This window comes from Seriola aureovittata, chromosome 14 (genome assembly GCF_021018895.1).
Source record: "Seriola aureovittata isolate HTS-2021-v1 ecotype China chromosome 14, ASM2101889v1, whole genome shotgun sequence".
Lineage (NCBI taxonomy): Eukaryota > Metazoa > Chordata > Actinopteri > Carangiformes > Carangidae > Seriola > Seriola aureovittata.
Window position 1 is genome coordinate 4,746,861 of NC_079377.1, and position 54,742 is coordinate 4,801,602.

At 40.6% G+C, this 54,742-nt stretch overlaps 2 protein-coding genes across 4 annotated transcripts; one reads left to right on the forward strand and one right to left on the reverse strand.

Annotated features, from left to right (window-relative positions):
* Window positions 1–1,547: 1,547 nt before the first annotated feature.
* LOC130181359 (cytochrome P450 1B1) lies at window positions 1,548–9,183 on the forward strand. 2 transcript variants are annotated; one of them, XM_056395519.1, is made up of 3 exons: window positions 1,548–1,614; window positions 4,585–5,589; window positions 6,193–9,183. In XM_056395519.1, the coding sequence occupies exons 1-3, from the start codon at window positions 1,607–1,609 to the stop codon at window positions 6,794–6,796; spliced, it is 1,617 nt and encodes a 538-aa protein (XP_056251494.1). In that variant the 5' UTR covers window positions 1,548–1,606; the 3' UTR covers window positions 6,797–9,183. The 2 variants fall into 2 exon arrangements, with proteins under 2 accessions (XP_056251494.1, XP_056251493.1); XM_056395518.1 differs by lacking the exon at window positions 1,548–1,614 and adding an exon at window positions 3,948–4,470.
* Window positions 9,184–13,819: 4,636 nt separating this feature from the next.
* On the reverse strand, window positions 13,820–45,386 carry LOC130181362 (regulator of microtubule dynamics protein 2). Of its 2 annotated transcripts, none has more exons than XM_056395523.1 (11): window positions 45,313–45,386; window positions 41,897–42,364; window positions 30,952–31,129; window positions 30,765–30,867; window positions 29,161–29,221; window positions 20,114–20,189; window positions 19,398–19,475; window positions 17,898–17,996; window positions 16,555–16,608; window positions 16,364–16,444; window positions 13,820–16,281 (listed from the first exon to the last, which is right to left on the reverse strand). In XM_056395523.1, the coding sequence occupies exons 2-11, from the start codon at window positions 42,340–42,342 to the stop codon at window positions 16,228–16,230; spliced, it is 1,230 nt and encodes a 409-aa protein (XP_056251498.1). In that variant the 5' UTR covers window positions 42,343–42,364; window positions 45,313–45,386; the 3' UTR covers window positions 13,820–16,227. The 2 variants fall into 2 exon arrangements, with proteins under 2 accessions (XP_056251498.1, XP_056251499.1); XM_056395524.1 differs by lacking the exon at window positions 45,313–45,386 and adding an exon at window positions 43,994–44,078.
* Window positions 45,387–54,742: the final 9,356 nt, after the last annotated feature.

Sequence of the window (54,742 nt, forward strand, 5' to 3'; positions counted from 1 at the left end):
GACGAGCACACAGAGGGTAGAACTGTGTTTAGTGAAGTTGTCAGAGGCTTTCCCCTCAGTTGTCACCCCTATGATGAAGCACATGTGCGTGACTGCTCTGCACCTTTAGAATAGCCTTGGGCAGTTCCCTCCATTGCTCTGTTTTCCCCAGAAGTTCACAGCATTGATTCAAAGAGAAAGATAAGCCCTGTAAGTGCTGTGGACGGCGTGCAGTTCTTCCGAGGTCCTGTGCATGCTTCCACTAATTCCATAAATCAAAGCAATGGCCCTTTTCGTGTGTCATTCCTGTTTGCAGGTGACATAACTTCTTGATACAGCTTACTCTGATTTTTTTCTGTACAAAACTATGCTCTGAATGTGAGAAATGCTGTTAGAATCAGATGTGATCACTGCCCTGCCAGGCTGGAACTCTGCAATGTAACTGTACCTTTACTGTGTGAGCAAATCATCACCTGTACACACCTTCCTGAGCTCCTCCCTGACCTCCATGCTCACTCACACGCGATGAGCAATTGAGCTGTCAGTCAAGCAGGAAGGGAAACTGGTGTTGAAACTGTGCAGTGAGGAGCTTTGGGGGCCCAAGGCAGAGGCCACTGTGTGGGCCCATTTACCCTACAGGTTGTTCTATAGGTAAACTCACCTCACTGCACCTTTGAGGGGGATTACCTCAAAGGCTCGACATCCAAACACAAACAAATGTGGGGTTTAAGGGCTATATTTAGCAGAGACTGGGCTTAGTGTGATTGAGTCTATGCATGAAACTGCACTGATATCTATAAATGGTAAAAATAAGATAAAGATAAAGATAAATTTCAAATATGTGCATCCTCATGCAAATATATGTGGACCCACTAAAAAACCCTTAGAACAGTGGTCTAATGGTTTATCTCAAACTAAACAGTTGACAATGGTGGAAAAATGTTATTGTTAATGTTAATGTGAATATCTGAATTTTATTGGACAGATCTCGGAAAAAATTACTTTTATTTTAATGAATTTATTTTAATTATTTCCTTTTAATTTTATCTCTGATTTTATTTTATTTTTTTCCAATAAATGAAAAAATGAAGGTCTTGGGATATTGATTAATATCGGGATAATAGAATGGAGGTTGGTTTTATTTTTTATGGATTAAACTGTGAAGCTGAATTCATTATTGCCATTCAAACAGGATGTTCAGGTTCACTAGTCACACACACACACACACACACACACACACACACACACACACACACACACACACACACACACACACACTGTGGCTAGTTAAAAAGAAAAAAGAAAACAAAAAACATGCATATTATATTTGCCAATTCCCATCACTTCGTGTATTATCAGCTGAAGATAATAATAATTTAGATAGTAACGTGTCTGCAAAATTACATTTATTAGACCAGATGAGAGGATTTGCTTTTTTTTTAAAAGGCAGAGGGACGTGCTGGGGTTTGGTCTAATAACTGGGTGCTGCCAGTAAAGGAGGCTGGGACCAGTTGTTCATTCACCAGCTTGTCTCCACCCTCATGGATCCATTCCCTGCTGGAATAATGCAAGATCACACAGGATCACCTTGTCAGAGGTTCGTCCAGGGGAGGACTGTCAGAGAGCCATGATTCAGTAAGTTTTTGTGTTTTTCATTTACTTTGCCAAAATATATTTAGTCTCAGAATTTCAACAGGGAATACAATTCACTGAAAATATTGGAATTAAACATTTGTATTAATATAGTTCTATTTAGATTTTTTAGATTTAAATGCATCATAAATAATCTTCTCCTATCAAGAAAAACTATAAAGGCCAAATATGGTACTGTTTTAAATGCTTAGCTACTTTATTGATAATGAAGCTATAAGGTCACAGGAGGGTTTAACATATACTTAAAAAGCATGAACCTTAAATTAAACATATATATATTTTTCATATTGTACTTTGCAGACCAGCTGCACTGCAGCAATCTCATTATCATCTGTTTCAAAACATGATTTGAAGACTATGGGTACACATAAAGCCTATGGTTAATATATTAAGTACAGTAAGGCCAGCATTTTATGTGCTGAATTAAGTAGGATACTACAATATAGTATTATATTTAAATATATTATTTTTTTTATTCAATGCCTCAGTGTTTCTGATTATCTTCCTCTGCTTAGGGTCTACCCATGAAACACAAGTTAGTAAATCGGACTTTTTTTTTTAATTACTTTTTTTTTAGCCAAAAAGAAGAAAAAGAAAAAAAAGAGTGGTATCAAATTAAATGTGGCGGGAGTTTGTGTTAAAAGTAAAAGGAGCAGCTCAGAGGAGCAGTTAAGGGTCAGAGGGCATCAGCACCGGGTTTATCTGAGCCGCTGTCCGCGGTGCTGAAGCTGGATCACCGAATCACATCACAACCAGACCAGACCCGACCTGACCCGACCTGATCTGAGCAGGGGGGGCCGAGCAGAGGACGGAGACCCACATATCATCTGCAGACTGAATAAAACGCACATCCAAACACTCGGATAAGAAATAAAAAAGGAAAAAGCGAGGGTGAGGCTCCGATTCTGGCAGTGAGGCTCGGCTCATCCGGCAGAGCAGAGAGGGACAACATCGATTATTTATTAAATAAAAAACAAATAAATATATAAACACGTGATTAACAGCTGATTATCAATCAACCTTGATCAATCTGTGGTGGCGCGTTTCCACACTCCATATCCAGTGTTCAGCAGCATTAAAGGGAAATACAGAGGTCTATAATGAGTCCTGCACGACAGATCCGATGTTTGTTAATTAGGGGGGATTAATGAGGTTGGCTACAGCACGGGGCTCGCCTCCTCCTGGTGGCTTCATGGGAAAGCGCAACCTCACTTCTGTTAAAACAACTTCAGACTGTGGCATCAGAGGAAATACAGCAAACAGTTGCACAAAAAGCAACTTTATAGTTACAGACCTCTGTTCTCACTTCAAAAAAAAAAAAAAAATAGAGAATCATTTCTGGAGGTGGAAGGAGTTCAGATTCCGGTTTGTAATTTGTAACACAACCAAAAAAAAAGCCTTTGTATACTTGATCAATGGCGAGGCCAGTGTTTCTATATTTATCACGCATGAGCATCACTGCCGTGCGTGTAATGTTTAGATGTGCTGTTTTAAAAGTTGCACACACGTTGATCAGCATTCATCTGGACACACTATACAGCACATCCTTAAAGAGAGAAGGAGAACAAAGCTTTTAAATCCGCAGCTTAATAGAGCAGCTATAGCTTGTTTTCTAAATGGTAACATAAGACGTCACACCTGCGTCAGAGCAGCAATTATAAATGGATGTTTACATTGGATCTGAGCTGTGTAATTTATGTTAAAAACTTTGAACTGTCGGGTATTACCTCCCCTCATGCGGGCACGCACGTTCTTACCAGCGCTTTGACTCCGAGCCTTGATGAGGAAGCCATAAAAATAATGACACAAATATTCAAACTGATAGTATAGGGTATAAGAACTAGGCTATATAGCCTATAATAATAACAATAAAATAATAATAATAATAATAATAATAATAATAATAATAACAATAAAATAATAATAATAATATTGTATATTATAATATATGATATAATATATTATTCACCTATTATTAATATTAGTCGTATTATATTCTAACATTTTAACAGCATGCACATGTGTAAGTAGCTTATTCTGATAATTCTACTAATAAGCCTACATCTCCACCGCATGAAAATAAATAAATAAATAAATAATGATAATAATAATAGTGACTTTGTTAACTAAGCTACTTTCCTCAGCTTTTCACAACTAGAGTTGAAACGCTGCCTTTACAATAGCGCCTGTTGCCTGTGGGTAGGTGAGGGAGGGAGGGAGGCAGTGGGAGAGAGAGGTGGGTGGAGGAGGAGTTGGTGGTGGGAGTGTGGGGTGACACCCTTTGCAACAAACCTGCCCACTGTAACAAGGCTCGGGCATATACAGGCGCTGACGGGCCGTGATGCTGCGCTCTTTGGGGATAAATGACTTGACGCGCCGCTGTGGGGCTTCAAAGCATGCATGCTGCTGACAGAGAGCAGGGAGCTCACACACACACACACACACACACACACACACACACACCCATACGCATATACACACACACACACACACACACACACACACACACACACACACACACACACACACACACACACACACACACACACACACACTGCTTTCACACGCTGTCTGTGGATGCACAACAGGCTGCTCTCTGTGTGTGTCTGACTGGTTTTCTGGATGGAGGATCTGTTGCTCAGGGAAGATAGTTGAAACTAATAACCAGATGTTTCTCACAGTTGAAATGTAGCCTATGGATTCAGTTCATACATATTTGAGGTGGATTTGAAGTTTTGTTTTTGTTTTTTTGTTTTTTTCGACACAAAATCAGCAGCATTAAATATTTCGGGTAAATAAAGGCTGTGATTTTTTTCGATGAAACAAGGACATGGCTAGGTAATTAATCACCCCCTGATTTTTTTTTAATGAACACCCTGTACTTGTTTATATTTGCAACCTTTAATAATATGTGCGTTTAATATAAATATTATTGTCACATTCCTCCTGCAGGATCTCCATCATGAATGTGGCACTGCAGGAGATTCACCCAGCGACTCCTAGAGCTCTGTTGCTGGCATGTGTGACTCTGTTGTTCTCCCTCCACCTGTGGCGGTGGCTCCGGCAGCGGTCGCTCCCCGGCCCGCCCGGTCCTCTCGCCTGGCCGGTCATCGGGAACGCTGCGCAACTGGGCAAGGCGCCGCACTTGTATTTTGCGCGCATGGCGAAGAAATACGGCAACGTCTTCCAGATCAGACTGGGCTGCCGGGCCGTGGTGGTGCTGAACGGGGACTCCATCAAACAGGCTTTGATAAAGCAGGGACCGGATTTTGCCGGCAGACCGGACTTCACCTCCTTCCAGTACGTCTCCAACGGGGACAGCCTCGCGTTTGGCACCATCACCGACTGGTGGAAGCTGCACCGCAAAGTGGCCCAGTCCACGGTAAGGATGTTCTCCACCGGGAACCCGCACACTAAAAAGACATTCGAGCATCACGTCCTGAGCGAGATCAAGGAGCTGCTGCAGCTGTTTGTGGGGAAAACCAAGGAGCACCGGTATTTCCCGCCCATGACGTATCTCGTGGTGTCCACGGCGAACATCATGAGCGCGGTGTGCTTTGGGAAGAGGTACTCCTATGAGGACGAGGAGTTTAGGCAGGTGGTGGGCAGAAACGACCAGTTCACCGAGACAGTGGGGGCAGGGAGCATCGTGGACGTGATGCCCTGGCTCCAGTACTTCCCCAACCCCATCAAAACTATATTTGACAACTTCAAGAAGCTCAACCTGGAGTTTGGCATTTTCATCCGAGATAAGGTCGTTCAGCACAGAAAAACAATCCAGTCCAGCACCATCAGGGACATGACAGACGCCTTTATAGTGGCGCTGGACCAGCTAAGAGACAAAACAGGACTCCCACTAGGGAAGGACTACGTGCCCCCCACTGTTGGGGATATATTTGGAGCAAGTCAAGACACACTGTCAACTGCAGTGCAGTGGATCATCCTCATACTTGTCAAGTAAGCAGTTTTTCCTCTCATTTTAATGTCCTGGCCTTTTACAAGCATAAATAATAGCCTATATAGATTATCATGGGAAATAACACAAGATAATAAATCAGAGTGAGCCCTCATCCTGCTGCTGAAGCTGTCCAGACTTGAGGAAGTTCAGCAGCATTTGTTATGTAACAGTGTAGTGGAGGAGCTGAGGCACAGAGGCAGCAAAATGTAAAGAGGTGAAACTGCACACCAGTGGTAGGGAATCAAGTGCTCAGTCAGCGTGTCCACCACACAAGTAGCAGGATCTTTGCCAGATTTGACAGGAGTTCATTTTCTAATCTTGCTTGATTGTTTAATCTCATCAGTGCCTGGGATTAAACAAATAAGCAGGCAGCTGTAACACAACACCCGGAGGTTTTAAAGGAAGAGATAGGGATTCTACCCCTGCAGAAAGTTGGCAGATGAAGGGACATTAAATTTGGTCCTCAGATCAAATGACACGGTGCATGTTCTCTAAATATCTGTACATGCATGCTCACTTACACCTTCATTAGCTGATATGAAGAAGAGATAAATGGAACTTCCATCATCCTCACCTTAAACATGCTCACCTGTCACCCGTAGGTATCCTGAGATGCAGGTACGTCTCCAGCAGGAGGTGGACAAGGTGGTGGACCGCAGCCGCCTCCCCTCCATGGAGGACCAGCCGCAGCTCCCTTACTTCATGGCCTTCATCTACGAGGTGATGCGCTTCACCAGCTTCGTCCCTCTCACCATCCCCCACTCCACCACCGTGGACACCTCCATCATGGGCTACACCATACCAAAGAACACGGTCGTCTTCATCAGCCAGTGGTCCATCAACCACGACCCGGCCATATGGTCCCACCCGGAGACCTTTGACCCCCAGCGCTTCCTGGAGGAGGACGGGGCGCTGAACAAGGACCTGACCAGCAGCGTGCTCATCTTCTCCCTGGGCAAGCGGCGCTGCATCGGCGAGGAGCTGTCCAAGCTGCAGCTGTTCCTTTTCACCGCCGTCATCGCCCACCAGTGCCACATAACCGCAGAACCGGCCAGGCCGCCCACACTGGACTACAACTACGGTCTGACTTTAAAACCTCACCCCTTCTCCATAGCGGTGTCTCTGCGTGAACATCCGAGGCTGCTGGATGGAGCTACCAGGCAGGACGTTGGTGAGGGGGTGAAGGGTGAGCCCTCCTCAGACTGAATACAATAAAAGCTACAATAACAACAACAACAAAAAAGACAGAAAAAATGAAGGCTGAAACACAAAAGACTTATGAACCATAGCTCATGTTTGTGGGCTGAAAACTATATTTATAAGCTGCAATCTCAGGCTGAATTCACCCTTTACATATTGTTTTAAATGCGTAACATGACAGAGAATGACTGATATCTGACTTATTTCCAAGTATTATGGTGCCAGACGGAAACAGACAGGCGTCTGTTTCTCAGGAGACGCGGCGCGGTGCTGTGCGTCTCACACACACACACGACCAGCAGGTCACCTGGGATGAATCTCTTTGAACATCAAACACTACCTGACAAACCACTCAGCAATTAGCATCTTCTTTTGATTCATGGAGGGGGAGGACTGCAGTCAGCTGCACATCACCAGCAAACAGCCTCAACCAGACCTCAGTACAGGCAACACTGCTGTTACAGGAGTCATAGCCGCCGCTGCTGCTGTAACACAACCCTGTGACTTTAGTGTGATTGCCCTTCAGTAGGGACATCATAGTGTTGTCATGCTCTGTCAAATGTGTTAAAAAAAAAAAAAAAAAGTATCTCCAAAATGTCAGCTTTTCAACAATCCCTTACAATCCCACCATTTAATTTAATTTAATTTAATTTTTTCCTAATAAAGGTTCCAAACACCTTTTTAATGCCATAGCAAACTCTACAAAACAAAAACAATATGTGATATAGTACAGTAAGTACATACAGTAAGTAAAAAACTGGAGTTACAAGATTTTTATGTGACAAAAGCAATGTATCATTTAAGGTCAGTGAATAAGCTCATGGAGTACTTCAGCCCTTAAGCCTGATGTCTATTAACAAACCGTTCAGTACTAACGTCTAGTTTGTGATATATAGTGTGAATGTGTAGTTACTCAGGAATAAGGCCCTTTAACTAGAAAGCTTTTTAAAGTCATGTCATTAATATATTCTCAAACCTGCTGTAGATGCTGTTTGAAAGGACAAGGCAAAGGAGTGTAAAGGGTACACCACACCTGCTGCAAGTACTGTCTGTGTCTGTGAACTGCTGTCCTATGAAAAGATGAATATTAGATCAGTGTTATTTTATTTTCTTTGTCACTCACAGAGGTGTTGTTACAGTTTGAATGTTGTAGGATGCTGCTCTATGGAAAACCTTTTTTTTTTCTTTTTTTTTTTTTAATCCATCATGTAATTTCCATGCTCAAGATGCCAGTAACCAAACTACTCATGTTATTCTATTTACAGAAATATTCATGTATTTGGGACACTTGGGGTAGTCTCTTTTTTTTTTTTCTTCTTTTTTGTAGACTCATCTAATTGCTTCTAATTGCTGTCTCAGCATGGGAGACTAATGCACTGACTGTAAAGTTTTGGATTTGAGTATTTGTTGACCTGCTACCTAAATATGTTTAAATCTTGGAAATAATAAGTGACTTTAAAGAAGTCTTAACAGACTTAGAACACGTTATCTCTATTTCTCAGGTGCCCCTTAAAACTGAGATGATACACCCTGATAAATGTAATAAATTTGACTGTTGGTAGATCCTGATATATCGACTGATGAAGTCCAGTGAACCTATCACTTTCTATATACAACCCAAAAGACCTTAAAAAACATGACAGCCCAGGACGATCTTCTAGGAGGGAAAGCATAATCATAATGAATGAGCTGAACTGACATGGAAAGCAGTGAAAAAGCAGTTTCCCTTTCTTCAGTAAACCTAGTGATACTATCCTTCCACAATCTGGTTTTGTACGTTTGAATGGGAATCACATAGGACTGAACCCACTGTTGGAATTACATCTTGCGTGGTAGTGGTGGTGGGGGGGGGGGGGGCATGGGTCTCTCTACCTAAGCCATGACAGTCAGTGTAGTACAGTCATCATGATAGGGGGTCAAGACATACCTCAAATCCAAACAGTACAATAATTTTTACCTCAAATGCTTTTTTTATTTGATTTTATACAACTATACAACTTGGACAGGTGAAACATCTCTCTAGCTTCACAGTACTTTAAGCTTTTGACTACACATTACTGCAGCTGTGATGTTGCTCTGCTGAGTATTTCTTCAACCTGCTTGCCTGGAAGTTGTTTTAAATATTGTTCCATATAATAAACAGACACTTTAACTATTCTGGTTTTCAACTGATGCAGTTTCCTCTGTGTAAACCTGGCTAAAGGTGAAAAACATTCACATTAAAACTAATAAGCATAAGCAGAGAAAGTAGGATTTAATATAAAGAAAAATTACATTTTTAACAAGAATTACCACCTTGTGGCTGTAGTTTATATCCATGTCTGTCCAGACTCCTATAATAAATGTAGTGAAGACTTTGAAGGAATTTAATAAAAGGTATTAAGTGTATTTTCGCATAATTAGCGTATGAATTCTTGACTTATGGCCAAATATGTGTTTTGTGTGCGACCTTGACCTTTGACCTTCGACCACCAAGTTCTCATCAGCTCATTCTTGATTCCATATGAATGTTTGGAGGCATAAACAGTTAGCTACCATAAATACATGCCGGTTAAAGGCAGGTAATCACTGTGTGGTTTTGGGTCATCCTAGATGAACGGTGACCAACGTGACAGAAACGTGGTGATATCTTTGGTCGTGGCTCCAAAACGTTGGTCCTGTGTCGCACTGTCAGGGTGGTTCAAAGATGGCTGTTGTCACGGTGACGCAACTTAAGATAGCCTGGGATAAAATTCTGACAGACAACGTGACTGCTGCTATGACTGACATCTACTAACCAACCAATCGGAACGCAGCCTGAAACGACGCACTCCATCAACGCGTTGCTAAGCACCATTGTTTACCATTAAAGCGGCACAGATGGGTTACATTTTTATTCTTGCACATTAACTGGCGTCATAGGATACGATTCAGTTAGTGTCATCATTGTCTGTCTCCTATATCAAATTAATGTCGTAACCAAGTTTATTAGATCCATGTTGCTCAGTGTGGCTGCAATGAACCTGCTGAAATCTCAGTCTGTACACGCCTGAAGATTTGGCACCAATGTGCCTCCGTATCTAATGCCGATCGGGCAGAGCTGATTAACACAGCGTTTCATACTGTCTCACCATGCACTCCTAAAAAAAAAAAAAAAAAAAATGCAACAAACTCCTGGCATGTTTCCAGGTCAGGTGGGAACAAAAGGGAAGTGTTTGGGAGATCCCTTTCCCTGCACAGCGTTTTATCTCACCCTGCCAGAACATCCTGTTCTTGATCAGCGAGAGGCTTGCAGCCAGCCAGCCAGACAACTTTTGGAGTGCGTGACAAATTCAGATAAAACCACAGTAGATGATTACTGATACGGCTCCCTCCACGCTCCCTTTCTCCCTTTTTACAAATACAATATTAAAACTGAAGACTAAATAGTGCCAGTGAAGTCATGTGTGGCACCGTTCCAGGCATAATCTAATGGGAAGGAAAACAACAAGTTTGCTTTTCCACGTCCTTGGTGAAATACAGAGTCAGACTAACAGACCATCAAACACAAATGAGCTAAAAAGTGTAGAGAAGCTGACGATGTCTTGCTTAATATGCCTGCTTCAGTGGGATAATAACTTAAGTTATAATTAAAGCCAATATCAGCCTTAAGAAATTATTGTTTTTGTTGCGTTTCCCTCCTTGTATTACAGCAATCTGAACATGGAAGCAAATATCTCATGTACAGGACAACCACAGAGCTTTTATTCTGAAAATTATGGAAATTAAACACTAGACTACGCAAAAGCTTGTAAATGGCTGGACTTTATGGTCAATGTGTGAAATCGAGGATGTAGTTGAAAACTGTTGTGGAACTGCTGTAAAACACTGACATCATTCTGCCTGGTGTCAGCTGGATTCAGCTCCTTATCTGTTTGCTTCTCTCCTCCTCTCTGTGCTCACATATACAGTCATATAATACAGCTGAATTCACAATAGAGCTGTTCTCACTTACATGTTTTTCTGTTCATGTTGTCAGACAACGGAACAAGTTTGAAATACCGACTGAAACTCGGCCCATCTCCACCTCCAAGACAACATATTAACTTTTTGAGGGAGACATTTTGCCTCTCACAGCGCACGGTCTCCGCCTGGGAAACAAACTGCTGCTCTACTACTCACTGAACAGAGACGATGCAGAAATGAAATGAGAAAAGAAATTCTCAAAATCTGGCAACAAATGCTCTAAGTTGGCAACACTGCACAGTGCAAACATCACCCCAGTAGAGACTGTTTGTGCCAATTCATATTGAAGAGCAACAGCTAAGGGGGAAATTGCAACACTCAGCCCGCTGACCAGTTGTGTAACTTCATCACTCACTTCTATCCCTCACTTTATCATGCAGTCAGTCAGTCAGTCAGTCAGTCAGTCAGCTGATTTTGATCAAATAGATTTTTATACATCATAATTGCAGCCATCACAGACAATGCTTCAAATGTGCATGTTGCTCCGTAGAAGCTACAAATTCCAAAAGACATAAACATGAATGTCACATGTTGCAGGTGCATTGTACGAGTTTGCTGGACACACATCATAAGAAGGGCTGTGGTGGAACAAGCCTGCTGGGAAAGATCAAATATTGCATGAAGAAGTGGTAAGACACATCTTATGTCATTACAGCTTAGACCTGTCAAGGCTGCATTAACAAGATTAGTTAATCTCTCCATTTAAGCTTGTATCCTGCATTGGCTGAGGATAAAACATGTACACATGCAGTGCATAAACACAACAAGACCCTTCAGCTGTTGGGTATGAGTTGTGTAACCTAGACATAGCTGAGCTTAGACTGTGAATGGAGGGATATGTGGAGATCTGAATGAATGTTAGCAAGATTGTACAGATGTGGAATTCAGAGAGAGATGGTTCCTGGCTGTTGTTGAGAGCTGATAGGAGCTCAGGAATGAAAGGAGAACAGCTCTGAAATGTCAACACTATGTTAGTTGAATTCTAAACAATGTAAAGACCAGGTTCAGCTGGTCAAGACAGAGTTCAGGTGAGGACCAGAGCAACGGAGTAGTGGGGTGTTGAAGGGATACCTGCATTAGTAGTTAGTTTTGAGACTGGTGGGTTGGTTGGGGTTAAAGGACATTTTTTGCTCATTTGCATTCTTGCAGAGTTGGATTGAGAAGATAAACACCAGTCTCAAATGTGCCTGTTAAATATGAGGCTACAGCCAGTTTATTTTAGCATAAAGACAGCTTAGCCTGGTCCGAAGTTAAAATTTGCTTATTAGCGCCCTTAAAACTCACTAATTAACACATTTTATCATTCATTCATTAGCCATACCACTTATCCTTTTTTGGTTGCAGAGGGGCGTGGAGCGTATCCTAGCTGACAATAGGAGGGCGCAGTACACCCTGGACAGGGCGCCAGTCTATCACAGGCCTGATGTAGAGACACAAATGATACACATTCATGTGACACACAGGACAGTTTAGAGTCTTTTTAACTAACCTGCATGTTTTTGGATTGTGGGTGGAAGCTGGGCCGGCAGGTTCAGACCATAAACTGTAAATAAAGATGGGCGTACCCTTTGTAACGTCACCTACAGGTTCCTGAAGAGCAGTTTTGAAGCTCACAGTGGGCTGCTCCACCGTCACCAACTTGGCAGTGCCTGAATCCACCCAAACCCTGGCTAATCCAAAAATGGGCAAAGAGTGTGTGGAACTGAGACTTCGGTGAATGCCAGTCTGTGGAAAGCATACGCTCACCCACCTGTCAAAGAGGCCACGCCCTCAATTATGCTGAACTTTACAAGAATGTAAACAGGTGAGTTATATAAAAATTCAACCCCTGTACAGTTGTCATGAAGGAGGAAATTAGCTGTAGAGACCAAAACCATTTTTGTACCAGGCTGTAAACATGTTTATTTCTGTTGTAAAGTTGGACATTTTAACATGGGAGTCTAAGGGGATTGACTCACTTTTGGAATCAGCCTCAAGTGGTCATCAGACGAACTGCAGTTTTTATAGTTTTTGTATAGACTAAAGAAACAAGGTATAACATGTTAATTGGTGAGTTTTAGAGGTGCTGGTAGGCGAATCTTGTTGCTTTTCGTTACCTACATGATTTTTGATTTGGTTTTTGTTACTTATATAGTATAGTATAGAGTGGTATTGATATTCAGAAAGAAAATAAGTGAATTTCCCAAAATATTCTTTAACTCTGGCTCTGACTAGAACCACCTTAAGAGTTTGCAGTTACACTAAAGTCTATGTGTGCCTGAGACTGAGACAAAGTGGCATTAAAACAGAAGTCCAAGAAAACTGCACGGAAAGAGAAGAGAAGATTTTCACTTGCTCACGACAGACAGCAGTCCTGAAAGAGCATCTACCTGCCTCTTCTGTCTGGAATTTGAACTACCCCACAAAGAAAACCTGAAAGCCTTATACAGCATGAGGTCTGTTCTTATACGCCAGCATGTATAGACATCAAGATTAGATGCAATCACACACAGAGACATGCTATATGATCCCTGTGAATAAGTATAAAACACTAAAAGGTTTCCTTCATATTTAAGAGAAAACAGCTGCTAGGGATTTCTGTGGCTGTGTCAACTGAGGTTTTCTGATTAAAGTGCACGGGAAGCTAATAAAAATCAGTCTTCATGACTGTATAAACAAACACCTGTGCTCATTTGGGAGGCACCTATTTAGAGTGGGAAAGAAATGCTGAAACATGACTAGACTGGCGAGACATTGGCCTGAATCTGATCCAGTAACTAATTCCCAATTGGCCTGGCACAAAATGTACAGTCTGGGGAGAAGGGAATGGATGTCTTAAAACTTTATACTCAAGCAGGAGCCTGCTGCTCAGTACATTTTTGTTGATTCTGGATCAAGATCAGTTTAGTTTATAACAAAAATCACTGTAAAAATTTAATTAGAAACTACAGATTACATAAACTGTTTGCAGAATGTCTTACTCATAAACAGCAATAAAACTAACGCGCACACAAACAAGCTTAGAAACTTAAACAAGCAAGACAAATGACAACCGGCCAATTCCTATTAGGATTGCACAGATTTAATTATAGCCAGTACCATAAATCATTCAGTGCACACTGCCTATGATACTGTTATAATATTATAACAGTTCAGTATAATCTCTATGTAGTGTATCAGATATGATATAACCTTGATGAATATTTTACTCTGCTTTGGCATTTCAAAAGAAATCAAATACATTCATGGTGCTGGTAGAAAAACGTGTAAAGTGACAGATAAAAACAGTTATTGTAATTTTCCCAATGCAGGTATCATTAAAACATAAAATTAAATATCGTTAACCAGACTGTAAATTAATAAAAATCCTCAAAGACAAATCTCCAGAGTAAACAAAACTAAAAGTTTCACACAATATCCAAGTCTAAAATGCATCACACACGACAAACAATCACATAATAATTAGGAATGACTTAAATTAAATTTTCGACCATTATTTCAGATTTCAGTGGCATTATCTTGCCTGGAATGTTTTCACATGCACCATCACATCATGCTACAGCTACAGATCTGCCTCCCTGCTTCACTCATAACAGTTTTACTACAGAGCCATCGGTCCAACAGCAGAGTCAGTGGCTCCATTTACACGCACACAGTCATCTAATCATGTTTGTTCTTCAGTCGACTAATGAAGCCTGAGCATCATAATTTGTCACTTCAGGTATAAAAGTGAATCACTCTGTGGATGTTTTTTACACTAACTGAAACATGAGCAAAACCTCAACTGAACCTAAACTGGGATAATTAGATGTTGTATATATGAATTGTAACAGGAGCTTTCTATAAACATTTCACCCTTTTTTTTTTTTTTTTACCGCTATGTGGAAAAGTTTATAATAAAACAGATTGTCTCAATAGAACAGATTTAGGATTAAAAACAATAAGAGAAATAAAATGTCAGAGAATCAGAGCTCCAAGAAGTGAGACGTGAAAAATCTAATGATTTAGGAAAAACCTTCCTGAAAGGCTCCAACAGGAACTCTGGATTCAAATGAAGTTTTGCTCAAAAACACCTGTACAGGTACAGGTCACTGGAATCTTTCACTGGGTTCTTTGCTAAACCCTTCATACATGTTTTTTTTTTTTTTTTTTTCAATGATCTGGCGAACATACAAACGAGCACATTATCCACAGGACTCAGTCTCAGATTTTGACCCACAGTCAATTGAGAACCAGGGTTTAAAAAATGTGAGGAGTGACATTCATGTCATATAAGTAAACTGTGATATAAACATTTGTAAAAAGTCCAGAGTAAAATGATTCAGTGAAGGTTGTTGACATACAGTGAATTCAGAAAGTGTTCAGCACGTCACGTTTTTCATTTTGTTACGCAGCTTCATGCTAAAATAAAATACAATTACCTCATCAATCTACACTCAATACCCCATAATGACAAGCTCAACGCCTCGACACAATCCTGTCTCTGATCGGCATTGTCAGCTGTGAGACCTTTTATAGACAGGTGTGTGTCTTTCTAGATCATGTCCAGTCAGCTGAATAAATTCCACCTGTTTACCTGTGGTAAACAGGTGGACTCCAGTTGAGGTGCAGAAACATCTCAGAGATGATCAAGAGAAATGTTGAGAAAATGTGTCATAGCAAAGTGTCTGAATACTATACTATTTCAGTTTTTTCTTTTTAATTAAAAATTTATTTTTAATTTTGTATTTATTTTAGCATTAGACTGCAACATAACAAAAATACATGAGTTTGCTGCATGATCAAATGATTCTGCATGAAGTCTGCATGTAAATGTAGCCACTGAGCATTGCAGCTGGTCTGAATGACGGCAGAGTGAAGAGGGCAAGGGTTCGTCCAGTGGTCACGGCATTCCAAGATCTTTGTTTGGGTGCGCCATTGTCTGATGTGCTTTTGTTATTGCCACTTGAATGTGTGGTGGGGAGACACAACAAAAAACAGGACGGAAGAGGAAGGAACAGCAAGTCCCATGAGTCACTGTCGCAAAAAGTGACAGGTCTTTGTTGTCAAGGAAACTCGGAGCAAACGGATTTCAGATAGAAAGTCTGCTACACGCTGCGGTACAGTAGACACAAATACTAACAATCACAGGGAGTTGATTAATGATTAATCCAATTTCTACAACTAGGTGTTTGAAGTTTTCCACCATTAAAAGAAGTTTTTATAACAACACGACATTTGAATAAAAGTCTGATTTAAAAGTTCAGGATGGCTCTGACTGTGGTACCCTATTGCTCCCATTGGTGATAAAATGCCACGTCACACCTCCCTCCACTCACAGAGTGAATTAACACGATGGCCTTTCAGTACACACTATATCACCACACACACACGCACACGCACACATGCACACACGCACACACACACACACACACACACACACACACACACAGGGAAAATAAATGTCAAACAGAATGATCCACTGTGCTGTGTCGTCACACTCCGAGCGCTGGGCAGAGCAAGTCCAGCTCCTTCTGTGCCTCTTCATCCTGAGGAAAAACAAACAACTGCAGAAAAACAGAAGGAAGATGGATGTAAATACAGAACTGTGATGACAGTGACGAGGTCTACCTCTTTGGAGGCGGCATTCATTGAACAAGCAGCTTCACACATCTTCCGAGCTTTTTCCGTCTGCCCCAGGTCTTTGTAGCACTGCCGAAGAAAATAATAGAAACTCACTGCATTTTTTTTGTCCCTGTAGGTTCCCACAGAGCGGCCCATGTTTTACAAGACAACCGTGACCTAAAGTTTCTGGTACTAACCTTGGCCAGAAACACGTAGTTGAGTTTAGAATATCCTGGTTGGATCTCCTCAACCTGAATGAAAACCACAGATAAAAAAAAGGTTTTGGTCCATTAGATAAATACTCTACAACTGTATGTATAACATGTTTAAGAAAAGTCACCAGTAAAGCTATAATGGTAGCTGCTGGTATAAACATTACATATTTACTAATTGTTTAGATTTCAGTGCCTGTATTTAAATAAGGACACTGATCTTCACACATGAATGTTTTATCTGTATCAGAAAAAGCCAAGGACAAGAGACATTGTGCTTGACTCATCCTGACTCTTCCTCCTTTGCACCACCACAGTTAGTCAAGTACAGATAACCACAGGTTAGAAGCTGGGGATCTGCTACTGCCTCGTAGGATGTGTTTGTTAAAGCTTGACAGTCTCACCGGAGGCTCTCCTCCAGTGTCACGAGCGACGTGTCGTAACAGGACCGCTTGTGAGGAGGACGTGAGGAGGAGGCAAGCACGTAGGAATACTGGCCAGAAGCAAAATTAATTTCTCTACTATATAAACATACAAAATGTGGGAACACAGATTAAGACTTTCTACACTAGAGGCAAGTTTACGTTAAACAATCAGGACAGCTCAGGGGAGCTGTGAACTGTATGAAAATAAAAACATCAGCCTCTATATCAGTTCCTACTTTTGTGTAATTATTCTCTATTCTCACCTGTGGTTAACACTCTGGTGTCTGCGGCTGAGAGAATCACTGTGTGCTGCGTAGTGTGGTCCCACCTCCCACCTTGTTCAATGTGCCAGTGCACGACAAGCCACCAAAACAAAACACCATGTCGGCCTTTTACAAAGTGCGTGACACTGATATAACGTGCACCTCCTGCAATGCATGACAAAAATGATTGGCCGATCTAACTCACAGATGATCTGTATCGGCAGCAAAAAAACGTGATTGCGGCGGCATCACTAGCGATTCCCGTCCCGCCTACTCCCATCGATTTCTTCCCCCTGTCCCGTCCAAGTCATGTGATGATTAGTGAAATTGACTCCTATCCTGCAGGAATCCCATGACCCACAGGATTCTCTAAAAATTGTCAGCCTCTAATTCCCCCTTCAGGTCGTGTTTGTGCAGGTGTGCACAGGTGAGAGGAACACTTTTAAGATTTATTCCTATTTGTATGACACATTGCGTCTTGCCCCTTTCTGTGACGGCAAGCTTTTCACATGTATTTTTAATGAGGGGAGAAACAACTATAAACACTTTAATTCAGCTGTGGAGGACACATTGTAAGAGTTAGTTAGTTTTGAGCCTACTCGATCCCCAGACTGAAGTAAAAAAAAAAGGAAAAAAGTACCTTAAGAAAATTCTTCAGTGCATCATCAACTGTAGCGCTCGGAGGGTCTCCAAATAATGTGGCCGCAACTTTCCTCTCAAGCCATGATAACTGAGCCACCTGCAAAACAACCAACCACCTTAGGTTAAAAGACAGCACAGCATTAGTTTGAGAGTGAATGAACACCAGGCTGAAAAGAAGAGTTTCACTGCCCTCTCTGGTTGAAAGTTTCAGGCCTATTTCACATGCTGGGTGTGGTTGTGTGTGGTCAGAAATGTGCTTTGTTTCCAGGTGTAACCACACCCAACGAGTACACCCGTACTTCACTGCAGCAAGACAGCAAGTGAAACCACTGGAGGTCAGCTAAAACAAGATTTCAAGTGGTGTTAAGTTACTCTTTAAGACGTTAATGAGCAGTTGTGAATAACAATGGCCAACAACTTCTGATTCCTAAAAACATCCGCATCGTATCGGATTTCCAAAGTAAAACCAACAATTGAATTTCTCAGGTCTTGCTGAGGCATGTCGCTGCCATCTCTGGAGATATAATATAATGTGGAGGTTTTTCACTTCAGTAATTATGTCTCTGAGCAACCAACCGTAAAACCAAGTGCTTCAGCAGTTAACGGAAACAAAGTTAATGAATTTCTAGGCAGATAGGTTACATATCGTTTTTCTAAACTACTCCCTGCCAGAAAAACAACATTTCCAGACTGCGACTTCCCCAGCATTTCCATTACCTCCAGTTCCCTGTGCATTGATACTTTTCTACTGACACTTTTTTCGCAGAAGATGATAATGGCCAGAAGAAGGCTTGGGTCAAACATGCAATGTTCCCGACTCACACCATTCATCAGAGCGATGTCTAATTGCAGGTGTAGTGTTGCTCTGGCGTCATCACGGGACCTTTCAAACAGAACCGCTGGCTGAATGCAAACAGTGGATCATTGTTGAACATCAATACAACACAGAGCCCATAAAACTCAATCCCTGAAAATATCAGGTGTTACTGCTCCATGAAATTTGCACAGTAACGCACTCATTCTCTGGGCCCAACAGCACAGGTGAGTATTATATCATTTTATCAGAGCAATCTCTGTAATAGCCTCCTACCTTTCAGGATCTTAGTTTGACAAGTTATGTTACAAACAGCTCATGAAACAAGGGGAACAGTGAACAGAACATCTGTAAACCTTTATATCTAAATAACGATAATTTGACACCACATAAAATAATGACAGTGATTAAATGACTAGCAGACAAGACATGATGATCAAAGAAACAATCATGAGCTGCATCAAAAACAACTGTCTCCACTGTACAAGCATGAATGGAAACAGGAGGAAAATATCTCCATGGTACAATATTACATCGCAAATCAGGGAAATCTAAACAGTGGGAACGAATGGGGGGGGGGGTCATGGGTGGGTTAGCAAATGTCAGCCTCAACAAATTCACTGTCTGCCGATGTGAGTAGAGACGAGAGAGACAGATGTGTTGTGTGTCAGGAGGGTCACATACAGCGTAGCACCAGCGGCCCAGCAGGTAGTAGGACATGGGGTCTTGCGGCTTCAGCTCGATGGCTTTATCCAGATGATCCTGGGAGAGGAGACCGACAGGCAGACAGACAGACAGACAGACAGACAGACAGACAGACAGACAGACAGACAGACAGACAGACAGACAGACAGACAGACGAGAAGATTTTCACTGTTGATTCATGACACGGCTGCTGTTTCACTGCCTTCTGTTCTGACCTGATCTGTCCTGCTTCACCAACCCACAAGTATTTCACAAACACCTCACACACGCGATCTCGCAGAGCGACCACACACTCCAGGTTTGTCACGCACCCTCCCTCCCACATTCTTTTCCATTCTCCTTCTCTCTCTGATTCAGGTGGGGGTTTTTTCTGCGTCTTCCCTCTCCAGCTCTCTATCTCTTTCTCTTTCACCTGTCAAGAGTTTTGCAGGTACACAGTGTTTGAGGGAAGCTGCTGACAGAAGATAAAATGCTACGTGCCGTTGTTCCACACTCTGTCTTATGCAACTGAATGACTATAGGAGTGGCTTAAGTGATATGAGTAGCCATTCCCCCTCTACTCTAAGTTCAGGGGAGAAACAGTGTCCCATACGTATATGAAAAATGTACACATAAAATAGTGCAAGCATTTCATTTAATAGCCACTCCAACTCACACAACATATGATGAGAAAACTGTGTTAGACAACAACTTACCTTAAAGATGTATCCGTTCTTTATCTTGTTCTGTACTGTGTCATATTCTGCCATAATTCCACACATGATGGCGTACCTGTGCAGAGAAAATATATGTTGATGTCAGCTGTCTGCAGGTTATAGCATACCGTTTGGCACATTATTTGCAGTTTTCACAGACATTTTATCCCAGAAAAAAATGGGAGAAAATGTTAATAAATAACGTAAGCTATAAAAGAGAAAAAAAAAAACTGCTGTGGTAAAAATATGTATGTTATTGTGTTTTTTAATCCAATTTTCAGTTTTTAAACCACACTGGGATGAACAAACAGGCATTTTTTTTGCTTTAAAGAGGTGAAACTGAAAGGAGCCTAGTTGTGATGCTCCAACACCACTCTGCTTCAAATTCACACAGTGTGAGACACAGATTTAATCATCATATTAATCAAAGGCTGCTTGTTGGACGGTTGAATACTGTCTCACTGTGACACTCTTTGCCCACACTTTTCCGACATCAGAATTGGTTGTGTGCTGGATCCGTGTGACGCTTTTCAGTTCTACACGCCCCATAAAAAATGAAAAACTGAATTCAATTTTCAAATTTTCAATATTGAATTTTTTATGTGGAAAATGTAACTGAGTAGCGTTACACAGACCGTGCTGCGTCTAACAATTTCTGAGACTAAGACTAAGAATCCGTTAAACATGCCGACTTCAAACCGCCACTCTCTTGTGTTTCTTAATTTTTCGTGTGTACAAACAAGGACAGCACTGTGAATGACTTTGAGCAATGACTGTGTGACAGTGTGTGCTATCATCCTTAACTTTGAACGACTGTTGCGTTGTGCCCCTTTCTAGCTTTTCGCCCGGTTTTCAAGTGTGGCTGTTTGGACCGGCTGTAAACACTTGTTCCTTGGGAAGTGGACCATCATGTGTTGGGGATCAAATATCTTGCACAAGGGCACCTCATCGCCATTCCTTAATCAAGCAACTTGGATCTTTGACATTGCTTGACAAGATCATTTGTGTCCTCATTTTGACACATTATAATACAGACAGTATAAATATCAGTGGAAGTTGCAAAAGAATTTAATTATTTTCATCACACCATTAAGTCACCAAAGAATCTTATTATGCTCTGTTGATAATGTACAATATTGGAAACCCAAACTCCAACTTGTAGAATGTCACATTTTTTGACAACATGGACTTAATATAAACTCTAGGATTTAAGACAGCAACAGACCCAGTCCTGACTGACTACAGTACAGAAGTCCAGTAGTTAAGTTTTGCATAGGTGGGAGGATTGGAGAGTAATTTGGCACCACCTTTCAGTCACACCGCCTTTTCTCTGGGTCACTAACAATGAGTCGCTGAAAAACCTCAACATTCAATGTTCCCTAACAAGACTCCTCATTAGACAACATCAGCAGAGATAAGCTGCTTCACCTTGCTCTCTCACTCACTAATTAATACACCGACTTGGACCAGCGGACAGGTGGAGGGGAAACAAGGAGCGAGTTCAGCTTCGGGATCTGTAAGTCAGCATGACGCTGAGGGTTTGGAGAGGAGAGGAGAGAGCTGATCAAAGTCTTTTCACCGCGAGGCTGCTTTAATCCTGCTGGTACTCTGTCAAACACCACCGAGTGACATAAACACCTTTTTATTTGAAGGATCAGCGTGTACAAAGGTCATCTGACAGTGTCGTCTGACATGGTGGTGCTGATGGTAGATGGAATCTGTGTGCACTGAGGTGTCTGGTATGTGTGAATGGATTTTTTTTTTTTTTTTTTTTTTTAAACAGGGCATGATTTGGAGGTGGGCTACTGTTCTCTGCAGTCACTCTCACCCATTTCTGTCTCTGGATAGTGATCAGGCGCAGCGTGCCGACACAAATTACAACACCAAGAAAAAAAGGAGATGTAGTGAATTGTGAAAGAGTGCAAATTATATTACACGATTACCAGGTAATTACAAAATGAAGATAATGTTAGATACAATCAGTAGTAAAAAACTGTGATTTGACTTCAGCCAAAAATGCTCCATCTCGTAAGTGATCAAAATGTACAAAAAAAAAAACAAACACACACATGATTCAGCAGATTGCAATTGGGTGAAAAATACAAACATTAATCTTCGTGCTAACCACCATTACTGTAGGTGGTGTGGAAAATTAAGTCATAAGACAAGTACTAACCACATCAGCATGACGTGCCCTAAATAGTCTCTATAAAGCAAACAAAGGCAGAAGAATTGTGTGTAACTGTAACTAAAAAGATCAGTGTTTATTTTCTCAAGGTAACACGGGGCGCGGCCGCTCTGCCGCTGGTTGGCGCTCGATGAGTGGAGAGATCCACAACATCACAGGAACAGAGATGCTATCTGTCTGCAGTTGTGCTGCTTGGCTTCCAATCAAAACAGACTTCTGGATGTAAAGGCTTTGAACAAATCCATCACCGGTGACTAAATATCTGCTCTGAGGAAATGGAGCTAGAACTCAGCCGGTTCTCACTTGGCCACATCATTTTAATCCAATTTTGAGCTTCACTCATACAAACAGTGAGAGTGTCCAGTGGTTCCACAATCTGGCTACATGAAACAATTCAAGCAAAGTGAGAAAATCAAAGCGACAGTGGCTCAAAAATTATTGATAAAGAGCGTGAACAATTATCGCTTGGAGCTGGGGCATTGGAACAACATTTAACAAAAATATAGGTGACCATTGCATCATTTAACTATTTTGAGCCACATTGAGCCACGTTGTCAGTCCCCTTCTTTAGTCTGGACTTCAATATCTTAACAGCTATTGGATGGATTGCCATGAAATATGACATTCACATGATGGAGACTAGAGGTCTTGAAGGAAATGGCTCAACAACAATTGAATCCAATATCATGAATTTTGGTACTACAGACATACATGTCCTCCTCAGGATAAAATGTAAAACTTCCTTTATCTTATAGCTCCATCAACATCATCATCACCAAACCTTCACTTTGTCCAGTTCTTTGGTTTATGGCCAAATACCTGCAAAACTAATGACAGTCAGCCTCAGCTGCAACATGTCTTTAGTGCTAACTAGCAACGATTAGCTTGCTAACATGCTAAAATAATATGGTAAACATTGTCTGCCAAACATCAGCATGTTAGCATTTTGAGGCATTTTAGCATGCTGACATTAGCTAATAGAAATATCTCTAGTTGCAGCCTTATGCAATATGCTGTTTTAATTATACATATAATAAATGATAACATAACTTTTCCTAATTTATAAACAAGAAGAGGTCCTAGTTTGTCTTTTCTCCTTGGAATCACCCATAATGCTCTAGTCCATAATGAACTAATGAGCTCAGCTAGCTACAATCTTCCTTGAGGAGCAATGCTAACCAGTTAGTCATTCCTCTCTTAGCAGCATGCTGCGATATGCTGATGTGAATAAAAGCAATAAATCTTAGTGAGATGAGGAAAGCAACCAGAGCAGCATACCACAGAGGAATAGTAATCATAAATGAGACTGAACGTTACCCAGGTGAGGGCTGTGGGAGAGATTGCTCAACATCCTGGCTACTGTAAGACATACTTCTACTTCCCTCACATTGGCGAGCTGTAACATTATTCAGCATGTGGCAATTCTGGCAGTGCTTACTGAGAAGTATGTAAACCCAGGAGTGCCAGTGACAGAGCTACTCATGATTGGACCATTATATAATAGTGTTGGATCATCACCGCACCTGGACTTTCCCCTATGGAGTTAGCATCAAAATAAACCCTCATCCTGTGTTTCTGTTTTCTATGTTTATAATTTACAAAAAGGTTAAAGATGAGGGTTAGGGTTTTTTTTTTCCCCTGCAGGAGATGGTGTGTGTTTTGTTTTTGGTCTTATGCAACACATCTATTGTTGCAGGCCTTAAGTCGAGAGGCAGAGGTAGGGGCGGAGAGAGGTAAGGGGAGGGAGCGAATAAGGAGATGGGATGTGAAGGTGTAGAGGTGTGTCTACTCTCAGGTGCCTACCTGCTGTTGTTAATCCTTTCCTTTCTTCTCTGAGTTGAAATACTATCTCTCCTTGACTGTCTAAGGCAAGAGAAGGGAAATATCAAGAGGAGGAGGAAAGGTGGGCTGCAGCAAAACATGACAAAAGGGGAAGATAAGAAGGACAGAACACTTAAATGTACAAGGTTTGTGCACGTTTTTTACCGCGGCTCAGTGAAATCCCCTACTCTAATGGGCAAAAACAAAAGGGCCTAAGTGTCAGCTGCTCGGTGGAAACAGCAGATTGATTTCAGCCTTCAAATCCAAACATAGAGAGCTCATTCAAAAACAAAGATGGGCCAGGGCAAGACTCCACGCTAAAACTTGTACAGAAACAGGAGGAGGAACTTGAGGAATTCAAGGACAACCTGTGTGAGACAATGTGTGGGAGTGTGTGAAGTGTGCCGATATACTCAGTCTATGACAGAACGAGCTGATAGTGTTTTCTTTACATGGGAGGTGGGATTTGTGGCTGTGTGTCAAGTGTTCCCACAGCGAGGTCTGAAGTTCACGCACACACACAGGGTTTCCACAGATACCGGGAACAGAGCACAATGCTGCCACGGTGACACTAACGATGACTGCGGCAAATAGAGGCACGTGTTTGAAATTAAAGTATTCTTTGTGGAGGTCAAAGTGACCCCACTACACCCCCCACCCCCCTCCTCTGACTGGCACTGCCACAGGCTCCCTGCTTAATCCATGGGCCTTTGTACCATCAGAGAGGCCCTATAGTCAGGGATTTCCAGGGGCTGAATTCACACGGTGGGATCATTGAAAACGCACCTATAAACAAAGCCGGCGATACAAAAATGCAATCACATCTCCCAGCCGTCAGCAAGACCAGATTATACAAATAGGCCTCACACTCACTGTCACGAAAGCACCTCGTGTAACACAGTAGAGGTATATCTTCCTCACTCACTCACACAAAGGCAAAAACACAACTCACACTACAGTATATCCCACACTATCCACACACCAGCTCTCTTTAGTGAAGTGGTTTACTAGAAAGATCTGCGACACATTACCGGACAGCTTCTAAAGAATGAAACCTGAGAGAGGAGAGGTGGAGGTGTCTACTCTGACATGCACAGGGAATTAAAAACTTCAGCAGGTGACAGCGTGGAGAGGTGTGTAGATGCTGATTGTATCCATCTGAGTGGTGCTCTTTGAGTTAGTCAAGTGCCTCCATACACAGACAACTTCAAAAGAGTCCTCACCCACCTCTCCTGGGAGAAGTACAGAGATTTGGTGCATGACAGAGTGGGAAAGTACCTGTAATCTGTTGTGAGGTGATAACTGTTGGACATCACATTCATTCATTCATCACTTCAGGTCTTCAAACGGCCAGTGCACAAGCAATGTTTTACTGTTTAACAAATGTTTTACTTCCAGCTGCACATCAGTAGTTTTCAACAGATGGAAGTTTTGGGTTATTTAGTGTAATCCCTGGTTACTGTGTAACAATCTGAGACCTTTCACTGTGGCCACTGACTTAGTGCTACACAAACAAATACAAACCCACAGAATGGGTTGCACAGTTTTTCAAATTGTGGTTAAACATAAATGTTTGTGAATGTGTACACCAGAGCCAGACAGATACTGGACCAATACCAGCACCAATATCAATGTTGAAATTTTTTTTTTTTTTTTTTTTAATCTGATGATGGTATATGAGTGATTATTGTCTTTTTTACATATTCACTTTATATAAAACATTCCTTAAATTGTTACTTGATACTTATAGGCCAAAATATTGGCTGGGAAAACATAATATCAGCCTCTTTATAGTTCTTGCAAATTTCTCTTGATTGTACTAATTTAGGCAAAATGAAATGACAAGCTAAAATGTTTAGTACACTGGCCTTTAGCAGCATATCTGCAATGTGATGTGAAGATGATAAATCTACTTGTAATGTAGCACAGTAAGACACATATGATGTAGATTCTGACACTTGTGGAGGATCAGCCCCTGAAGTCGTGCACCGCTGCAGTGGTTGCATCTTTCACAGAGACAGTGTGTGTTCACTAACACCTGTGACTTGCCCTGCAAGGTACAGATACAACAGAGCAGGTTTTTTGAGACGGTCCTCCTCACCCTACCAGCTCAGCTGTCACTCAAAGACCTCTGAGTGAAAATGCTTTCTGGTCACCGGAGTTTATCAGCTACAATATGTGAATATACTGAATAGACAACCTAATTAAAAATAAATCATCAGTAATCATGATCATCATAAATAATAATATGGAGGGACTATATATTTTGCTCCAAACTTGCAAATATGAATGGATTGTAAAAAATTAATTCCTATCACAGAATATTTTAATTGAAGATACAAAATTTACTGCTGCTATAAAACAACTTCACGTTTTACACTGAACAATCATCATTATGCAGATTCTGTGATTAGGAAGTGTGTGAACCAATATTCAAGATTGGCAAAGGCCACTTAACATATATATTTTCACTTATGCCTTTAAATATTATTTGGGGGTTTCTGGATGAAAACTGACAGGTTAAAAAAAAGAGAATCATGTCTACTTTTGTATTAAATAAACAAAAAATAAAAAAGTAATATGACAAAAAAAAAAAAAATCCTTTTTTTCCCAGTTTATCTAAAGTAATATGACACTTTGACATTTGGCACTGTAATTAATTAAAAACTGCTTTAACACAACAGAGGTTGTGCCGCATCAAACTTGACACTTTTGTTATTCTTGCCTTTCGAGGATTTTAGCCACTGTGAGGAATAAGAGTGAGTCAGCGGGCCGTGCTTTGGGTAGGGTTGGGCCGATGGCTGACAGTCATCCCGATGTTGAACGCAGCATCGTCTTTCTCTGTTAATTAATTAACTGTTATGTGTTGGTGATGTTGCGTGCACATTTCAGTTATGCATTTATCTTGTTTGTGCCATATTTTTACAAGATTAAAAAAAAGCTGATATAAAACTTTATTGTGGATTCATGTGGACTTTCATATTTAAAAAAATATTCAGCATCCGTTTGAACCCTTTCCAAGACTTTAATCGAGTTAAATTAGGGTAGATGGGAATGGAAAGGTTTAAAAAGCCATACATTCACTGAGGCTATGTAAAGAAGTCTCTATAAGTAGTTTCAGTGGCAGAGCAGGAACTGACTGGCAGCATGTCTAAACAACATCTGCCAAATTGTGACGAGCTGGGCGGCATTCAGGAAAACAGGTGACAAGTTTTCTCACGGCATCGGTACACTAAGTAAACAGTTACCTCAGACATAAACTTCCTTGCAACACTGCCTGGCACCGTCCCCAGTCCCTGCCTCCTCCCTTCTCAAAGTGCGGCTTTACCTACTTTGCCCTGTCCATTCAACTTAGGCTGCGTTTCTGTTCGGTTTAAGAATCTTACAAATTCCATTAGTGGATATAGGATTAAGCATTAAGCTTTTTTAAAGCTGTTGGTCTTAATTAACTAAACAAACACGGCCTTCTATTTCACTTAACGTCTCGGGTGCTGCGGTATGTGCATGAGCTAACGCTAATTATTCCCTAACGAACAGAGCAAACAGGGCTGCTGGCTCCAGCAGGCGTTGTGGGTCTGTTTTCCAGGAGAAATCTTCACACGCATGTATATAGAAAGTAACCACATGATCTCAATTACACAGGACACTAATTGAGGGGATGTAATTAACGATAACAAATAGGTACACTTTGGAAACTAGTTTTATATAAACAAGCAAACACAAAGCTCTGTTTAACGTATGCAGTTCATATATCCAGGCCTGAATGTTGAACATGAGTTGACCAAATCTAAATAAAAAGGGGCCTTGTATCATTTTTTTGTCAGTGTATTTGAAGCAGACTTTGTAGCTGATCTCACAGTTGCATCTGGTGCAATCTTCATCTCACTACTGCAGCCAGGGAGTCCATGTATCATCAGCAGTCAAGTTTTGACATGAGCAGTGTTTCAGGAGGGGAATGCACCACTGGGGCCTGCACAAATACGAACGGGATGCATGCCATCAGGCCCTCTCTGCACAACTAATTAAAGCAAGGTTTTTTTTTTCCCCTGAGTCACAGAGCAACCGGGGAGGTATACAAGGGGAGATGAGGTTCTCCCGATTTCCTTTCCTTTAATTTGTCTGAGAATCACCTATGGCTGCAAAATTTCCCTTAACTTACTGTTATACTAAAGAACACCCAGAGAAACTTCCACTAGCTGCAACCAAATAATCATTTCTCAGTAATTTCTGCAGAACAAATCAGAGAATAGACCATAGCACGAACATAGTACATCAAATGCAGACAAATGTTATGGGCTGGACACAACCCAACAATGCCTTGCCACCAAGTGCAACACCTGTGTAAATTCAAACACTAAAGCTGTGCAGCTCGTGCTGTGACACAACTGCCAACAACAACTGCAATAACAGACGACCATTAATCAAGAGTTATTCCAGTGTAACCGTCAGTCTATCTGAGCGAAGTGAACTTGGGCCGTGTTTACATTCCTGAAAGTGGATGTGATGCTATCGGGTGGATGAGGGGGTGACCTGCAGGAAGGAGATGTTTAGGAGGTAAGCTACTTATTATCTCACAAACATGCATGTCTGCAAAGCATATAGCATTGGGCCCAAAGAATAAATGAACATAATGTACATTTTAAGTCACTCTGACATCTACCCCTGTGGGCTTTTTCTCAAGAGTTTCCTCTTGATTCATTCAAGTTACATTTACTAAACCGCCCAAAGAAATACCTGAGTCAAACAGCCAGTCAAACACTGAGGAACAGCTGCTCCAGGCACTGGCAGGCACGTCACTCAAAAGCACAGCCCCACTCATGTGGGGAAAGTACCCGTTTTATGTTTTCATTCTGTCTAATTCAACTATCGGTGATTCCCATAATGGGGCTCAGTGATAGCAAGTCACATGCCATCAAACTGTATCTTCACGTATGCTTGATTTGCTTTTGAAATGGCAGCTGGAAAGACTTTATTGAAAAGAACAAAATGCAGCTGTTAAATGATGAAATGTGGAAGGAAGGAAACAACTCAAACCTACCACTGATGACTTTCAGCACATGTAGGGTTCAGGCTCACAGCCTCCTCACCGACTTTCTTCCCTAAGAGGAGAGGAAAGATAAGACAACAGATAATGATGCTCTGCTGAAACACATATTCAACGCACGCAATTCACCGCGGACATTCTTGTTCATATGACAAAAGAAGAGAGTGCGGATTAGTGGAGTTGAGGCGTGTGTTGCCTGAGAAAACACAACAGGACATGCATACATCAAGAAACATCAGCAGGCGCTGGATTAAAGCAATAAAAAACAAGTGGTATGAAATGCAATACAGGAAGAGAGCTCAGTTTTAAATCCTTCATCACCCAGTGGAGAGTGTCTCATTCCATCTGCTCTATTAATATCCTGATGAATGTTAAATATGATGCCCTGCTGCTTTAAATATCCATGTATCTAACACCCTCAACTTTGCTGCGACAAAGGTGTCGCTGCAGTGGGCACCTGGCCAGCTCTAATTAGAGGCACACTGATGAAAAAGGATCACAGAGGAACAGGTCAATCCAGTCTGAACTATAGAACCGAATCACACAACAGCCTCAGTTTGTGACAAAAAAAAGCATTACAATCTATCGTAGAAAGTCTTAGAGTGTAATACAAGCCAAGCACAGACAGTCACTGTACCCTACTCTTAAAAGGGGCCTTGTCACAAATCTGCCAAATTGTATGATATTGACTTTGAGGCATATCAGATGAATGTCCAGTAAATAGTGCTACTATGCAAATTTAAAAAAAAAAAACAAAAAAAAAAACCAGATGTATCTAAATAATAAACAAGCTTTGTCCATAACTGTGGCACTTCTACACATTGAAAAACATAAAAAAAAATTAAAAAAAAGATTTACCATCTCGTGGTTGTATGCCTCCATCAACCAGCCAGAAATAAAGTCACAACCTCTTCTTCTGTTCCCGAGTTATGGTGTTGAATTAGTGTTTTTGCAAAACATCACAACGTCAAACTGTTAATCGTTTGGATATAAAATGTCATCATGTCATCGTTTTATCCAGTTAGACATTTGTGTTAAATGTGTCATTACTAGTGTGTGAATTCTTCAGTGATGGCCAAAAACATGTTTGTGAGGTCACAGTAAATCTATTGAGGATTTGACCTTTAACCTGCCTATAAATGTCTGTGTCTTGTATCAAGAACCAAATAAACAGTGAACAGTTAACAAAGGCTTTTTTAGATATTGTTATTAGCATCAGCAGCACTTGTGTGGGGATATTTAAGTAATGCAGCCAGATATTGAAATATGACATATTAGTACCAACTCAGACTTTATGAGTGTTTCTTTATTAAAATGGATGACTATGCACCACGTGAAGATCACACTTGCAGTTAATCCTATCTGATCCATTGTGGACTGTTGCCACGTGTATTTTCTAAGTTGCCGATTCATCGTGGGCCAACAACTCAAACCAACTGACTGAGATCATTGCAGAAATACAGAATTGCACGGATTTAGATTTTCCCAAATGAGACACTGACATCTGAGGCTCCAGCTGTGGTTATGACATTATAGTACCTCACATCCTTACTGGGATGCTCAGCAAATGAGGCATAAAACAAGGTTTGGTAAATTACCAGTTTCTGCGTGGGTCTTCTTCTCCTCCTGAGTGGAGCTGACGTCATGGACATCACAGTAAGCTCGGATTAGGCGCCACAGAAATGATGAGTTCTGTTCAAACTACAGAAGTACATCAAAGTGTTAGGACACAGCCAAACAGCTACAAAGTGAATATATGCAGGGTCAACAACCAGTTAATCACACCTCCTCTCTCTGCTCCAAGAGGATTTTGAGACTTTCCCTTTTGTCAGACTCAGTGCCCTGATGCAGACAGTCGATCCGCTCAAGGAGGACACATAACTTGTCCGCAGGCTGTTCTTCATCTTTCTGTTCTGCATCACTTGGCTCTTCTTCCTCAGAGTCTGTCAGTGCAGTCATATACCTGAATGCACAAAAAAAACAGAGGGCAGAATGTGTCAGTTAAAGAAAAGGTGCAGTATCAGTTTTACTGCAGTTTGTTTTGTTTGCTGTGGATTATTTCACTGGAACATTTTGAAAGGTTATACTGATGTTTTCACACTTGCGTCACATTTATGTCTGTCTATGTATAAAATGTTTATTTTAGTCTCTCTTGAACAAAGGAACCCAATCTCAATGAGACTATTTTCACTGCTTAAATAAAGGAAACATTTAAAAATTAAAGAGCTGCACTGAATACCCTGGCAGGTCCAATCACAAGACAAGACTGTCTCCATCCTCCTGATGTGCAGCTTCACCCACGCAAAGCATGAATAAACAGCCCAAATGTTGCTCGTTTCCCTAAAAAATGTAAGACAATGGCCTGCGTCCTGGAACCTCAATCTAAAACCATATCCTACTGGTGAGGTGGAATGAAAACACATCAGCTGAGAAGTGTTTCAGATCAATCAAAATCCCGTTTTAATGGGCGTTTTTACGAGCCGTTTTTCTGCCATGCTGTGCTGATTGTAAAGGATCAATCTTCACTGCCTGTTTACACCCAAATGGCACCAGGTTTGTTTACATAAGTGGGTCACTTAATTGTTTATGAATACTAGCTGTTAAGAAACTCTTGACGTCTTAACGTGGATACCCGAAGGCTTTTACATGAACACAGGGAGACTTGTTTGTCAGGGTGAGGCACGCAACGCTCACATTAGATGCTTTATGGTAGCCTTTCAACTACTGTAGCTGTATGAACTAACACCCCAAGCTAGCACTTAAGAAGCAGCAGTAAAACAAAATAGCTATATTAACAGTACAGGTAGCAATGAAAGAAATAGACAAGGGTGAAAATATGAAAAGCCTCTATTGAGTGTTGGCAGCGGCTGCATGTGCGTCATTGATGGTTAAGGGAACATTTTGGGCTGCGAGCCACGGTTCTGGGGGGATGTGTCAGAGCGGGCCACAGACAGAAACACCACAGACCCAACAGGTGCCTCGTGCTGGAGGCTGCTTCCTGACTCCACCCCACAACACACACACCTTCAACCCAGAGTGCTGTGATTACAGGAGTAATATGAGGGCACTTGAGCTGCTGAGATTTTCTTCAGTCAATAAAAAGGAACTGTCAAGAATGAAGCTCCGCAGCTGACAAAGTCAACAACACAAACAGAGCTGCAATGGTGCGTGCTTAGATGAAGGGAATCTACACAATGTTGTGTTCCCTGTTATGATGTAAACGTATTGCGATTTAAATTAAAATAAATCTGCTTTAAAGTTGCTACAGTTAATATTTTTATATAAAAAAATAAATCACAATTCTTTACAAGAAGAAGATCAGACTTACATTCACCAGATCAGAAAGACAAACCCTAAATGAATGCTAATGTTGCTTCCCGTTTCTGAGTGTGTGTACAAGCAACTGTTAGCTAACAAGTTCACCATATCAACTTTAAAGATCACAATTTGTCAGTGTTGAAATTCTACTATATTCATATTTCTATATTAATAATGAATGAAATTATTTGTTTTTGCTGCCCCCAAGTGGAGAAAACATTAGTTAACCTCACGATGATTTGTCACGCAAGCACGCTGCCCGGCACCCGCATAGCCAATAGAAATATGGCTTCTAGCCAGGCACGGAAAGTAAAGGAAATGTAGACCTATAACCGGTCACTGTGGAAAGGTTGCCAGTCCCTGGTGCTAACGCCTGTTTCTTAGCACTGGAAAGATGCATCTTTGTTGCTGGCAACAATAGACTGTAAACACAGTAAGGGTTTCCCACTTCACAGTGATGTGTCCCGCTAGAAGTTTGGAAAACTCCTCCTATGTTTGCTCCGTCCTCCGCGACTCCCCTGAAGTGTACGCTGACCTGAGTGCCGAGCAAAGCTAAGACCGCATCCTGTCTGAAAGCCCCATTACACAGCAATATCTATCTAAAATTTGCACACATCAGCTAACTTTAGCCACCATTATCTACTGGTCATAACAGACCAAGTAAGGCTGTGAAGGCAAGACCCCCGAGTGTATTAAATTGAGCAAAGGCTGCTTTTTATTGCTCATTAATTTAACTTTAATGAAGATTTTGTTTTTCATTCTTTCAAAAGTTACATATTCTAGCTTTAAAGTAGAAGTAGTTTAAATTTTTTGTGATATAGAGTGTGAACTGTGTGACCTGTCAGACTGTACTTCATTCACATTCAGTGGCTTAGTAGGAAACGGAGAATCACTGTAACTGCAAGAAACTAGACTTTACAGTATCTTCATTTTAATCTCCATCTGTTTTCATACCATCATTTTGGGATCGTGCACCAAAGCCTTTCTACAATGTCGCTCTCTGCACAAACCCCTGAGTAAACCCTAAAACCTGCAGGCAAGGCTCAAACCGTTTATTGGCCAATACACCCCAGCTTTAAAAAATCTGAATGGGTGTGCTTCAGTGTTTACTCTTCCTTTTTCTGTCTGGCCACACCATATTATAGAGCAATAAACAGGCCTGCCATTAAACTGTAGCAAGACAGTCACATTATTGTACTTTGTGTCATTCATTCATCCCTAATTCATTCATTCATCCTTTTGTTCTTTTATTCATTCAGCAGTCCGTTTTTCCTCCCTCCCTGCAGTTATTTACTCAGTGGAGCTGGAGAGACAGGCAGCTCAGTACTGAGTGATCAGCGCATTCCTGTCACGCCATTCCACGGCTCATGAATCACTTGAGTTGAAAGAAAAAAGGAGCTAAGGATCTATTTGTAATACTGTGTGTTTTTATGTAATGCATATATGTTTGTGCGGGAACCATTATTATCCTTGAAATGTTTCTAGAAGTGCACGGCTTTGAAAGAACAAGTTTAAATACTGTCATCTTTACACCAACACTATCTAGGTACATAATATACCAGCAGGCCTTCCTATGACTCACACATGACAAGAAATGAAATTATTTTCTGCAGGCAAATTCGAGGGCAGGGCGGAAAAGAGCATTTAATACCTGTTCTTACATGCAAAAATTTAACAAAATTAAAAAATACACAAACATTCACAAGCTCACAAATATGAGCAGCTGCTTGCTTTTCTGTTTTACATCACTATAAATTAAATACCTTTGGCTTTTTTCATTGTTGATCAAACAAAATAAGAGATTTGGAGTAGGGCTGCGACTAACAATTTTTTTCATTCTTGAATGAGTTTTGGATTATTTTTTCCAACCTCCCATTTAATCGTTCAGTCATTTAAAAATTCATATCAAATTTTTCCAGTCCGACGTCTGTAAATTGCTGGGTTTTTTTCCAAGAAAAAGTCTGAACCCGGAGATATTGAGTTTAGTCAAAAGAATGTTAGTTTAATTGATAATGAGTAAAATCATTTATCTCTATGGTAATCCTAAATAAGGTAATCCAGTAATAGAGATGTCAGTTGTGTATATAGTTGTTAATTTCCTTATTTGTGTGACTGTGATAATTTGTCATGTGATCCATGTATATGTATTTATTGCACCTGTGAATGCTCTTGTAATTCTACTGAGTGAACCTGCAGAAGCCAAAGGAGAAATGTGTTATTTGCTCTAATCAAAGTCACAGTGAAGTCATCTCAGTGTGCGGTGGTTCATTTTGATTTTCACTTCCTGCAAACAACCAGCACCTGATTACCAATATTGCCTGTGCATGGGGGAGTTTTGTTTACAGTAATATAGCTAATCTAACATACACAGGTATTTTAAAACCGATAACTGAAATGTATAATAAGCAGAACTCATTAAACCAAGTCAGAACCAGAATCAGTAAATCTGGCCCACTTCAATATCAGGTTTTATCTTCTTCTTTGTATTCAGCTAAACGAAACAGTGCAGTATCTACCCGTGCTGAGTCCAACCTCACAACACTCTCACTATGTAAAGTCAAAGACTGGAAAGGTTCAAGTTTTGTTTTTAAGAGGCTGTGTACTCACTGGGTGAGATCAGCCTTTCAGTATACAGACCCAAAGGGGCAATGACGGGATCTCTCAATAGGGCTTAGTAATGGCAGTCTCCCTGGTTACACTATTCAAAACAAACCTGAGTTACCATCCCAACATCGACCGGGCCTTGGAACATGCAGCCCGTCTTATTCAGTGTGTGGAGCTGTGGTGGCAGTACCAAGGAAAGCCTGTGCTACAACAATGGCTGACTTGACTGGAGAGAGTCCAGTTGTTCGTTCTCAACACCCCCCAAAAGGCTGGACAGGGATTGACTCTTTAGATTTTAACTTCCACTTTCAGCTGCTGAGCCACCTGCTGACAACAGACCGGGTTTCTAACTATACCCTGCTCGGTTGTGTTAAGTAATACAGGTGGAAAATAGACATGGGATGAAAAATAACCTGTCATTTATCTCTCACAGACACACAATAACGTCACAAGTTAATAATGAATACAACCATTCACCTTGTGTGTTCATGCAACCATAAGTAACTCTTCTCTTTGTTCTTAAAATAGTAGGAGGAAGAAACAAGTTTGGAGACTGGGGTTTGTGCATAGTTGTATACAAATGACGCTCTGGCTTGTGATTCTGCCAAAAGGCAAAGAGGCGATAAATAAATTTGAACAGGAGACAGAATGACACGTTCACTAACAGACAATGAAACTCTAGAAATTTCTAAGAAACAGAAAAGAAATGTGAATGAAAAAGAGCCAGTGACATGAAGAGAAGTTCACTTCTCTAATAATAGATTTACCAAATCATCAAGGACACTCAATAAGCACACAGCTGCAGGTGAAAACATTGATAATTCTCTGTGGGTTCATCACTAAGAGTGACTGCTTTCACATATATGTAGGCAGGTGATCTATTGTTAATATAAAAACTAGTGATTATAGCTGTTTTAATGTAACACAGAAAATTGGAAATATCAACATTTCTTTATTCCCCAAATTTGCTTGAGCGTTTTAAAGTCAAGGTTGTTGGACCATTAAAAGGTCCCATATAGTATAAAGGTAGATGTCCATGTGTTGTTTGATTATAAAGCAGTTCTAGGTTCTATATTGATACTGTGAAAGTTTCAAAGCCTCAGTCCACAGAGAAATGCACACAGCCTGTATTCAGAAACTGAGCTTTAAAACCAGCCGTCAGGACTTCTGTAACTTTGTGATGTCATAAACCAATCATCAAAGCAGTCACCATCCTCAGCCATGCCACAACCCCCGCTCACCTGGACCCACCATCCAGCTTTGCAGGATTTAGTTTGTGGTGTTTACCTGAAATCTGTAAATTTTTTATTCAATCACTCAGCCAACAGTCAGCCAATCAGAAGAGAAGCTCAGAGCCTCCTATCTTCTGATTGGCTCACCGGCCTTAAAAACCACAAATATATCTTCGCATGGATCAACGCTTTAAATAACACTGGAAAAGTGTAAAATTTGGAGCTTTAAAGCAGACATGAATGAAGTCAGGTATCGACGGACAGTTGACTGGGGACACAACAGACAGGTGAAAGTGTATGCTCTCTGTATACTGTACTCTTAAAACTCAACTTAATAAATATGTTTATTTGGCTAAGAGCTTTTCTTTGAAGTATGAATCTGAAGATATTAATGTGAATGATTTGGATGCGGACAGCTGCGGAGCAACATGTACGATGACGTCACGGGGAAGACAGACTAAAGCTTTTAATCACAAAGCAGACAATGAGCTCCTTTCTCTCTTTCTAAACATTTCTGTGTGTGTTGACCAGGCTTGCCCCGTCACTAAACAAAACTGCTTCTTAAATCTGCTTAAATCAACAACTATCCAGTGGCATAAATGCAATTTTTTGGACAAGGAAAAAAGAAGAGGTAATATCCTTGAGCTACAGCGACGTGATGTGAATAATAAACTTAGTGGGAACTGTTCAAGGAATTACAAGTTCCTACAAGACACTTTTAAATGAGGCCTTTGACAGCTTGGCACACAGACAGGGTGATTGATGGGTCTCCTTACCTGAAGAGAGGTAGCGCTGAAGACGCTGTTGTGACATATGAGGAGTGAATGGAGTTCAACGTGCCAGTGGCTGGGTCTACATGTTCCCTATTGTGATCGACACAACCCCGCTTCATAATTTTGACATCTTGTCACACTAATTGTTCTGTTACTGGTGAACATTATTGTTATTATTATTATTATTATTATTATTATGACGACACAGACTCCGATTGGACCTAGACTGTTTTATCAATGTGCCAACACTGGTCACACTTGAAATCTCTCTGTAAGCACACAGGACAAAGTCTGATCTACAAAGAAAAAGAAAAACAATAATTTCTATATTTTGTAATCAATCTAATTATACAACCAGAAATAACATGTCAACACAAAATCATTAAGCAATCAACTCCAGAAAGTTATAAAAACAGTCGTTTGCTTATTTGTGATGTTCTGCAGCACAGCTTGCATGAAGATTTGTGGAAGGCCCTGTTTATATGTGCATGATGCCCCCTGTTGGAAATGTGTTGCCCCAATAACAACATTAGTATATAAAAATTTGAAATTTAAGATTTTTTTTCTCGCTAATTTATTAAATCAGTTGCTCATTGCTTGTAAAACTGAGAGCATGCAGCACCTTGAGATGGGTGCTTGCAAACTTACATTTTGCACCAAGCAATAAATACACTAATCCTGCTCATTTTAAATGTATTATTAAGGCTTTACATTTTAACAAACATGCAATGACTACTACCCGGCCTTTAGAATCACGGCTCTCATGGGGGTATTGTGCTGAGATATTATACTTCCACAGGCTGAGCAGACACCGAGAGCCTTTAAATGGATGTGAGGATTAGGGGTGTAACTGGCTCCTTTGGGAGAACACACACGATTCCCTAAGGGGCTGGAATTTCTTCACTGTGCTATTCCCACTCACCCCCACACCCTCTGCTCATGCAAATAACAGAGCGGCAGGAAAGGCTCTTTAATTATGGGAGGTGTGTGCGTGATGTGATTTCTTTTCAAGCATAATAACCTGAGCTGTAATTAAGAGCATTTGATGCAGCCAACGACTGTCACTCAAACAGGCTGTCTCGCACCTCCACCTGCTCCTCTAGCCAGTGAGCAGGGTGATGCTAACATAAGTACAGGCAGGATGATCTGACATGTTTATCCATCAAAAAGAAGACTCATATGATCACCTGTCTATGAGCTGTCTTACTACTCCAATGGCAACAAATGCACATGACCTGAAATACTTTTAGGGTGATAGCACAACTTTTCACGCTGGTTGAAACAGGTTAGATAAGATTTACTGCTTGAAAATGAAATGAATACAGATGCTACATTAACGTTCAAGAGACAAGAACCAAGAAAACCGCATTCACAAAATGTTCCTGCCCACATGCATCTGAATTATCTCAAGCATCTTAAACGTTATATAACAAGTGACGTTGGTGTCTTTCCTGGAAACAACATAAACAAAAAAAAAGGAATGTGATTCTTAGAGGACACAGATGGTAAAACACAACACTGATTACTGGATGTTCAGCTGGCCCACTTTATGTTGTTGTAGTTGTAAAAGATTGCTCTAAGGCAGTTGATTAATCATTGTGAGGAAAGTAACAGAGATGGGGAGGAGCCACACAGCTCTGATCTGAGGCTTAGTGCACACGTAAAACCTGTGTGGCTAGGTGAGAGCTGCTGCACTTGTGTTTTGAAGTCTTCTTGGCACTTCTCATGCTATACTTCCTACACAACTGAAGCAGTGGTCAATCCAGGTTAAGTACTCGAATGACAGACAAAATCTCCATCCTGGCCCCTGTGTAGACCTCCATGTGCTACGCCACCAAAACTCAAAGCTGAGTCGCGTGCTGAGAATATATATAATCGTGTCCAAGAAAAACTGAAGTCTGCCTGGCTGCTGAAAACATTAAACCCTCGGCTTAATCATCAGCATTTAACTGTGGATATTTGTTTTTATAAGATGAGATTTTAAATGGCAGTCCATTCAAAAGGAACACATCTGTTGTTTATACTCTCTAAGGTTGGCATGAGTTCAAGGCATTTGGCTGAGGGTAGAGGTGGATGACTGGGCATGCAGTGCTTGATTAGTCTGCTGTTCTCTGCAGCACCTGAGGCACATATACAAACCGTCACAACTATAATTTAGTGCATAAAACGAGTAGGCGAGTTTAACTGGTTAAGTGTGAGGTCCACAGGATTTTTGATCTGCATACTGATCAATATATAAGGTTGTTCATGTGGAAATTAACCTGAAATCAAATTACAGTTTGCCACCTGTTGAGATGTTTATCTGTTGTGAATTTATCCTTCAGGAATGATTTACATGATTGGATCCTAAAGAAAGTTTGTGGCTGATTCTAATATATTGGACTATATTATTATAAATGCATTGGTTTGTGTTCTAAAGAATGTAACAGAGGTAGATATTTTACAGCCATTTTAATACATTTTACACCAACATCTGCCCAGCTGTTGTCTGGAGTCTTCTGCAGAAACTATGTAATAATGACAGTGACTCTAAAATATTACAAGCGCTGTTTCTGAACAATGACCTAAAAGAAAATGTGTTTATTTAATATCAGCATCTATATGTTAATATCATATGTGATCAATGAAATCTAAACTTGATTAATGTAAAAATTTTAAAGAAGACCTATTTTGTTTTTCCTTATTTTCTGCCAGATGCTACTAATGCTACAATGTCAGATGTCCATATTAAACATGGCTAAAGTTTCAAATAATGAGGTAAATGTATGTAAGTAATCTCTCTGAGACAAAAGCACAGATGTCAGCCTGCTCTGAACGTTAGGTTTTCAATGGTCTTTCAGTTCGTCACAGATTTCTCTCTACAGCCTTCTGCTCGGAGCAAAGCTCATTCTCCCAAACAGTCAACCTGAGTAATATCATAGGTACTTCATGGACTCAAATATACAAATAAACAGTGGTGCAGGTTTACTATATAGTCATTTGGTGACAGCAGAATAACATTTTACTAGCAATGTTAGCTTTTGTATTTCCTTACAGCGGGATGTTTTCCATTTCAGTTTGCATTTTAACACCAATCTTTCAATTTTATTGATGGATTGTGATTGAAAGACTAAATCCACTGTTATGTCACACAACAAGCAGATAATGGGTATAATATTTACAGAACAGAGACATCCTGCTGTAATCTTTGCTGCAGTGGATGTTTGTGCTGTCCACTCCAATAACCAGATGTATATCAGAAGTTGCAATTTCCAATTAATTATGCTACGTTACTTAGTTTTAGTTAGTAGTACTGACCCTCGGCAGGCCTACGCCTGTTCGGCCTATCAGAAAGTGGGGAAGTGAGGTTCAACTGAGAGGCTACATAGCAGGCAGTTTGAGATAAATAAGTCCCAGAATAAAAACACAGATCTGAAAGGAGCACGTGAAACTGTCTATTTCACAACTCCACACACTCTGATCTAACATCTAACTGATCTAATCTCAACAGTTTATATGTTTTGATTCACAGAAAACCACACACTCCTCATCTGGTGACCTATTTAGAACAAGAATCAACTTTCACCAACACTCGAGTTCATTTAACTGACTGACATTCTCACACTGTCAATTGTTCCTCATGTTCAAAGCTACATATGAAATAATCATTAGAGAAACTATCTTCTTTAATATTCATACAAAAATACAAAATAATTTCATTTTTTCTTTTGCTCAAATTAACTGGACAACCTTCAGTGCATTCAGTCATATACCACAGGTCAACTTCTGTGAAAACCATATTCTTTATCCTGTTAGTCACTAATGGAGAACACAGCACAAGACACTACTCTGTATCTTTACTATACAAATGTGTAATTATTTAAAAAAACAAATTCATTAGTAAGTCGTATGTTAGGCGGCCACTGCAGTTACAGACAACCGCCTGATACTGCACCAGCCCACCAGAGCAGCACTGCACTGTGCTGGAATCTGGCATAGTGGGCGCAATCAAAAAGTCACATGATCCCTTGGGATTCAGAAAGACTTTTTGCTACACACGTCTTTCTTTATATAAACTGCAGTACACCTAAGAATAAAATGTCCTGGTCATCCCAGGCATTCAATTCCATGCCATTCATGTGTGTGGGCAGTTAGAGTGAGAACCTTGTGCGCTTGCATTTTGGGTACTATAGCGTACGGTACCTGCAGAAATGGAAGGTGCTTTTTCAGGACGATGTGTGAGAAATGAGATGCTCTCATTGGAATTAATGGACTGTAATGTTGGGATCATTCAGATTCATTAATATATCCATTTGTTGCTCGGTACAGTGTGTGATTAGTGTACAAAGTTTTTGATGGACACACTGTACAGTTGTTTTAGCTAAAGATGATCTAGCAGATTAATAATTGTCATGGGAGCAACCATCCATAAAATTACCTCCAATCAGGGGGTTTAAGTCTTCCATAAGGAGGAATTAATATTTGATCTACAAAACAGCCACGAATAGTGTGTGTGTGTGTGTGTGTTTTTTTTCTCCACCCATAAGAGTCAAAGAATGAATAGAATCTCTGTGAATATCTGAATCCTGTGAACAACGGATGGATTCAAATAAGGCATGTAAGTGTGAGCGTGTCATTGAGAGGGGAAGAGGATAAACATTAGCAGTATAACTTTGAGGTTTGCTCTGAGGGGTAGACTGAAGAAAATGCACCACTGTCATGTGAGTTTACATAATTTAAAAGAATTATGTATGGATACATTATTAAATTGAATACTGAAAGTAATGCATATTCTCCCTTGTTTAGAGCGTTTAAAACACTCACCCTCCCTCGCTCTCTGCCTCCTCTGAGCTCCGACCCCCAGCTGTGGTGGCAGTGATAGTGCCTGCAGCTCTTTTCCTCCGTGTTGGCGTGGTCCTGTGCAGAGGGCTGGCTCGACGTGCTTCTTCGCGTCCCCTAAGCTCCTCTCGTACTTGGTCCTGCAGCGTTGGCAGAGCATTCTTCAACGCCTTCATCTCATCCTTCAGTTCGGACACACACTGGATCAGGGCCTCGAGGCGCTCCAGCACCTCAGCCTGACCCGTGGCCAGACCTGGACCATCCACCAACATGACGCCATTCCCCTGTTCATTAGTGCGATTGAGGTAGAATGCCGGGCACGAGCCTCTTCGTCTTGACCTAAAGCCCTGGTAATACACCACAGCCAAACTGATCCCAGCCACTCCAGCAAGTGCTCCCAGAACCAGCACCTTGCTGTCTGCCTGGGCCATCCTGCAGGTCTGCAAAGAGTGCCTATAAAATATATGAGGAAATGTTTTAGGTTACTGACTTTATGAGCATTTTGCTGCTTTCTATAAACAAAAAGAGAAAAGAACACATACTCACTCACATACACTTTAGATATGGTTTAGATATCAAGATGGAAATGCATCAAACAAACAAAAGCATCACAGGTAAGTCTGGGTTTACATCATTGACAATTACCTGTAGTAGTCTGTTAAAATAGCCATTTACAACCTGCTGCTTCCTGTGACTCAATTTCTCCCATCATCAATTATTTTGCTGATTATTTTTTGTATTGATCAATTAATTGTTTAGTCTATGAAATGTCAACAAGAAATGCCCACAACAATTTCGTAGAGCCCATGTTATCTTGTTTTGTCCTTCCCACTGTCAAAAAGCAATATTTGTAACATTTGTGCTTGATAAACTATCATCAAAATTGTTGTCTATTAATTTTCAGACCTATCAACTACGCAATTAAAAGACTAATAATTTAAACAATAAAAAATGGATTACAATTTCATAAGTACATAATCAGCAGCATTTTTAACGTAGAGAATAACTTTATTATGCAAGCAACATGTTTGGACTTGTGGTCATCTAACTAAGTACAGAGTCTATTACTTTCATGTTATTTGGAACATCTGATGATAATACTGAAGCAAGTATCGACTGATAATCAGCTACTTTAACAACTGTCAACAGTGTGTGTTATGGTGACATACAGTATAATAGTGCTGTGGTCATGATTGCTAAGTAGCCAAAGTCAAATGATGAGCATCCATATAAGACAGTTCAAATACCAGACGAGAGTGCATGTTTTAGGTTTAATTTAAAATACACAATAACAGCAACATCTTGATCAGATAGTGACCTTTCACCTTTAACACTGAGTGGAGGGATGATCTGCACTGAGTTTCTCCCTGGCTGATTAGAGTAGTATACGTACTATAGTAACTATAGTTATTGACTTCATTCTTTTCACACTGGTTTCAACACACAGCACAAATGACTGACCATAAACAGACTGCTAAGCTAAGTCAAGGGGAAACACTGGTACACACAGATACAGGAGGTGAATGACATCTTATTAAACGTCTGCACAGTGTCTGTACCCTTTAACTTAACATTTTACCTCTGTCCTGCTTCTGGTTTCGGGAAACTTACACTATGAGAAAGAAAAGCTCTATCTGACAAATGAGTTTAAGAGAATTCATGAATCTGTAGCATAGTATTATAGTAGAAGCTACGTTAAGAATGGCTGGTCAACTAGCTTAGATAATTGGATCAACACTTAATCACCAGCAGGGCGTGTTAGCCAGCAGTCACACAGAAGCTTTTCACAACCTGAACACACTGAGAAAGTCAACGTCTGACAGGGTCTCAGTCGTGCCTGGTCTTCTGCAATCTTGGTTTCATCAACATGATTATTTAACCATATCAATTAGCTGCTAATGACGAAGTCCTGCTGCTAGCTAAAGGTCGCCACTTACGAAACATGAACACTCAAAACAAAGTTACTCGCCAAGGTTAAACGGTTAAAACGCAACAAACCGCTCATATCCAATATATAAAACAGCAGCCATTTACACGAGCAAGTCATATTCAAGTAATAACAAAATTGACAATATTACAGACCTTACAGTACAGGTGAGGAAGGAGGCACTTCTCGGCTTGACGGCTCTCCGGTGTAACTATCAAAACATTCCGTACGTGCTATCGCGCCACAATGAAAGGTTCCGGGGCTTTATCCGCGTTGACGTCATAATAAAAACAACTTACTATGCATGTTTCGCTCAAACACATCCCCAGTGACTATCAGTTTATCATTAAAATCCAAAGGTGGCTGGTGCCGTTTGTTTGTCTGTGTGTACTTGATCTTTGGTACATTTCTGACCATCCATAGTTAGCTGTTGCTTTCCATCCACTTTCTAACATATAAAGTACTTTGTTACATTGTTTCTGAAAGGTTTTAGTTGAATAAAGTTCATTATTATTATTATTATTATTATTATTATTATTATTATTATTATTATTACAACTACTACTATTATGGGGTAATGCTCCACAATCCCAAAGATGTATGTGTCTATGGAAAATACTAGAGCAGTTAAGTGTTTATGCTCCTCCTCAATGATTAATACGTCCTCTGAGTTATCAGCACAAATAGGTTTGTCATTGCCCCTCAGTGTGCTTGTTCTTGGTAAGAAAATGCTGTCGTTATGTCATCATCATCCTTACCATAGAATCACACTGTATGGAGTGTCCGTTTCAGGCTACAGCTCTACTGGTTCACAGTACTATTGTTTGCATATGTTCGATTTGCATTTACCCATTTAGCAGACGATTTTATCCAAGGCACTGTGCAGGTATGTCATTCAGACTGTTAAAATTGCATTAAGTTGAAATGTTACTTTTTAAATCAAAATCACTCTACCATAATAAGCAGTAGTAACACATTTGATTATTGCACACCTGTCAACCTTGTCATCTGACATTTAGTGGCTTTATGTTGATATTGCTATTACACGTTTCTATGTTGTATTTTAATAGTAGAGATGTGGGTGAAATCTAGTGACACATTTAACCCATTTTGGAACATAACTGTCTTTGAGAAGAACTTTCGTTGTTCCTTATCTGTCCTTATCGCCACAACATGTGAGTGCATAATCATTGGCCAAAGTTCAATAGAAGACCTCCAACAGTCTAAGGACTGTGTTGTTTAAAACTACCTATATACTGCACACAAGTAATAATAACTGATAACTCATCAGTCGCTGCAAGTTCTTTTACAAGTTTCATTTACGGTAGAATCTTTCCAATCTCATTTTTATGTACTGCACCTAAACCTTTTTCTGTCCATAATATATCATTATCTTGCATAGTATAACCTATAAATTCATATTATGCTGCTCATAATCATAATTCTATAATAAGAAGCTCAAACAGTGGCTCACCTTTATGATTTGCTCCTCTCTTCTCTGCAGTGAACTCTGTGTGCACCAGGATTTAAAAAGTTACTGAACACATGTATTATCACATCAACCTTGGACCTGCAGCCAGCAAACATGGAGCTGTCCTTACTGGGTTTTATTCAAGTGTTACAAATGGAATATGCTGTGGGGGATAACTAGAGATTTACTCAATGTTTTCCATATTATACATCAGTATAACCACCCTTGCAACACCGCATTTTGTATTTCTTTTTCTTTTTTTTCTTTTTTTGGGGATTTTTTCACATGCCTGTGTTTGTGTTTTTGTTCTTTTTTTTCTCAAATTATCTTTTTCATCTGCACATAGAAACAATGCCATGATTAACGATTTCGGAAATTTTCTATGTGAAAAAGAAAAGAACAGAAAACAAAACAAAACAAAACAAAACAAACAACAGCAGGGAGTTTGATGACCTTAAGTTAGTTTGGTCTCTTTCTGGGATGATCGTGTTTATTTGATTTGGCAGTGGTATGTGAACTTTCTAAATGAAAGGTAAAAAACCAAAACCATACTTGTTTGGAAACAGGGGTAACAGGGAGTTCCCTTGCATAATATGATGTGGGGATCGCTACGTGCAGTTTCTTCCCTGCTCTGTGAACACAGTATTGTTCCTCAGCCCACAGCCTGCATTCTGCCTGCACAGAGAACAAAAAGCCCACCTGAAACCTGGAGTCATGGTGGTGTAAAAAAAAAAAAAAGGAAAAAAAAAGAAATTCTCTGGGTTGGCCCTGCAGACATAGATATGGTGATAAGGGAGGCGCATCCAGCCGTGGCCTTGCACCCATCAGGTCAAAGCCAGCAGATAAGAAGATATTGTCAACACTGTCGTTTTATCCACCCACCACACATCTGCCCAAGCTCTCATACCACAGGGGAAGACATAAAAGCAGCCTCAGATTTGCCTTTGTGCTCAGAAATAAGCCCATTACACTTGTCAAACAATACATGTGAGAAGAATCAGGGTGAAATAAGGCATCACTATCAGACAGAGTGTGAAGCCCAATTGTTTCCTGTCAGTACTGTAAGAGTGCTTTCTGCTCATGTGTGTGTGACGCTGTCGTCAGCGGGAGGAAAAACAACTTCTGTATCAGTTGTGTTTATAGATAGTTTAAAAATTCATTCAGCCATAAAGATGCGGCAAGTGTTGCATAACAGAACGCACAATATCACTCAACTTTAGTGTTTGTGAGGAGCTGGGGAAGTCCAACCCATAAGCCTACGCTTGCTCCGTTGATGTCTATCACAGCTGCAGGCACTTACTGTTCTTATCCTTAGGCCTAAGAGACGGTGCGTTACTGTATGTGTCACCAAGGAAACCAAAATTTAAACAAAAACTCACAGAAAATGGTTTGACAGCAACAGTTATGACTGAAAAAAAATCACATCTGTATACATATGAGCAATTACCATATATAGCTCTTGGCTCTGCATTCAGTTACAGATATGTAGAATAGGAGTTTATCGTTTGTTGCTGCACTGAGGATTCACTGGTAGAAAACGTAGAAATGTAGAAACACGGTAGAAAATGGCTGGCAGGAATAGGCTGGGCTACAGGGACACACGCTCAGGCTTTTCGGGGGGATGTCAGAAGGGGAGAGTTAAATGGATATATTGATCTGAAATTCAGGAAATGCCGGTTTCACGAACAGGGTTCACAGAAATGTCTCTTCTTCAAACCAGTTTATTGAAAGTCTAGGTCTGCTGGTGGAGTGGCTACTAATAACCTGAAACTAATGTGCTGTATGGCAGGTTAGCTTGATTATGATCTCAGGCCAGTTTTTCAGGCTTCAAGTCTCAACCATGGAGGTCAACCAGTGTTACCAAGGCCTGAGCAGACTGAGACCCATCAGCTCTTCTTTATCATTAGACTATGGCCATAAGTCGGAGTTTATGAATATTTGAAGGTGATCGCAATTCAATATACTGTAGTCTACCATAGGGGTTCCCAAACTTTTTCTTTCCTTTGAGAGTGATAACATTACTGAGGAAGCTACAGCGATAAAATATAATTCATGAACATCTTGACAGGTAAAAATGTCTGCTATGAAGAAGGTGTGTTTCACTACATTTTTCCTCCTTGTCGTACACAGTCCCATGTATCTAATGGCTCTGACCTTGCCCCGCATGTTTACCATTATCATTCTTGGGAGTGAGTAATTATGAACCTCAGGCAATGTAAAATAACACACTATCAACAGAACAAGAAATAGCAAAACAAGCCAAGCATCAGGAAATAAGTGAAATAACGCCACATAAGAAAAAGGCAGACATAAGAAACATACAATGAAACAAGAGCAAAATTGTCAAAATAAATAATAATAAAAAAAATTCTATGTCCAAGATAAACATGTTGGACATGTCCAAATTCACAATAACTTAAAGTAACATCGACTGTATGTGAGATAGATACATTTTTGTTTTAGTGACATTTTGAAAGAAAATGTACTTTTAATCTTATTTTGGGGCTGCACGGTGGTGCAGTGGTTAGCGCTGTCGCCTCACAGCAAGAAGGTTCTGGGTTCGAGTCCCGGCTCGGCCGTGGGATCTTTCTGTGTGGAGTTTGCATGTTCTCCCCGTGCCAGTGTGGGTTCTCTCCGGGTTCTCCGGTTTCCTCCCACAGTCCAAAGACATGCAAAATGGGGACTAGGCTAATTGGATACTCTAAATTGACCATAGGTGTGGCTGTGAGTGTGAATGGTTGTCTGTCTCTATGTGTTTGCCCTGCGATGGACTGGCGACCTGTCCAGGGTGTACCCCGCCTCTCGCCCGAAAAGATGCTGGGATAGGCTCCAGCCCCCCCGCGACCCTACTAGAGGATAAGCGGTAGAAAATGAATGAATGAATCTTATTTTGATTGAGAGCATATTCCTGGCAGAGGAAACAGCTCTTGTCATACAAGTTGTTCGTGGACAAGATGAGCAGATGACTGCAGCTCTTCAAATGGCCGCTTGAGGCTGGCTTGGAAAGACAGTCAATCCCCATAGACTTTCATGTTAAAAGATAAGTACAGCAGAAATAAACACCTACGGGTGACGTCACGGAGGCTACATCATTATACACAGTCTATTATATGTCCAGTTGTCGATATCGTTAAACCATGAGCTTCATTATGTTTGCTGTAAGTTGGCTTTGTGGAGGCCCTTAAAGGACTGTACTAACAAACTGTGGCACATCCACTTTCACAGTTGCTCTCTCAGTGCACCTCTGCAGCAGTATCAGCAGATGTGATGTGTTACCTTTGTTAGTTCAGTGAAAAAAGAGGCTGAACATGAACCAGATCATGAGAATACAGTTCATTAGCATGTACACAATGTGCTCAACAACAGACAGACACACACACACACACACACACACTTGACTTACCTTATTATAAAAATCCTGTTTCCCCTGTCTGACAGTCAATGCACCTTGGTGTGTTGGACACAAAAAGAAGATACTGTTGATATCTTCAACATCTTAAAACAAGGATGGTTATATAATAGCACTTAAAATGGTTCCTGTATGAACCACTTTTGTGTGAACTAGTTTTTAGTGTACAGGCTGCCTTAAAATGCTACACTGACACTTGGGCATGAGGTAGAGTTCCTGTAATTAGTATGATTTGATGGGCATTTTAGTAACATACAGTACGTACATAGGTTTATAAGTGCAACGTAGGGTAGCTAAAAGAATGATTTAGGCGACAAAGTGGTGACAAGTGATGAATGCTGGGAAAATGCAAGGCAGGCAGATTACATCAGGGACCTCTCATTGACTTTTGACGTTGTGTTTTAATGATGTCTTCCTTCCTCTCTGTCCTCCTCTGCATGGATAATTAGTCATGCCATCTGACGTGATGCATTCCTCCAAAATCAGATACACATCGCTTAAACAACTTTGTGGCAGCATTTTTTAAGGAGATCTTTGTCCCTCCCAATAAAAAATTAAACCTCTCGTTTTTTTTTTTTTCTTGCAAAAGATGGAACAGTTGGTAAGAACACATGGTTCCCTAACAAAACATTCAAAATAACACAAACACATTCCTGGCCGTGAACTTTGGTCAACCCTCCCTGTCCTCTCCCACTACTAAATAAACACCAGTGTATAACATTTATCTCTTCTAGAAGATATGAATGTTCTCACAAATTGTGGCTTGAAAAATATACTTTTTGATTCTAAAGAGGAAATCCTAATTGAAGTGTATGAATATCACACCTTAATGACCTCTCTCTTCAAACTTCTTTATTTAGTAAAAGCCAATGATGGAGCTTATGATGATGAAATATCCACTTTTTAGTTGTCAGCAGATTATGACCAGCAGGTGGCGCCTAAAGAATTAGTATTGAGCTCCTCCTGTCTGGATTAAGTGTGGATGAGGAGCACAGGTAGCACTATGAACAGGATGCACTACAAACAGGCATGTTGCTAGTTATCATCCTCAGCATAGTCTGTACCCTCTGATAAAACCTAATCACCTGTCTGCACTGGCTGAGACACAACAGCTCTTTGCGGCTCGGTGTGTAATGAGCCAAAGATCAAGATAATCTGCTCTTAAACACAGTCTGCGCTTTATGTTGGCAGCTCCAGACTCATTACCCAGGCTGCATCTCTGCATGTGAAGGTGAGGAAATCCTGAGTCATGTCTATCTGGGTAGTCACATTATGTCTCTCTCCTCATGTAGACCAGAACATGATAATTAGATGCCAAATGCCAAACATCACTCCACTCACTATATGTGGTAAACATCAGTGCTCATGTAAGGCCTGTTGCAAAATCTATTTTGAAGTATTTAGCCGACACTCATTGATATAAATAGAGTGAACAAAATAATAGATGTAAAACGGTTCAACGACACCACAAACTCCAGCCTCCGGAACGACCATAAAGTTGAATCAGCACCTCTCTAAAAGCGTTTCAACAAACATCCTAACCTTCATGACGGTAGGATTTAGCTGTGCTCTTGTACGAGCCTGCATTAGTTTTTTAGTCGCGTTTTCCATCCGTCAACCGAGTATCTCCACAACTTCTGTTCTCCCATACCACAAATCAGAAGGTGGAAACTCAACATTTTGAATAAGAGAGTCACAGCTGCGGCTCAGGAGTAGAGTGGGTCGTCCACTAATCAGAGGGTCAGTGATTCGATCCCTGGCTCCACATGCAGAAGTGGGCAAGATACTGAAACCCAAATTGTACCACGTATATAGCATATGTAGATGTATATAGCAAGTGCTGTATGAATGTTTGTGTGAATGGGTGAATGTGTCTCGTAGTGTAAAGCGCTTTGAGTGGTAGAGTAAGACTAGAAAAGCGCTATATAAATACAGTCCGTTACTGATGTCAATAAAAAAAGACTAGGACTCTGCAGCCAAGGTAGTACTGAGACACAGTGGAGCTTTGGGCCACAGTAAATGCTAATGTCACTAATTAGCACTAAACACAAAGAACACCCGATGCTGATGGGAGTGTCATTAGTTTTTTTTTTATGATATGAATGATGAGGATCACAAAAGGCACCGTCTTTTATGAATGTGTCCAAAGTTTTATAGCAATCTATCCAATAGTTGTTGAGACAGACCATAGAGCAAGGCTGCTGACACGTCTGGTAAAAAGCCTTTGTCTAGAGGTTCTCAAAAACGTTTGCACCTTACAACAAACATGAAATGAAACACGTTGAGAGAGAGACAAGTAATTCAGTGTCTGTAGTGGCCTCAGGAGACGCCGCTGTAGAACATCCTTCAGCTTCAAAGAGAAGCGGACTTTGTTGGTTCTTTCTTCATTTTCTTTGATCAATGTTTAATGGTTGCTCAAAGGAGGGAACAATACGTGGACAGCAAGTAAAGGTGAATTCACTAGTAGAAGGAGAAACGCTGCATGGCCGTGCTATATCTGCCATAATATGTCACAGAATCCGCTGCTTTTAATGCTCATCAGTCAGTTGTGAAATATCTTTTCCTAATGGGAAATGCCCGTGCAGTTCAGAAGGTAATTTACCGGGGAAGTGGCTGTGAGCAGAGCTGATTAGAACAGACAAAGGTGAAGTTATTCTCATAAAGCAAACTGCAGAGGTGTTGTGTCTCCGAGTTCCAGAGAGTTCAGTAGGAGGTGGAGAAGACGGTTTATTGTCCCACAACAGCACAGGCTCGTATTGTCTGAGACCAGCGAGGCTTTACAGTGGAAACTTATTTTTAAAACATGAGATAGTATAAGTTTCTGGAAGAGCAGGTTGGAAATAGCAAAAGGAAATTTCATGAATGCTCAACAGAATAAATCCATTCATGGTTGTATGGAATATTTCAGACATTACTCCTGATGAAGGTCTCTTAGTTAAATTTTGTTTCTATTCTCTATATATCAGGTATCATTGCAGACTGTCAGCAGGGATCTCAGTCATGTAATATCACTGTTGTTAAGCCATTGTGTGATAATTTGTAAAAAAAAAAAAAAAAAAAAAAAAAAAGATACAAAGGAGATGAGAGCAAAGCAGGGCTAGACAGGGCTGCAGAATTACAATAGCTGGATCAGTGCCCCACCAAGAAATGACCAGATACTTGGCTATAAAAAAAAAAGCATCATTTCATCATTAAATGACCTTCTCAAGACGAACCAGAACCCAGTAAAAATGAGAAAGAGACAGAAAAAAAGAATTTAATTTAAGATAAACACAGACCAAAGGTTATGGGGCTTTTGTCATCATGGTTACAATAATAAACACACAAGGCCGTGGAACAGTCATGGATGAACAATAATGACTGTTGGTTTCACACAGGAAACCAACTGCAGTGTCCTGTGTGAAAGTCCTGTGTTTTGTGGACCCATCCTTCCACCCTGTCCTCCTCCTGATGCAGACGCTGTTACTCTTAATACTACATCACCAAACTTCCTCCTTCTCTCCAGTCATAATTACGACAGCCGCTAGAGGTTGCCTAAAAATAAACACTGGATTGTTATAAGGTGCTTGCCCAGATGACCTATGGGCTTGTTTTTTAGAGGGGGGCAGTCTCACAAATTCATTTGTCAACCACTAAAGGAGAAAAGGGAACAATCTATGATGCCGCCTATGGAAAAGAGATTCAGACTCACTGGACACAGTCAGGTTACATGATGCCCAAGAATATCCAAAAATACTTTTTCCATTACACGATCAAAAGAACAATGAACGCATTTTCACACCGTCACAAATACTCCATCATGACTGTATTACATAAAATTTAGCCACAGCCTCAGTCATTTTGCTGACTCACTGCAGTTTATGAGTCTTGATAACTCATTCATGATAATATTTGATTTCCTCATTTCATGTGGGTGGTCAAGTGACCACACCACGTACCAGAATTTCAGTCATGTTATCAGGTTGAATCATAAACAGCTGTGGGGGAATTTGAATAAAAATTACATACTTGCATAAGGTAACCTTGACTAGGGTGGCGCTTTTTTTGGCAATGAATGTAGTTTCTTGCAGGGAGCCGGTGGTGGTGGTGATAATGATAATGATAATAAAATAAAGTAGTATGAGGAGACGGCACGGGACGGGACGGGGCTAGCTGGTTAGCATGCTAACTTCAGTAGAAGAAAAGAAGTGATAAAAATAGAAGCAAAACAAGAGTTAACATTGGAGACAGCTCTTTGCATTTAAAGGAATGAAATTTGATGCTAAACTAATTTATTTTATACTGATAAGGAAGCAGTCATGAATGCTAATGTTGGCTATGTTAGCAGTTATTCTATATTTTCAAAATATGGAACATATTCTCATTCGTATCAAGTTGATCGTTGAGATCTGCGATTAGTGACAAGTCCAACAGTGCAAGAAACACAAGCTGCGATCAGACCGGTTTTTAAACAAACTCCCTGGTTAGCCAAACCTTCAACTTCCATACATGCTATACTTGTACATGAACACAGTTTTGGGCGTGCTGACTTTTGATTTTATCTCCAAATAAAGTTCATCTGGCTAAACTGTTGATTTAGTCACATCCTGTCTGATTATCCAACCATGTATCTCCCCCTGTTAGACGTAAGTGTTGTGATGTTATACTCCCCAGTCTTGGCAGTTACTGTGGTGAGTTATCATAACTGATGGAAACGACAGCCAAAACAACGACTGTAAAATCCAAGTTAGAATAAACTGGAATTACCATTTAAACATGGGTGCTGGTGATGCTATGGCCAACATACTGTAAACTGCAGCCGGTTGTCTTTGTTTTGGCCGATGCCGCAGTGCCGTAAATCAACTTAAAAAAAACGTATGGTAAGAGGTAATGAAAAAACAAGACAAACAGTAAACAATGCATCTCCTCCCCTCCTCGCCTGAAGCTTCAATCTCTCATGTTTTTCTCTCTCAGGCTTTATTTGTGTGGTTGCTGAGTGAAAGCCACCACAGTGGCAGAGAGGCCCAGAATAGCCGAGGGTGGGGAAGGCCAGCGGACTTGCATGTGGGCTGCTGAGCTGTGCGCTCTGTAGTGTCTCTAAACCATCCGCTGGCCGGTGGAATGGAGGCTGCTTCCTCATGCATGCCAGTGGTCAGAGCCGGGCCTACACACCCTCAACTATTTCTGTCCTCTTCTCTCGCTCTTTTTCATTTTCTCCCTTCCCTCTTTCTGGTCCTCCTTCTCTCTCTTTCTCACATACAGCTGCCTTTTAGAGTTAGAAACGGTTTGTAAATGCAGTGGAAGCAAACAGGAGGATGAAAGGTAGGAAGAAAACTGAGTTTGAGAGGGAGAATAGTTACATTCATATTGCCCTCTCCCCTAATTTCCACTCTATAATGCTCCTGTCTGAACAAAAAGTCACAATATGTCTTATTCTATTGCTCTATTCCCACTATCCTATAATTTATTATGAGCTAAATGATGTTTTGGCAAAAGAATTTGACTTATTTGTTCCACATACTGTTTTAAACAGTTGCATGTTTTATTTTTGGCTGATATGCTGTAACATAATACTGGTGACACAAGAATATTTATCTATTTTTTTCCCCCTTGTCGTAAACCGCTGAGAGGAAGGAAATGCTTAAATGTAAATGGAAGAAATAATCTATGCAATGATTTAAATGGACGACAGTATTCCTGGATGTAAAAATGTAAGCAGTACGGGAAAAGGGATAAACACACCCCGTGGTGTTGTTAATCACGGTGCCGGTCATCAGTGTGAAATGCACTTTCAACAAAAACACTGACATTCCTGTGCTGATCACACAATTATGTGGAGCTGATTAAGTCTAATTCAATGACTAATGAATGTTTAGCTACCTCCGGGCAGGGCTCTATAATCTGAGAGAAATGTGAAACATTCCTTTTGTTTGGTATCTGAATGCGTCGGCGAACTGCACCGCTGGGAAATATAAATTCAAAACGACGTAATGACAGGCTGTTGGAGAATTCCTCGGCCGTACAGAGAGGGGTATTGTTTTAGGG

Excerpts from the sequence above, each read along its gene's own strand:
- LOC130181359 (XM_056395519.1), top strand. Across the intron at positions 5,590-6,192 it reads ATCATCCTCATACTTGTCAA|GTATCCTGAGATGCAGGTAC; the intron begins GTAAGCAGTTTT and ends TGTCACCCGTAG.
- LOC130181362 (XM_056395523.1), bottom strand. The coding sequence starts at position 42,342 with ATGGCCCAGGCAGACAGCAAGGTGCTGGTTCTGGGAGCACTTGCTGGA. Across the intron at positions 19,476-20,113 it reads AGAACGGATACATCTTTAAG|GATCATCTGGATAAAGCCAT; the intron begins GTAAGTTGTTGT and ends CTCCTCTCCCAG. Across the intron at positions 16,609-17,897 it reads CACTGAAGAATTTTCTTAAG|GTTGAGGAGATCCAACCAGG; the intron begins GTACTTTTTTCC and ends GTTTTCATTCAG.